Raw genomic sequence first — 72,089 nt, forward strand, 5'->3', positions numbered from 1 at the left:
TATCACTTAATATATTATTTATTTTTGTGTTGTTATTAGTCTTCATACTACAGATAGTTTTTGCAACACGTTTACAGTGTTAGAGCATTCTGAGTTTGTATAATTACTCTTACCAGTTTTAAACCTTCCTATGTTTTCTTATTTATTAACATCTCTTTCTTTCAGTTTGAATATCTTGCTATAGCATTTCTTGTAGAATAGGTCTGGTGGAGATATATCCTCTCAATTTTTCTTTGTTTGGGAATGTTTTCATTCCTTCTTCATTTCTAAAGGATAACTTTGCTGGGCACAGTATTCTCAGTTGACCCATTTTTTTTCCCTTCAGTACTGTGAAAATCTCATGCTGCTCTTTCCTGGCCTGTAAGGTTTCTGCTGAGAAGTCTGCTGTCAGGCGAACTGAGACACCCCTATGTGATCTGTTTTTCTTGTTCCATTGAGAACTTTTTTCAGAGCTTGATTATCAGATGTTGTTTTGGTTAGCTTTTTCTACGGCTGCCAACGAAAGACCTTATAAGAACAATTAAGAGAGGAAAGGTTTATTTGGGGGCTCACAGTTTGAATGTCTCAGCTCGTAGATGGCCCACTCCATTCCTCAGGGCCTGAGATGAGGCAGAACAACATGGCAGAAGTGTATGGCAGAGGAAAGCTGCTGTGAACGTGGCACCAAGAAGCAGAAAGAGCTCTGCTCAACAAGGACAAAATGTAAACCCCACAATCATGCACCCAGTAACCCACCTCCTCCAGCCACACCCTACTTGCCTACATTTTCCATTCAGCTAATCCCTATCAAGGCATTAATTCACTGATTGGGTTAAGGCTCACATAACCCAATCACTTCACCTCTAAACCTTCTTGTCTTTCACATGAGTTTTTGAGGGATACCTCACATCTAAACCATAGCAGATGTCTTGGGTAGAATTGATTGAGTTAATTTTACTAGTGACCTTTGACTTTCCTATAACTGGATATTTGCATTTTTATCATTATATGTTATTATATTATTAATAATATATAAAAATGTGATCTTTTTCTCCTGCTTTATCATTCTCAAGTCCTTGAACCTCAATAACTGAAATATTTGCTCTTATAATACTATCCCAAATTTCCTATAATCTGTATTTCTCTATTTGCTTTTTAATCCAATTGTGTATTTTCAAAAAACCTGACTTTAAGTTCACTAACACTTTCTTCTGTTTGATCTATCCTGCCATTGATGCCATCTATAGCATTTTTAATTTCACTAAGTTTTTAGCTCAACAATTATTTTGATTATTGTTTCCATGTTTCTTTGTATTTTCTTCCAGCTCATTGCTTCCTTTGAAGAGCTGTTTTAAATTATCTGAGAGTTCTCCCAGACTGATTACTGCCAGATCATCAGTTTCTGGCACCTTATTTTAAGTATAGTAGGTGAGGTCATGGTTTCCTGAAGCCTTTTTTTTTGTTGTTCTCAATGCTTGTTGGCATATGACATCATCTGGCCATTAAAGTCCTCCTAAATCTGGTTTTGTCTGTGACTTTTTTTTGGTCAGGAATTCTAAGTAGGTTGCTTATTTTCCCTGAACCTATTATACTACTAAATGGTACCCAGGTCCACACTTGTCAGGAGTCTGCTGTGTTATCATCCTTTCAGTGCTAGAGGAAAATTTAAATCCAGATTTGCCCCAAATATACTGTAGGTATGTTCAGAAAGAAACAAAAGGGTACCTAAAAAGAACAGTCTGTCCATACAAGCATTTCTCTAGAGCCAGGGTATTCTTGACGACTTTTCCACAGTTACTGGCCTATTGTTATACACTTTCTGATTCCAGGCACATTTACTGAAGATGAACCACCCAAGTCCCCTAGGTCACAGCTGTGGCCACCAAAGCCACCGAACTACGTTGCACCCTACGCCTCCAGCCCACCAAGACCAGTATAGCAGTGGGTTAGGACCAAGGCCCATACAGCTACGGGCTACCTGCTGTTGAGGTAGACTGTAACCATCCACAGGTAATGCTAGCTGGAATGGAAGTTCCATAGACTAGAGTCACATGTCTTCCCAAGTATGATAACTGTTCCAAGGACTCCATCCACATGCAGGCCTTGGAGATGGGGGTCATTAGGATCTACCCAATATTAGGTTTAGCATTAAACCTAATATTGTTCTAGCATTAAGTTCCAAGGGAAAATCTTATGCTTGATATCCTGTCCCACTTATAAATGGGATCTTGTACTGTGCTAAGTCACCCAGGTTAGGGTAGTATTGGTGAAGGCAGTCCCTTGGCCACCTAGGTGGATGCTTAACTGCATTATTCCCAACTTTCATAGCCAGAAGAACGTACACAGTCTTATGGTTACCTTGAGATCTATTTTATAGCTAGCAGTGATACAGCTCAAAACATGAGTCTAACCCACTGAGATGCAGGTCTCTGTTTAACGTCAGTGCAGTTCTACAGCCCTGTCTGTATGCACTGGTCTGGTTATAGTTGTGCTATGTAAGGTTTGGGGCTGAGTGCCAAAGGTAGTTCCTTGATGACCCACTATCAATTATCTGGATCAGACCTAAGTCTATAGCCACAGGGAGCTGCAGAAGTTTGGGAGGAAGTCAGGTATATCCCAGGCCAACTCCAAGGCTGGTACTGATATGGCCAAAACGTAAGTCTGTACCACTAGTACACAGGTCTCCACCTGATGCCAGAGCTCATCTAGAGGTCTGTGAGCCCTGCCTTACAATTGGGGCCTTCAGTTTCTTCTGGACACTTGGTCTCATTGCAGTGGACCTGGTGCTGGGCTCTGAAAAAAATCCTTGTGTTAGCTTTCATACTCTGCTCTCCACTCTGCCACCCAAGGTTGGAGGAGGGGTAGCAAAGGCAGTGACCACAGAGTTCCAGTGACTCAATCTGCAGGTTTTGGTCAGGTGGTAAGGGGGGGTTTTGCTCAGCACTGGGTTTCACCAAGGTAGGTCTTATCTAAGGCCTTAATTCTCTTTCCTTTCCCCAAGTAGGTGGCATATCTCTTTGTGCTGGGTTCCTTGGAGTTGAGGGAGGGTTGATACAGGAAATTCTTTCCTTCTTGTCTTCTTAAATGTGTCTTTTTGTTTTATTGTACTAAAAGTGGGTACTATGGTCTCTTGTCTGATTTCTTTAACTCTTGCGAAGCAATTTCAGTGAGTGATAACTGTTCAACTTAATGTGTTTGTGGGGAAAGATCAACAGATGATCCTACTAAGGTACCATCTTGTTCTACTTCTTCAAATAAAAGTTTTTTTTTTTTCATGTGCCTTTATTGACAGACACTAGTAGCTTAAATGAGCTTACCAATTAGTGAACTACAATGTATGAGAATTAGTAACTCCAGTGAATAGAGGGCATGAAAAAATGAAGTTGATGAGTTATCCTTTTTTGTTAAAATCTTTGAACCAAGTGTTCCAGTTCTCTCTCCCTTTTCTGTCAAGAAGGGGCAATTCAGATAGGGTTGCTCAAAGTGCCCAAGAAACACTAATGACCGATGAGTGATTCTAGCCTTTCCTTAGTACCGTCTTCCTTACCCAGCCCTAAGACTTTCAAACCTTCATATTGGAATGAGGAAATTCTTCACTCAAGGATCAGGTACGTTTCTAATGTATATAGTGTGGGCAGAAAAAGTTCCCAGCTTTATCTACCTCTGAGAGAAGGGAAACAGCTCACCAGCTGTATCTTATGACTGGATCCTTTCTCTGTTTCCTCCTCTAATTCCTTCCGATCCCTTTTTGTGTTCTACAGTCTAGTATCTCACTTCCTATCCTCTTGAAACTCCAAATTTCCCCATCAAAATATGGTTCCAACCCTTCAGATTCTTTTGATGTACTATAAACTTTAGTGCCACACATTAGAGCTAGAAGTGAACAGAACATACTCAAAGGTTTTTGATGAATGCTTGAATTTCCATTCATTTCCCCACCATTAACTGTTGTATTTGATTTTCTTTCTATTTGTTTGAGAATTGGCTGTTCTTTTGTAGACAATAGCACTATTTCCAGTTTATTCTGATACCTAGAAAAGAAATATTAAGTGTTTGCAATGTGTTTATGAACTCTAAGAAGCTATAGTGCATAACATTTGTTTTATTTTTTTAATTTTTTGGTTGCTGGTATAGCTGGACAGGATGGCTTTATTTTATTTATTTTTATATGGTGCTCAGGATGGAATCCAGCTCCTCACACAGGCAAGGACTCTGCCACTGAGCTACAGTCCCAGCCCTACCATTTGTTTTCAATGAGCTTATAAGTTAATGGAAGAGATGTCAATTAAATAACAGTGCAAAACTGGAGTTCAAGAAGTATCATGAGGAAATATTAATTGTCCAATTAGTGGCACAAAAATAATCAAAATGGGTTCAAAGGAAGACTGCGAAAGCTGTCAGTGAAGCCTAAAGAAGAAAGGATTTCACTTGGGACATAAAAGATGAATATGATTTAGAAAAATATTTCTACCATAAATGAAGGACTAGTCAGGTCACAACCTAAGTCAAAGTTTTGAGCAAAGTTAATGAGCATACTTATTCAGGTAACAGTGAGCACCCTTGGAGAAGAGGATCTGAATGTGCAGAACAGTAGCATTGCCATAGTTCTCTCTATCGCAAGAAACAGACTATGCACAAAACAGAAGGGACACTCATGAATTCTCAAAAACCTCAGCAGTGGAAGCTTCAAACATCAATAGGACTAGAGGCTCATATTATTTCTGGGTTCTCTATCGTCTCCATCTCTCTGCTTTGTTCTGTGGTCTGACTTCAATTTGCAAATTGGCTGCTTTCACATGATTGAGAAAATGGCTAATGAAATTGCCACATTCATATTCTTGGAATATGAATGGGAAAAAAAGAACCGCTTTCTCACAGCACCTGAATATCAATTCGGGGAAGAATGACTGGCTTAGTATATAGGTCGCATGCCCTAAATAGACCACTGTATCTGGAGGAATAAGATTATCATGATTGCCTCAGCTTTCATCATGTGCCCAGAACCTGTGACATGTGTTGGGAAGAGGCACACAAACACTGGAGAAGGGCATTTCCCAAAGTGACAAAGATGCTAACCATGCCAGAAAATGACAGAATCCACTAGAACAATAGATGTCAACCTTTATCCTGGACTTCTCAGAGCAACGCATTTGAGATGTACACTTTATCTCTACCATATCCTATCTATGAACTATGAATCTCAATTCTAATATGACAATTTCTTGGATGATGTCTAAAATGTGTAAAATTTGTCCATGTATGAGTTCCGAGGAGGTAAGTGCATTGCGTCTCCTCTCACTAGAGCATCAAATCACAATGATAAAGAAAGAAGGTGATTTAGTCAGACCATGGGGTGTATCAATATATACATAAAGAAATTGAATTTTACTCTGTTTACATTTGATATTGGCACTGTCACTTAGACATCATTCTGGAAACTGGTGTTTACTTTTTAAAATATCCTGTATTTGTTTTTAAATATCTATTGCAAAACATGAACATTCCCTCCTAACCTAAGGCTAGAATATCCAAATAATCTGAGCCTCTCTCTCCTCCCTCATTCCAAACTCTCATATCCCTGACATTTTAACTATATTTACCTATGATCTAAAACAGTTTGGGAAGTGTCAAAATCTGGGTTATTTTATTCCTCAGACTATCACCAGTTTGCATTCTCTTGTGTGAGTAAACATAGCCACCTAAAATCACTGAGCAGTACTGGAGCATTTGACTAATCCTGTAAGATATGTAAGATATACTGACAGGGACGATCATAGGAAGTGCTAATAAAGAGTTATTCAAATCAAGATGTTAGGACAGCAAGCCAACATGGCTGAATAGAAATGCCCTACATGTGAGTCTGCCACAGAAAATAATCTGGGTAACGAAGGAAAAACTATATTTGAATGAGGGTGATTGAAGGAAAACTTCTGAAATTACAGGGAGAGAAAGGAACCCTAAACAGGGTCAGTTGAAAAGTCAACCTAGAGAAGAGAACAAAGCAATATGCAACTTCAACCCCATTGCTCTGGCTTGTAGGAAAAACCCACACTGCTGGGTAAAGATCAACAGGAAAGTGCCAGCAACCCTGACCATAGAAGTTCATAGACGACCCTCAATGCAGGGAAATCCCATGCCTCTTAGAAGCTTTGTTGTAGTTGTTGTTTTATGCGGTGCTCAGGATTGAGCCCAGTGTCTCATGCATGCTAGGCACGTGTTCTACCACTGAGCTACAACCCCGGCCACTCCTTACAAGCTTTATGCCCAGTTTGGGAAGGTAGCTGATCTAAAAGTGACTATCCTAACCGAAAGAAGGAAACTACTTTGGGCCTCTCTCAACCCTCGAACTCAAGCTACTACAATACCAATAGTAGAATTGACTTAGGTACTGACAGCCAACCCCTCTGACCTCATCAACTTCTTGCAGCTTTAGGACTAATGACTGTTATAGCCGCAAGCCTGAGTCCCACCTACACTGGCCTCAGTGGAATTAGGGAAGTTCTCCTCTATAGTCCATAACCTTGGGGCTGTAGCTACGGCTGCAAAGTCCTGGCTTCACGGGGACCTATCTGTTGCGCGCTAGGAAAGCTCCCAGCTAAGTTCTGCAGCTCTGGAATGTGATCTCAACCCTGGCATGTGTTCACCTGTGGGAAATAGGGAAGGTCGCCTTCCCAGCCCACAGCCTTGGGTCTGAAGCTGTGGGCACCAAAAGCCTCAGCATCACCCAGGGTATTCCCTGTATTCCCTGAGGTCTAAGGGAAAGGCTTATCCATGTCCTGTAGCTCCAGGACTGTGGATACCAATGCCACATGCATCGTCGTGTGACCTAGGGATATTCCCTACCATGTCCTGCAGTTCTAGAAACTATAGCTACTGAAACCACAAGCCCCAGCACCACCAATGATCAATCTGTGGGACTTAGGGAAGGTATCCCCCACACCCAAGGAGTATAAATATCAGTGCCACAAAGCTGAAATTTATCTGTATGTGTCTCCCAAAGGTCTCTTTCACAGCTGACACTTTGAACCACAGCCACTGGTGCCACAATTCCTGGTACCACATGCACTTGTCACCTGAGAGCAGAAGAAAGCATCATCTGGGTCCCAATCTATAAGAAAGCACAACAGCACTACAAGCACCAGGACTAACAGAAATCTTTCCATGAGATCTAGTGAAGGCTCTCTCTGTATTCTGAGAACTTTGGTCCATGGTGACCAGAGCCGCAGACCCTAGCATCACCTGTCTTATCCTGTGGGATTTGGAGAAGGCCAGATCCTATCCTGTGGCTCTAGAACTATGGCTGACAGTGCCACAGGCCCAGTATCTCCTGTGTTCTTCCTGGGAGTCCTTAGGAAGGTCTTTGCATCTGTGGCTCTGGAACTGTGCTGCTGGAGTCGCACTCTTGGAACGGATCTCTGCACAGCCTGAAGAACTGAAACTGGCAGCTGCTGTCACAGACCCAGTGCCATCAGGCTGGACTCTGTGGATCCTGAAGATACACATCTTTGGAAGCCTGGGTCCACTGCAAATTAGCACAACTACCTTCCTGAACAGCTGCAGTCCAATACTCAGATCAAACACTGCTGACATCAATTGACAACAAACAAATTTACACAGACACTAAGCTTTGAGCGCTCCTATAACTCAAAGCATGTATAGAACAGACATTCCATATCCCATCTAAACAAAAAGCATTTTCCTACAAGAGCTACATCACAAAATTGAAAGAGACAAATGTTACAATAGATTTACAGACATTAGCATAAGGACACAAGAAAAATGAAAAAGGATATGACATCTCCAAAGGAGAATAATTGCCCAGAAACAGATTCTAATTTGAAGGATATCTGAAATGCTTGGAAAAGAATTTTAAATGATGCATCTCAGGGGACTGGGACTGTACCTCAGTGGCAGAGCACTCGCCTAGCACATGTGAGGCACTGGGTTTGATCCTCAGCACCCCCGTAAAATATATAAAAGCATTCTGTCCATCTACAACTGCAAAATTTTTTTTAAATGGTGCTTCTCAAGAAAAACAGCAAAATGCAAATACTAAAAAATGAAAAATTTACCAAGATGATATAAATCATAAAAAAGAACCAATCATCCAGGCGTGGTAGGACATACCTGTAATCCCAGTGGCTCTGGAGGCTGAGGCAGGAGGAGCACAAGTTCAAAGCCAGCCTCAGCAGAAGTGAGGTGCTAGGTGAACTAGAGGGAGGCTGCGTTCCTTGTTGCTCCATAACGCCGGTTTCAAGCAGAGGATATCTGTTTCTTGGTGAGGCAGTTTTTGCTGCTTATAGATCCCCTGCTGTTTACCCCATTTGTCTGCTGTGATCACCTGCAGTCTGCCAGCATATCGACGCCTTTTTTGAGTGCAGATTGCTCACTGTCAGGCACCTATCATCCACCATTTGCCTGCCTCTTGCCTGTCCATCGCCTGCCTTACACCTATCCATCACCCAACGCACGAGTTTCACCTCCCGATCCGACAACAGTTAGCAAACTGATCACCGACCGCCAGTGGAGCACCAGCTGCCTGCTGTTGCCTGGAAGTTCACTGTTACAGTACCTGCAGGTTTGATGACACATGACTGCCACCATTTCGAGACAACAGCCAGGCCCCGTAGGACCCCTGGACAGACTGACTGAGCCCTGTCTCCAGGATCCCTCAGCCCCACCGATCACTCCCTGCCTCTGGGGCCCTCACATCAACTGACTGCTCCCTGCTGCCAGGACCCCCAGACCAACTGACTGCACCCTATCACCAGGACCCCAGATCAACTGCACCTGGCCTCCAGGATCCTGCAACCACACCAAACACACCTGAACTCCAGGACCCGTGCCTGACCAACCGCACCCCACCTCCAGGACCTCCAGCTGACTATGTCCACACTCTGAGGTGCAGCTCCCCATTTGCCAACACATTTTGAAGCCAGAGTGGCCATCTTGGATAATCCTGGAAGCCATAGCTCCGATCTATACGTGGGGCAAATCCTGTCCTGAAACGCCTGCTAGAGACTGGAAGCTCAATGTCGGGTACCTCTTATGCATGAGGCTACTGAACACTGGGAGGTTTCATTACTATATGACTGCTATACTGTAGATTTTCTTTTTTCTCCTTATTGAAAAATTTTAAGTTTTTATGTCTTTACTTTTCTTGCTCTCTTTTCCTTTTGTTTACCTGTTCCCACAGAGTCTCTTTCTCCCTTTTTGCATGCTAACATCCAATTTCTTTTGATTACACTCTCACCCTTTCTATTATCTAGAACTTCTGTATATTCTTTTCTTATCTCATTACCAGCCACATTCTACATCCCTCTGCATCCTCTTTGTCCTCCATTAGAAACTGCAGACCTTATTGCAAATCTGTTTGTTCTACTGAAGATAATATTTGAACTCATTCTATTTATTATGACAATTTTGTTATTGTCCTCATAGGGGCTATTTGGTCTAGGATTGCATAGTGTCTAATTTGGGCACTGCTAATATTGATATCCCCTTAAAGAAAAGGTTTTGGAAACGTATAGGGCCACAAAAAGCCTATAGGGGGAAATCTGCAATACCCCAGATCTGCACTGCTAGAGGGGAAGATACATGAACAACATGAAAAAAAAAGGGAAGAAATGATCCAAACAAATCTAGATTCTATATTAATAGAATCCAATGAAAATATGGTAGAAGAAATGTCAGAATTATACATGATTAAGATGATTCATGAAGCAAAGAATGAGATAAGAGAGCAAATGCAGGCAATGAATGATAATACCAATGAGCTGACAGAGCAACTGCAGGAAGCAAAAGATCATTTCAACAAAGAGATAGAGATTCTCAAAAAATAAATAAATAAATAAATAAATAAACCAAATGGAAATCCTTGAAATGAAGGAAACAATAAACCAAATAAAAAACTCAATGGAAAGCATCACCAAAAGACTAGACCACTTGGAAGGCAGAACCTCAGATAATGAAGACAAAATATTTAATCTTGAAAATAAAGTTGCCCAAACAGAGAAGATGGTAAGAAATCATGAACAGAATCTCCAAGAACTATGGGACATCATGAAAAGACCAAATTTAAGAATTATTGGGATTGAGGAAGGCAGAGATACAAACCAAAGGAATGAACAACCTATTCAATGAAATAATATCAGAAAATTTCCCAAACCTGAAGAACAAAGTGGAAAATCAAATACAAGAGGCTTACAGAACACCAAATGCACAAAATCACAACAGATCCACACCAAGGCACATTATAATGAAAATGCCTAACATTCAAAATGAAGATAGGATTTTGAAGGCCACGAGAGAAAAGCATCAGTTTACATATGGGGGGAGACCAATACGGATAGCAGCCAACTTCTCAACCCAGACTCTAAAAGCAAGAAAGACCTGGAACTAAGTATTTCAAGCTCTGAAAGAACATGGTTGCCAACCAAGAATCCTATACCCAGCAAAACTAACCTTCAGATTTGAAGATGAAATAAAATCCTTCATGATAAACAAAAGTTAAAAGAATTTACAAATAGCCTGTGCTACAGAATGTTCTCAACAAAAGTGAGGTGCTAAGCAACTTTGTGAGACCCTATCTCTAAATAAAAATACAAAATAGGGCTGGGGATGTGGCTTAGTGATTGAGTGCCCCTAAGTTAAGGGTACTGGGGACAGTACCCTCCAAAAAAAAAAAATTAAAAAACATAGAGCTAAAAACAATCAATAAAATAATGCAGTAGAGAGCTTCCATAATAGAATGAATAGAAGAAAGAATTTCTCAACTTGAGGACATTTTTTTTAAATTAACCTACTCAGGAAAAAAATATATAACATTTTAAAACAATGGAAAAATCCCAGGAGACTTATGGGACAAATAAATGCCTTCTAGAAAGTGAAAAAGGATAAATTATGAAATAAGAGTCAAAAGGATTCCAAATCAAAGAGAAACAAACATACAGATATAAGAATTAAAGGAATCCCAACTGGATCAAATCAAAATAGGCCTTCATCAAGGTATATTATATAGTCTGACTATAAACATAGACTGACTGAGTGGATTTAAAAAAAAAAAAAAAAAACAAGATCCAACTAAATGCTGCCTATAAGAAACTCATTTCACTGGTAAAGACACACAAAGTCTTAAAGTAAAAGATTCGTAAAAGATATATGATGCAAATGGAATCCAAAAGCAAACAGGAGCAACTATATGCACATCAGATCAAACAGGCTTTAAATCAAAAACTGTAAAAAGACAAAAGATTATTATATTGACAAAAGGCACAATTCAGCAAGAAGACATACGTGAAATATATAATCACCTACCATCAGACAATCAAAATATATAAAGTAAACATTATCAGAGCAAGAGGAACAAATAGTCTCTGACAAAATGATAGCTGGGTACTTTAGCACCTCACTTTCCACAAAAGGCAACTTGTACAGAAACAAAATTCAACAAAGATCCAAATTAGATGAAAGATACTATATAGCAATAGAACTAACAGACATTTACCGAACACCAATAAGAGCAATGGAATATGTATTCTTTTTTTTTTTATATATTGTAAACAAATGGGATACATGTTGTTTCTCTGTTTGTACATGGCATAAAGGCATACCATTTGTGTAATCATAAATTTACATAGGGTAATGTTGTTTGATACATTCTGTTATTTTTTCCCTTCCCCCCACCCATCCCACCTCTCTTTTCCCTCTATACAGTCCTTCTTTCCTCCATTCTTGCACCACTCCCTAACCCTAACTCTAACCCTAACACTAACCCCTCCCACCCACCAATATGTGTCATCATCCACTTATTAGCGATATCATTCGTCCTTTGGTTCTTTGAGATTGGCTTATCTCACTTAGCATGATATTCTCCAATTTCATCCATTTGCCTGCAAATGCCATAATTTTATCATTCTTCATGGTGGAGTAATATTCCATTGTACATATATGCCAGAGTGTCTTTATCCATTCATCAATTGAAGGACATCTAGGCTGGTTCCACAATTTGGCTATTGTGAATTGAGCAGCTATGAACATTGATGTGGCTGTATCTCTGTAGTATGCTGATTCTAAGACCTTTGGGTATAGGCTAAGGAGTGGGATAGCTGGGTCAAAGTTCCAAGTTTTCTAAGGAATCTCCACACTGCTTTCCAGAGTGGCTGCACTAACTTGCAACCCCACCAGCAATGTATGAGTGTACCTTTCTCCCCACATCCTCGCCAACACCTCTTGTTGCTTGTGTTCTGATAATCACCATTCTAATTGGGGTGAGATGGAATCTTAGGGTTGTTTTGATTTGCATTTCTCTTATTACTACAGATGTTGAACATTTTTCAATATGTTTGTTGATTGCTTGTAGATCTTCTTCTGTGAAGTGTCTATTCATTTCCTTAGCCCATTTGTCGATTGGAATATTTGCACTCATGGTGTAGAGTTTTTTGAGTTCTTTATAGATTCTGGAGATTAGTGCTCTATCTGAAGTATGATTGGCAAAGATTTTCTCCCACTCTATAGGCTCTTTCTTCGCATTGCCAATAGTTTCCTTTGCTGAGAGAAAGCTTTTTAGTTTGAATCTATCCCAGTTATTGATTCTTGCTTTTATTTCTTGTGCTATGGGAGTCCTGTTGAGGAAGTCTGATCCTAAGCCGACATGTTGAAGATCTGGACCTACTTTTTCTTCTATAAGATTCAAGGTCTCTGGTCTGATTCTGAGGTCCTTGATCCATTTTGAGTTTAGTTTCATGCATGGTGAGAGATATAGGTTTAGTTTCATTCTGTTGCATATGGATATCCAATTTTCCCAGCACCATTTATTGAAGAGGCTATCTTATCTCCATTGCATATTTTTAGCACCTTTGTCTAGTAGGAGAAAATTGTATTTATTTGGGTTTGTGTCCATGTCCTCATTTCTGTACCATTCATCTACCTGTCTATTTGGTACCAATACCATGCCGTTTTTGTTACTATTGCTTTGTAGTAGAGTTCAAGATCTGGTATTGCAATTCCCACTGCTTCACTCTTTCTGCTAAGGATTGCTTTAACTATTCGGGGTTGCTTATTCTTCCAGATGAATTTCATGATTGCTTGCTCTATTTCTGTAAGGTAGGTCATTGGGATTTTAATTGGAATTGCATTGAATCTGTATAGCACTTTAGGTAGTATGGCTATTTTGACAATATTAATTCTGCCTATCCAAGAACATGGGAGATCTTTCCATCTTCTAAGGTTTTCTTTAATTTCTTTCTTTAGTGTTCTGTAGTTCTCATTGTAGAGGTCTTTTACCTCTTTTGTGAGATTGATTCCCAAGGATTTTAATTTTTTTGAGGCTATTGTGAATGGGGTAGTTTTCCTAACTTCTCTTTCTGAAGATTCATCACTTATGTATAAAAATACGTTGGACTTATGAGCATTGATCTTGTAACCTGCTACTTTATTGAATTCACTTATGAGTTCTAAAAGTTTTCTGGTGGAATTTCCTGGTTCCTCTAAGTATATAATCATGTCATCAGAAAATAGGGATAGTTTGAGTTCATCTTTTCCTATTCGTATCCCTTTAATTTCTTTGGTCTGTCTAATTGCTCTGGCTAGAGTTTCAAGGACGATATTGAATAGAAGTGGTGAAAGAGGGTATCCCTGTCTTGTTCCAGTTTATAGGGGGAATGCTTTCAGTTTTTCACCATTGAGAATGATATTGGCCATGGGCTTAGTGTAAATGGCCTTCACAATGTTAAGGAATGATCCCACTACCCCAATTTTTTCTAGTGTTTTGAGCATGAAGGGATGCTGTATTTTATCAAATGCTTTTTCTGCATCTATTGAAATAATCATGTGATTCTTGACTTAAGTCTATTGATATGGTGAATTACATTTATTGATTTCCGGATGTTGAACCAACCTTGCATCCCTGGGATGAAACCCACTTGATCATGGTGCACTATCTTTTTAATATGTTTTTGTATGCGATTTGCTAAAATTTTATTGAGAATTTTTGTGTCGATGTTCATTAAGGATACTGGTCTAAAATTTTCTTTTCTCAATGTTTCTCTGTCTTGTTTAGGTATCAAGGTGATATTGGCTTCATAGAATGAGTTTGGGAGGGTTCCCTCCTCTTCTATTTTATGGAATATTTTGAGAAGTAATGGAATGAGCTCTTCCTTAAAGATTTTGTAGAACTCGGCTGAGAACCCATCAGGTCCCGGACTTTTCTTTGTTGGTAGGCTTTTGATGACTTCTTCTATTTCATTACTTGAAATTGGTCTATTTAAATTGTGTATGTCCTCCTCATTCAGTTTAGGCAATTCATATGTCTCTAGAAACCTGTTGATGTCTTCGAAATTTTCTATTTTGTTGGAGTATAGATTTTCAAAATAGCTTCTAATTATGTTTTGTATTTCAATCATGTCTGCTGTGATATTTCCTTGTGCATTCCGAATTTTAGTGATTTGGGTTTTCTCTCATCTTCTCTTTGTTAGTGTGACTAAAGGTTTATCAATTTTGTTTATTTTTTCGAAGAACCAACTATTTATTTTATCAATTTTTTGTATTGTTTCTTTTGTTTCAATTTCATTAATTTCAGCTCTGAGTTTAACTATTTCCTGTCTTCTACTACTTTTGGTGCTGCTCTGTTCTTCTTTTTCTAGGGCTTTGAGCTGTAGTGTTAGATCATTTATTTGTTGAGTTTTACTTCTTTTATTACATGCACTCCATGAAATAAATTTTCCTCTAAGTACTGATTTCATAGTGTCCCAGAGATTTTGATATGATGTTTCTTTGTTCTCATTTACCGCTAAGAATTTTTTAACTTCCTTCCTAATATCTTCTGTTATTCATTCATCATATAATAGCATATTGTTTAATCTCCAGGTGTTGGTGTAGTTTGTTTTTTACTCTTTCATTTATTTCTAACTTCTATCCATTATGATCTGATAGAATACAAAGTAGTATCTCTATCTTCTTGTATTTGCTAACATTAGTTTTGTGGCATAATATATGGTCTATTTTAGAGAAGGATCCATGTGCTGCTGAGAAGAAAGTGTATTCGCTCTTGGTTGGATGGTATACTCTATCAATGTCTGTTAAGTCTAAATTATTGATTGTGTTATTGAGATCTATGGTTTCTTTGTTCACCTTTTGTTTGGAAGATCTGTCCAGTGGTGAGAGAGGTGTGTTAAAATCACCTAGTATTATTGTGTTATGGTCTATTTGGTTTCTGAAATTGAGAAGGATTTGTTTGACATACATGGATGAGCCACTGTTTGGGGCATAGATGTTTATGATTGCTATATCTTGCTGATTTATGCTTCCCTTAAGCAGTATGAAATGTCCTTCTTTATTCCTTCTGTCTAACTTTGGCCTGAAGTCCACATTATCTGAAATGAGGATGGATACCCCAGCTTTTTTCTGAGTCCATGTGCATGGTATGTTTTTCCCCATCCTTTCACCTTTAGTCTATGGGTATCTCTTTCTATGAGATGAGTCTCTTGCAGGCAGCATACTGTTGGATTTTTCTTTTTAATCCTATCTGCCAGTCTATGTCTTGTGATTGATGAATTCAGGACATTAACATTCAGGGTTATTAGTGAGATATTAATTGTATTCCCGGTCATTTGGTTCATTTTTAAATTTTATTTATTTATTTATTTATTTATTTATTTATTTATTTGACATGACTTGGTTCCTCCTTTATTTGACAATTCCTTTAGGATAATTCCTCCCTTTGCTGATTTGCTTCCTTGTTTTTCATCTCTTCCTCATGGAATATTTTGCTGAGAATGTTCTGTAATGCTGGCTTCCTTTTTGTAAATTCTTTTAGCTTTTGTTTATCATGGAAGGATTTTATTTCATCGTCAAATTTGACGGTAAGTTTTGCTGGGTATAAGATTCTTGGTTGGCATCCATTTTCTTTCAGGGCTTGAAAAATGTTGCTCCAGGCCCTTCTAGCTTTTAGGGTCTGGATTGAAAAATCTGCTGATATCCGTAATGGTTTCCCCCTGAATGGAATTTGGTTCTTTTCTCTCACAGACTTTAAAATTCTGTCTTTATTTTGTATGTTAGGCATTTTCATTATATTGTGCCTTGGTGTGGGTCTGTTATAATTTTGTGTATTTGGAGTCCTATAAGCCTCTTGAACTTGATTTTCCATTTCATTCTTCAGATTTGGGAAATTTTCTGATATTATTTCATTGAATAGATTGCTCATTCCTTTGGTTTGTTTCTCTAGGCCTTCCTCTATCCCAATAATTCTTAAATTTGGCCTTTTCATGATATCCCATAGTTCTTGTAGATTCTCTTCATGATTTCTTACCATCTTCTCTGTTTGTTCAACTTTGTTTTCAAGGTTAAATATTTTGTCTTCAATGTCTGAGGTTCTGTCATCCAGGTGTTCTATCCTACTGGATATGCTTTCTATGGAGTTCTTAATTTGGTTTATTGTTTCCTTCATGTCAAGGATTTCTGTTTGGTTTTTTTTCACTATCTCTAACTCTTTATTGAAATGATCTTTTGCTTCCTGTATTTGCTCTTTTAACTGTCGATTGGTGCGATCATTCAATGCCTGCATTTGCTCTTTCATCTCATCGTTTACTTCTCTGATCATTTTAATTATGTACAATCTGAACTCCTTTTCTGTCATTTCTTCTGCCATGGTGTGATTGGGTTTTATTGATGTAACATCTAGATTTGTTTGCAGCATTTTCTTTCCTTGTTTTCTCATATTGTTCAGGTATCAGTAGACTGCTGAGATATTGCAGATTTCCTTTATTGACTTAAAATGTCCCTGAAGATTTCTATATATATCCCCTCTTAGCCTTCAGTAGGCTGAAGTCTTGGAGGAAGTTGATAATGCGGTGCTCCACAAGGAATCTGCCTCTCTAGAAGTGGTGGCCTTCAGGTGGGGTATATTCTCTGCTAGTGGGCAGAGGTGTCTCCACTTGTTGACCAATGGTCATCCAAAGGGGAACTAGGCTGCGGGCTGAGGCAAGGCCTGTTTGGGCCTGTGTCTCTGGTTTTACCGTCCTTGTGGGGAAACCTCACCTGGCAGGGAAGACTCACCCGGTGGGGAGGTCTCGCTGGTCAGTTCCCTCCTAGAGGTTCCCCTCAATTTACAGCTACCGCCTGGGCTGGGCTGCCTTCCTCTGCAACGTTCCCAGGGGCCCGGACCTACCTCCTGGGCCTGAGAGCCTTACCCTTCGCAGAGTAGTCTCCTTAGGCTACCTCTCCTCAGAGAATCTGCCTGCAGTCCTGGAACCTTTGCTCTGCCCCTAAGCGTGTCTCTGTGTGGCTCTTCCACCAAGAAGCCTCCTAGGTCCTGGGACCCTGCTCTGCACCTAATCGCGTGGCTATGCGGCCCCTCCTCTGAGCAACCAGCTGGAGCCCCGTACAATTGCTCCGAGTCCCAGCGACCCGCGGCACACCTCTTTTCGGGACAGCCGCCCGGTGTTATGGTGCGGTCATTAGGAGTCCAAGCTACTCACTTCTTGCCTCCTCCTCCCGCCAACCGCCCATAGCCCTGGGCAGTCACTCTGAGTCCAAGTGATCCACCACGCTCCTCCTCCTCCTCCTCCTCCAGGCAGACCCCAGTGTTCAGGAGTGGTCGCTCTGAGTCCAAACAGCTCTCCGCACAGCTCCTCCTCTGGGCAGTCACCTGGAGCCCCAGTGGTTGCTCCGAGTCTAAGTGCTGTGCTGAGCGGCCTCCTCTACGATGCTCCCAGTTGTCCGAGTTCACTGCTCCAGCAGGGGGAGGGGTGTCTCCCCGGGCAGCTCTACTTCACAAAGTTCCCTGTGTTCCGGGACTACCGCCCCATCCGGGACACCTCCCCAATGAGAGAGACTCACCCGGCGGCTTTGAGTTGGTCCCAAGTCTCTCAGTATCTCCTCTTTTGAATCCTGAGTCCTGGAGCAACATGAAATGCAGCCACCCTCTAGTCCGCCATCTTGAAACCCCCAGAATATGTATTCTTAACAGCACATGGAACACTCTTCAGGATAGACCAGATATTTAGCACCAAATCAAGACCCAATAGATTTTTAAAACTTAAAATTATATCAAGGACCTACTCAGACCAAAGTGGAATACAACTACAAATCAAGAACAAAAAGAATGGAAAGAATAGAAATAAATAGAAATAGAAAAATATGTTCCCAAATGATGAATGAGCAATTGAAGAAATTAAAAGGGAAATAAAAAAATTCTAGAAACAAATGAAAACACAACATATCAAAATCTGTGCAATAGAGCAAAAGCGGCTCTGAGGGGGAAGTTTATAACAATAAACACATATATTAAAAATTAAATGTCAAACAACCTAAAAATGTACCTTAACAACTTAGGAAAGAATAAACCAAACCCAAAATTAGAAAAATAAAGATCAGAGCATAAATAAATAAAATTGCAACAAAAACACAAGCAATCAATGAAACAAGAGTTACTATTTTGAAAGAATAAATAATTTACAAACCTTTAGCTATACCAACCAAGATAAAAAGCTAGAGGACCCAGATTTAAATAATTAGGGATGAAAAATAAGGCTTGTGAGTCCACAAAGGATCATGAATAAAGGGTATAAACAATTATATGTTAAAAAACTGGAAACCCTAAAAGAAATGGATAAATTTCTGAACACATACAACCTACTGAAATTAAATCAAGAAACAGAAAATCTAAAGAGTCAATAATAAGAACATTTAAGTAGTAATTAAAAATTTCCCACCTAACTAAACGTTCAGTACCTGCTGAGTTTATTCTAAACTCTACAGTTATGGTTTAGGTATGAGGTGTCCTCCAAACTCTCTTACGTGATCAATACAAGAACATTCAGAGGTGAAATGATTGGATTATGAGAGCCGTAACCTAGTTATCAGTGTTAATCCACTGATAGAGATGAACTTGGTGGTAACTCTAGGCAGGTAGGGTGTGGCTGAGGAAGTAGGTGTTATGGTTTTGATATCAGGTGTCCCCCAAAAGCTCATGCAAGAAAGTTCAGAGGTGAAATGGTTATGAGAGCCTTAACCTAATCAGTGCTTTAATCCCCTAATAGGGATTAACTGGATGGTGACTATAGGCAGATAGGATGTGACTGGAGGTGGTAGTTTCCTGGGGCATGACTTTTGGGTATATATTTCGTCCTTGTTGAGCTGAATGCTTTCTTGCTCTCTAGCGCTCTCTCTCTCCCTCTCTCTCTCTCTCTCTCTCTCTTTCGCTCTCTCCCTCTCTCTCTCTCGCTCTCTCACTCTCTCTCACTCTCATCCTCCACTTCCTGACGCCACATTCCCAGTTGCTTTCTTCTACCAAACTCTTCTGCCATGATATTCTGCCTCTTCTCCCACCCAATGTAACAGAGTCAACCATCTATGGACTGAGAACTCTGAAACTATGAGCCCCCAAATAAACTTTTCCTCCTTTTAATTATTCTTGTCAGATCTTTTGGTCACAACAGTGAAAAAGCTGACTAAAACATCTACAGATCATTTAAAAAATACCTCATCCCATTTTTTCTTAAATTATGCCCCCCCAGAAAAATTAAATAGAAGGGACATTACCAAACTTTTCACAAGACCAGCATTCCCATGATACCTAAACCAAATAATGATACAATGACATCAAGAAAGCATAGACACATATCCCTATTGAATATGGATGCAGAAATTCTCAATAAAACACTAACAAACAGAATTAAACAGCACATTAAAAAGATCAGACACCATGATAAAGTGGGATCATTTTAATTGTAGAGAGCTTTCACTTCTGTTTTAGTCGGCTTTTTGCCTGCTGTGACTGAATGACCTGACCAGCACAACTGTAGAGGGGAAAAGTTTATTTGGGGGCTCATGGTATCTGAAGTCTTAGTCCATAGAAGGCTGGATCCATTCTTCAAGGCTTGAGGGGAGGCTGAACATCATGGCAAAAATGTGTGGCAGAGGGAAAGAGCTCACATCATCAGGAAGACCACACTTACCAGATACAAATATGTAACCAAAACCACACCCAATTCCCACCTCCTCCAGCTACACCCTACCACTTTAATTAATCCCATCAAAGATCAATTCACTGATTGGGTTAAGACTCTTACAACCCAATCATTCTCCTTTGAACCTTTCTGCATTGTCTCACAGGTGAGCTTTTGGGGGACACCTCACATCCAAACCATAACAACTTCCATGGATAAGTTTATTCCTAAATATATTTTGTAGTTATTGTAAATGGGATTTTAAATTTATTTTTCAGCAATTTCATTATTTGTGTATAAAATGTCCTGCAATACCCCAAAGTTGTAGGGATGCTTCAACATACAACACATCAACAGAATGAAGGACAAAAATCATGTGATCATTTCAATAGATGCAGAAAAAGAATTGGATAAGATCAACATCCATTCGTGATAAATTCCTAGCATCTCTCAAAATACTAAACACTAATGTAAAAAATCCCATAGCCAACAGAATCCGAAACAGGGAAAAGCAGAAAGCCTTTCCTTTGCAACCTAGAACAAGGCAAGGGTTCCATTTTCAACCACTCTTACTTAATACAGCACTGGATGTCTGAGCAAGAAAAGTTAGGCAAAGTATAAAGAGTATCCAATTTGGGAAGGAAGGAGTCAAATTATTCATGTTTGAAGATGACATGATTTTGCCCTTGGAAAAATCTAATAATCCATCAAACACCTGTTAGAACTTATAATTCAGTGATACAAAATCAGCATGCACAAGCAAAACTTTTTATACACCAATAATGAACTTGCTGAAAAAGAAATTTTAAAAATCCCATTTACAATAGCTACAAAAATATATTTAGGAATAAACTTATCCATGGAAGTAAAAGAATCTCTACAATTAAAATTATAAAACATTGATGAAGTTGTAGAGGTTACAAAAAATATAAAGATATTCTGTGGTTCGTGGATCAGAAGAATTAGTATTGTTTAAAAGGCCACAGGACAGGTCACCCAAAGTAATCTACAGATTTAATACAATTGCAATCAAAATGCCAATGACTTTTTTCACAAAAATAGGTATACAAGCCAAAAATTCATATGGAACCACAAAAGACCCAGAACAGCCAAAGTGATGCTGAAGACAAATATATAAGTATATATACATAAATATATGTATACACGTGCATTATATATGTATAATACATGTGTACTCACACATGCAGAGGAGATATCACAATACCTGACTTCAAAATATACGACAAATCTATGGTACTGGCATGAAAACAAACACAGAGGCCAATGAAATAGAATAGATTCCAGTAATTCATCCATGTTCACATAGCCAACAGGTTTTTGAAAAAGGCAACAAGAACATAATGTGGAGAAAAGACAATCTCTTTTGATAAATGGATATATACATGCAGAAGAATGGAATTAGATCCCTTACCTCTCCCTAAACACAAAAATAACCCAAAATGAATTAAAGACCTGAGAGTATATAATTACTACTGAAAACATAGAAAATATTGTAAGACATTGGTGTAGGCAATGATATCCTAGATAGGACCCTAAAGCATAAGCAAAAAAAAAGTGAAAATAGGCAAATGGGATTACATCAAAGAAACTTCTGCACAGTAAAGGAAAGAATCAACAGAAGTAAGAGAGCACCTACAGAATGGGGAGAAAACTATTTCAAACTACTCATCTGACAACAGATCGAGATCCACAATATTTAAGGAACTTGAAAAGTGAACACCAAAAAATAAGTCCAATTTAAAAGTGGGCTAAAGCCGGTCATGGTGGTACATGCCTGTAATTCCAGCACCTCCAGAGGCTGAGGCAGGAGGATTGAGAGTTCAAAGTCAGCCTCAACAAAAAAGCGAGGTGCTAAGCAACTCAGTGAGATCTTGTCTCTAAATTAAAAAATACAAAAAAAAAGGGCTGGGGGTGTGGCTAAATGGTTGAGTGTCCCTGAGTTCAATCCCCAGTACCAAAAAAAATTTTTTAAAAATTAAAAAATAAAAAAGTGGGCTAAAGAATTCAACAGGCACTTCTCAAAAGACATACAAAATGACCATGACGAATGCTCAATCTCACTGATCAAAAAATGCAAATCAAAACCACAATGAGAGACCATCTCACCTTTGTTGGAATAAGAAACACTGTCAAGGATGCAGAGAAAGGGAAAATCTTATATGCTGACAGTGGGAATGTAAATTAGTATAGCCATTATGGGAAACATCATGGAATTTCTCAAACTGGTTACAGAACTACCATATCATCTAGCAATTCTACTACTGGGCATGTATCTACAGAGACGAAATTCTACCAAAAAGATAACTCGCACCCCCAGGTTTATTGCAGCACTATTCACAGAAGTTAAAATAGGGCAGAGGAGATTGGAAAGAAAGAAGGGGGGACAGGAAGAGGAAAGGCAGTAGAATGAATCTGGCATAACTTTCTTCTGTACATATAATGAATACACCACAGTGAATCTCACATCATGCACATCCATAGAACTGGGATTCTAATTAGCATAAGACATATTTCATGCTATATAATTTTATCAAAATGGATTCCCACTGTCATGTATACTAAAAAGATTATTTTAAAAAAAATGAAATATGGAATCACCTAGATGCCCCTCAATGGATGAATGGGTAAATATATGTGCAGAATGGAATATTATTCAGCCATAAATAAAGGTGAAATCCTTTCAGTTGTAGCAGCACAGATGGAACTGGAGTTCATTGTGTTAAGTGAAATAAGCCAGACACATAAAAGACAAATACCACATGTTCTCACTCATTTGCAAGAACTAAGAAGTTAATCTTTGTAGAAGATTGGAATAGAATAGTGGTCATAGAGATTGGAAAGAGGAGAAAGGGAGTATGAAAATAAATTCAACAAGGGTCACCAAAACATTAGAGGAATTACTTCTGGTTATTCTTTAATACAGTAAGGGTAGCTCTTGGTTAAAAAAAATTCTATGATGTATTTCAAAATGTCTAGAAGAGGTCCAACACATAAAATGATTAATGTTTGAAAGATATGGAAATGTATATTATCTTGATTTGATTTTACATTCTACATATGTATTTGGGGGGGGGGGCATGCCAGGGATTGAACTCAGGGGCACTCAACCCTGAGCTACATCCCCAGCCTATTTTGTATTTAGAGACAGGGTCTCACTGAGTTGCTTAGCACCTTGCTTTTGCTGAAGCTGGCTTTGAACTTGGGATCCTCCTGCCTCAGCTCCCAAGCCATTGGGAATCACAGGCATGCATAAGTATTGACCTGCCATGATATATCCCAAAAATTATATCTCAACAAAATATCAAAGTAAATCTGATAAATAATTATGAAAAGCAATACATACAGCAAGTTCAATGCACTGATGGACATAAATATATTTGTTTGCACAAGTAGGATACATAACAATACATCAATAATTTCATAAATAGAGCTGAAAATCTACTACAACTTGGTAGTCATTGTGCCTACCTGCATGCAGAGAATTTGCTTTGCTCATTGAAAAAAAAAATCAATTAATTCTATATTTGTGAGTAAGCATGTCTTTTAAGACTTTATTTCTTTCTCAAATGCTTGCACTATCTACTTAAAAAGATTCTAGGGCTGGGTTTGTGGCTCAGTGGTAGAGCACTTGCCTAGCATGTGTGAGGCACCGGGTTCAATTCTCAGCACCACGTATAAATCAATCAATCAATAAAATAAAGGTCTATCAACAATTATAAAAAAATTTAAAAAACAAAGATTCTAGGAGGTTTACTTAGGGTCAGGGTCACCTTAAAAAGATAAGGCAGGACTAGTCAGAAAGCAAATTGATGCAATGGAAAGCACAATGTGGACCAAGGTTCCACACAACTCACCAAAACCCCTGGATCACTGAGATCATCTGAAGGGCAAACCAAACGTTGCTGTTCAGAAAGATGGACCCAAAGTGTTTGTAAAGTTAACCCAGTGAACGAAACAAAGTTGCTAATTACTCTTACTAAACACTAGAATAGCTATGATTATTTTAGCTTTTGTTATAACCAAATATGCTTGTTTGTCCTTATGAAATAAACTTCTCTCCACTGTCAGACTAATTGGATTGACGTGAGAAAAGAGTGAAGTGAATATTCTAAAGCATGCATTTTTGTCTGGTTTGCGTTGTTCCTTTATTTCTCTGTCACTGTTCTTCTACGTTCTATTTCTTTTGAAGTATAGTGCATACAAAATTAAAATGCATACTTTGAAAAAGTCCTCAGGAGTGAATGAAAAAGTTAAAGTCTCCCACCCAATCCATAAAGTCCAATCCCTTTCCTTGGGGAAAAATAACTTTTACCTAATTCTGCTTTAAGGTCTTCAGGTGAGTAGCAGCACAATTCTAAATGACAAGATTAGGCCACGTCTTGGGAAAATGTCCATATATTGATGACTACATTTTTAACTCACCATGACCTCCTGCTGAACTCTGGTCCTTTGAAGCCCAGACCAGTTTCTATGTTTAATTGCATTGCAAACTTAACACCTTTAAAATGCAATTCTAGATACTACACCAGTCCCTGTCCCAAACTTAGTCCACCACAAGTCTTTCCAATTTTTTTTTTCCTCTTTAGTACTAGGGATTTGACCCAGGGGCACTTAAACACTGAGCTGCAACCCAGTCCTTTTATTATTATTATTATTATTTGAGATTGCTGAGGGCCTCGCGAATTTGCTGAGGCTGGCTTTGAACTTGCAATCTTTCTGTCTTCACCTCCTGATGCACTGGGATTACAGGCATGTTCCACCATGCCCAGTTAAGACTTTCCAACTTCTGTTAATGGTACCATGATCCACCTAGGTATGCAAATCAAAAACCTAAGAGTCATCCCCGATTCTTCCTTTTCTTTCTCACCAATCAGTCAGCAAGTCACAGAAATGTCCTCTGACCAAAATCTAAAATCTGCCCCCTTGCACCTTCTCTGGGTCACTTAATGCAAGCTACCATCGTTCCTATGGAACACTCAGGACAGGGATTACCGGGTCTCCTTGCTTCAACCTTGCCCCATTGCAATCCATTTTCCACATAGCAGCCAGCCACATAAATCTTTAAAATATTTGGTCATATTCTATTAATTTTCTGTTTAAAATTCTTCTATACTTTGGAGATGAGTGCTCTGTCTGAAGTGTTGTGGAAAAGATTCTCTCCCACTCTGTAGGCTCTCTTTTCCACATTATTGGTTGTTTCCTTTTCTGAGAAAAAGCTTTTTAGTTTGAGTCCATCCCATTTATTGATTCTTACTTTTATTTCTTGCTCTATGGGCGTCTTGTTAAGGAGTCTAGTCCTATGCCAAAGTGATAGAGATTCAGAGCCAGCTTTTTCTTCTGTTTGGTCAAGAGTCTCAGGTCTAATTCGTAGATCCTTGATCCATTTTGAGTTGAGTTTTCCACAGTGTGAGAGATAGGGGTTTAATTTTCATTTTACTGCATTGGATTTCCAGTTTTGCCAGCACCATTTGTTGAAGAAGCTATCTTTTCTCCATTGTAAGTTTTTAGCACCTTTGTCTAGTATGAGATAACTGTATTTATGTGCGTTTGTCTCTGTGCCTTGTAATCTGTACCATTGGTCTACCTGTCTATTTGGTGCCAATACCATGCCGTTTTTTGTTACTATGCTCTATAATAGAGTTTAAGGTCTGGTATGTGAACCTCCCTGCATCACTCTGTTTGCCCCAGGATTGCTTTGGTTATTCTGGAGTCTTTTGTTCTTCCAGATGAATTTCATGATTGCTTTCTCTATTTCTGTGAGAAATGTCATTAGGATTTTAATTGGAATTGTATTAAAACTGTATAGCACTTTGAAAGTATGGCCATTTGATAATAATTATTCTGCCTATCCAAGAACATGGGAGTCTTTCCATCTTCTAAGGTCTTCTTCAATTTCTTTCTTTAATGTTCTGTAGTTTTCATTGTAGAGATCTTCACCTCTTTGGTTTAGATTGATTTCCAAGTTTTTTTTTTTTTTTTTTTTTTTTTTTTTTTGAGGCTATTGTGAACAGAGTTGTTTTCCTCAATTCCCATTTAGATGTTTCATTGCTTATGAATTAAAATGCTGTAGATTTATGTGTGTTGTTTTATATCCTGCTATTTTGCTGAATTCATTTATTAGGTCTAGAAGTTTTCTGGTGGAATTATTTGGATCCTCTAAATATAGAATCATGTCATCAGCAAATAGTGACAGCTTGAGTTCTTCTTTTCCTATTCATATCCCTTTAATTTCTTGGTCTGTCTAATTGCTCTGGCTAGTATTTCAAGGATGATGTTGAATAGAAGTGGTGAAAGAGGGCATCCCTGTCTCGTTCCAGTTTTTAAAGGAAATGCTTTCAGTTTTTCTCCATTAAGAATGATGTTGGCCCTGGAATTAGCATAAATAGCCTTTACAATGTTGAGGTATGTTCCTACTATACCTATTTTTTCTAATGTTTTGAGCATAAAGCAGTGTTGTATTTAGTCAGATGCTATCTCTGCATCTCTTGAATAATCACATGATTTCCAACCTTAAGTCTATTGACGTGATGAATTACATTTATTGATTTTCAGATATTGAACCAAACTTGCATTCTGGAGATGAACCCACTTGAACTTGGTGCACTATCTTCTAATTGTTTTTGTATGTGATTTGCTAGAATTTTGCTAAGGATTTTTGTATCTATATTCATGAGAGATATCAGTCTAAAATTTATTTCCTTGATGTGACCTTATCTGGTTTTGGTATCAGAGTGATACTAGTTTCATAGAATGAGTTTGGAAGTGTTTCCTCCTTTTTTATTTCCTGGAATACTTTGAGGAGTAATGGAAGGAGTTCTTCTTTGAAGGTCTTGTAGAACTCGACTGGCGAATCTATCTGGTCCTAGGCTTTTCTTGGTTGGTAGGCTATTGATGGCTTCTTCTATTTCATTACTTGAAATTGATCTGTTTTAAATTGCACATGTCCTTCTGGTTCAGTTTGGGAGGATTGTATGTTTCTAGAAATGTGTCAATATCTTTGATATTTTCTATTTTGTTGGAGTATAGATTTTCAAAGTAGCTTCTCATTATGTTATGTATTTCAGTGGTGTCTGTCATGATATTTTCCTTTATCATCATGAATTTTAGTTATTTGAGTTTTCTTTTCTCCTTCTCTTTGTTAGTGTGGCTAAGGGTTTATTTTATTTACTTTTTCAAAGAATCAACTTTTTGTTTTGGTCAATTTTTTGAATTGTTTCTTTTGCTCCAATTTCTTGATTCAGCTCTGATTTTAATTATTTCCTGTCTTTTCCCAGAACAACTTTTGCTGTTATTCTGTTCTTCTTTTTCTAGGGCTTTGAGCTGTAATGTTAGGTCATTTAGTTGTTGACTTTTCATTCTTTCCTGGAATGTGCTCCATGCAATGAATTTTCCTCTTAGTACCCGCTTTCATAGTGTCCAGAGATTTTGATATGTTGTATCATCATTCTCATTGACCTCTAAGAACTTTTTAATCTCCTCCCTGATGTTTTTTGTTATCCATGCTTCATTCAATAGCATATTATTTAGTCTCCAGTTGTTGGTGGTAATTTCTGTTTTTTATTTTGTCATTATTTCTAATTTCATTCCTTATGATCTGATAGAACACAAGGTAGTATCTCTATTTTTTTGCATTACTAAGGGCTGCTTTGTGGCATAACATATGATCTATTTTTGAGAAGGATCCATGTACTGCTGAGAAAAAAGTGTATTTGCTCATTGATGGATGAGCGAATTCTACATTCTATATATGTGTCTATTAAGTCTAAGTTATTGATTGTGTATTGAATTATGGTGATTTCATTGTTTAGTTTTTGTTTGGAAGATCTATCCAGGTGGTGACAGCAGTGTGTTAAAGTCACCCAGAAGTCACCCAGAATTATCCTGTGTGGTCTATTTGATTCTGGAATTGAGAAGGATTTGTGTGATGTACATGGATGCACCATTGTTTGGAGCATAAATAATTTATGATTTTTATGTCTTCCTGATTTATGGTTCCCTTAAGCAGTATGAAATGTCCTTCTTTATCCCTTCTGACTAACTTTGCTTAAAGTCCATTTTATCTAATATAAGGATGGAAACCCCCACTTTTTTACTGAGTCCCTGTGCTGGTAGGTTTTTTTCCCGTCCTTTCACCTTTAGTCTGTGGATATCATTTTCTATGAATGATTCTCTTGAGGGCAGCATATTGTTGGGTCTTTCTTTTTAATCCATCTGCCAGTCTATGTCTTTTGATGAATGGAGTTTAGGTGAATAACATTCAGGGTTATTAATGAGATATGGATTGTTTGTATGCCCAGTCATTTGGGGCTTATTTTTGGTGTTTTACTTGACCTTGGTTTCTCCTTTGATTGGTTTTTCCTTAAGTAGTTCCTCCCTTTGTTGACCTACATTGGTTGTTTTTCATTTCTCCTCGTGGAATATTTTGCTGAGATGTTCTGTAGCTCAGGCTTTCTATTTGTAAATCCTTTAAACTTTTGTTTATCATGGAAGGATTTTATTTCATCTTCAAATCTGAAGGTTAGTTTCACTGGGTATAGGATTCTTGGTTGGCAACCATGTTCTTTCAGAGCTTGGAAATATGTTGTTCCAGGCCCTTCTAGCTTTTAGAGTTTGGGTTGAGAAGCGGCTGCTATCCATAATGGGTTTCTCCCTATATGTAATCTTGATGTTTTTCTCTCACAGCCTTCAAAATCCTCTTTATTTTGTATGTCCGGCATTTCATTACTAATGTGACTTAGTGTGGATCTGTTGTAATTTGTGCATTTGGTGTCCTGGTAGCCTCTTGAATTTAATTTTTCCACATCATTCTTCAGGTTTGGGAAATTTTCTGAGATTATTTCATTAATAGGTTTGTCATTCCTTTTGTTGTATCTCTTTGTCTCCTCAACTCCGATAATTCTTAAATTTGGTCTTTTCATGGCACCATAGCTCTGGAGGTTTTGTTCATGATTTCTTACCATCTTCTCAGTTTGTTCACTTTTATTTTCAAGATTAAATATTTTTGTCTTCATTGTCTGAGGTTTTGTCTTCCAATTGATCTAGTCGTTGGTTGATTGATTCCATTGAGTTTTTTATTTGGTTTATTGTTTCCTTCTTTTTTTTTTTTTTAGAATTCTCTGTCTCTCCTTTGTTGAATTGATCTTTGCTTCCTGCAGTTGCTCTTTCAACTGCTTTAGGAGGGATCATTTATCCGTTTCATATGCTTCTTATCCTTTGCTTCAGGAATCATTTTAATTATGTATATTCTGAACTCCTTTCTGACATTTCTCTACCATGCTGGTCACCGATTCTATTAAACATAGAATCTAGGGGTTTGTTTGGAACATTTTCTTCCCTTGTTTTTTCATGTTGTTCATGTATCTTTCCCACTAGTAGTGCAGATCTGGGGTATTGCAGTTTCTTCCCTATAGGCTTATAGTGACCCTATTAGTTTCCAAAACCTCTTATTAAGGGGGAGATCAATAGTAGCAGTGCCCAGTACAGAAAATATGCAGCCCTAAACCATATAGCCTTATGAAGATGTTAACAATATTGTCACATAAACAGAGAGGATGAGTTCAATTATTATCTACAGTATAACAAAGTAGATTTGTTATAAGGTCTGCAGTTTCTAATGGAGGACAAAGAGGATGGGGAGGGGTGTAGGATGTACTGTTAATGGGATAAGAAAAGAGTGTATAGACATTCTAGATTGTAGAAAGAGTAAAAGTGTAATCAAAAGAAGTTGGTTGTTAGCATGAGAAAAGTAAGAAAGAGACTCAAGGAACAGGTAAACAAAAGGAAATAGAGCAAGAAAGTAAAGAAATAAAAACTTAAAATTTTCAAAAAGGAGAAAAAAAATCTACACTATAACAGTCATATAGTATTCAAAACCTCCCAGTCTTCAGTAGCCTGATGCATGAGAGATACCTTACAATGAGCTTCCAGGTCCCCAACAGGCATCTCAGAATGGGAATTGCCCCACCTAAAGATGGGAACATTGTAAGGCTGATTCATTCTGCCACAGTCTTGGGCCATGATTTATTCCTTACATGGAGCCCTGAGGAATGGAGCCAGCAGTCACTGCACTTAGACCTCTTAAAATTTCCCTCTTTGACTCATTAACTGGCACCTATCATCTGCCCTTTGCCTGTTTGCCTGCCCCATTGCCTATCTTTCACCTACTCATCACCCACCACTGAGGTTCACCTGCTGATCATCCACCTGTAGTTCCCAGACCTATCAAGACTGCCAGTGGGATCAGCAGCTGCCTGCTGTTGCCTGGAAAGTCCACTGTCACAGTACCCACAGGTTTGGGTTACACTTGACTGCCAGCATTTTGAGACAACAACCAGGACCTGCAAGACCCCTGTACTGGACTGATGGAGCCCCATCTCCAGGACCCCTCAGCCTGACTGACATGCCCCACTGCCAGGGACCCCTGCCCTGACCAACCACACCCCACCTCTAGGACCCCCGGCTGAACCATGCCCACACCCCAAGTTGTAGCTCCCCATTGCCAACACATTGAATGCCACTGCAGCCATCTTGGATTATCCTGGAAGCAGAAGCTCCCAATTGTCTCCATTATTTTTAATAAATAAATGCTTCCCAAAAATATATAAATATAAAAAACTATGTAGAATATATGAAAAATGTACGGTTTTTTTTTTTTTTTTGTTTGTTGTTTGTTTGTTTTGTTTTGTTTTTTTTTTTCAGTGCTGGGGATCAAACCCAGGGCCTTGTGCTTGCAAGGCAAGCACTCTACCGACTGAGCTATCTCCCCAGCCCGTATGTACTCTTTATAGGGTTTTGATTGTTTAATTAAAAAGTGATTACATTATGTATGTTGTTCTTCAGTTTTTTCCTCACACTATTAGGGATATTTACCTATTAGGTAATTAGCATTCTATGTATGTTTGAAACATTTTAATACTACTGAAAGATCTGAGATTATTTCTACATCAGGTGCTGTAACAGTAAAATGAACAGTGTGTTTTACTTATAAAGGCCATGAGGACATGTTTCTGTACAATAAATTTCTAGTCAAAAGATACATGCATAATAAATGTTCAAAGATACAGTAAAAACTCTGTGATTAAACTTCTAGATTAGTACTGCCCAAATAAACAATTTTAAATTTTCTATTATTCACTTAAAGTTTAAAAAAAAAAAAAAACATTAGGTAAGGAAAAGGGGTAGGGAAGGAGAAGAAAAAGAGGAGGAGCAGAGGGATTAAAAATTCAGTTCCTTTAGTTATGCTATCCTTACCAAGATCTCAATAGCCATATAAGAACAGAGAGGATAGTAAGGAGGGAGAATGTGATTCAAGTATAATATATGCATTTATGGAAATGTCAGTGAAATCCATTATTTGTGTTAAAAAATACCATATAGGGACTGGGGTTGTAGCTCAGTGATAGAGTGCTTGCTTGCCTAGCATGTGTGAGGCACTGGGTTCAATTCTGGGTACCACATATGAATAAATAATAAAAGTCCATCAACAACTAAAAAACGTTTTAATTAAAAAATAATACTTTTTTAAAGTAGCATACAGTTTTTTAATTTATATTAAATAGTGCTTAGTATTTAAGTAATAAAAAGTCACTGAAGTATATACTTTAAATTGGTGAATTTTATGGTACATGAAATATCTCAATAAAGCTATTATTTTTTAAAAGTTACAGGTAAATCAATTTTAAGCATATATTTTAACCTATTATGTCCAAAATATTTCAGCTTATAATCAATATAAAATTATTAAACAGATATTTTGCTTTACTCTTATACCAAGAATAAATATATCAACATCAAAATCAATATGTATTTTATACTTACAGCATACTTTATTTGAGATGAAAATTATGGTTGGAAATACTAGATCTATATTTCATTTTAATTTAAATTGCAGGTGAAAAAGTAGATTTGCACAGTTAAGTTGCCCCAGATATACTTAGTTTTTTAAGCTTGACTTTAAATTAATGGAAAGTAAATTAGAAATTCATTTCCTCAGGTGTGCTAACCTTCAGGGTTTCCACAGCCAGGTGTGGGTAGTGGCTGTGGTATGGACAGTGTAGGTATGACTTAACCAAACACTTCCACTCCTTCTTCTCGTCACCTTGATGGAAAAGCCACAGAGCGTTTGTAGCTAAGAGGCCGCGGCCCTTTGGCAGCCCTGCTCCCGCTAGTTGAGTGTCACATTTACAAAGGTGAACTTGTACTTATTATGAAATGTGTTTCCAACACTTTGTTTTCATCACTGCATGAACTAAATGACCGACCATCACAACTCAGAGGAGGAAGAGTTTATTTGAGGGCTCACGGTTTCAGAGGTCTTAGTCCATAGAAGGCCAGCTGCATTCCTCAGGGTTGAGGTGAGGCTGAACATCAGGGTGGAAGAGTGTGGCAGAGGGAAGCAGCTCACATTGTGATCAGAAAGCTGAGAGAGACCTCCCACTCCCCAGATAAAAAATATATACTCAAAGCCACACCCCAATTTCCACCTCCTCCAGTCACACCCTACCACTTCAGTTACCACTCAGTTTCATCCTATTAGGGGATTAAATCACTGAAGGGGTTAGGACTCTTACAACCCACATCAGTGTTCATAGCAGCTCAATTCACAATAGCTAGATTGTAGAACCAACCAAGATGCCCTTCAATTGATGAATGGATAAAGAAATTGTGGGTACGTATACACAATGGAATACTACTCAGTCATAAAGAATAAAATTATGGCATTTGCTGGTAGTGGATGAAGTTGGAAAATATCATGCTAAGTGAAATAGGCCAAGCCCAAAAAACCAAAGGCTGAATGTTTTCTCTGATAAGTGGATGACGATATACAATATAATGAGAGGATTGGCGGCAGGAGGTGGAGAGAAGAATGAAGGAACTTTGGATGGTGTAGAGGAAAATGGGGCAGGAGGGGGGTGGGCAAAGGAAAGATGATAGAATTGAAACAGACAGTATTACCCTATGTATATGTATGACTACATGAATTATTTGAATCTACATTTGGTTACAACCATAGAAATGAAAGTTGTACCCCATTCGTGACAATGAAATCAAAATGCAGTCTGTAAAAATAAAAATAATTTTTTTGATAAAAAAAAAAAGACTCTTACAACCCAATCATTTCTCCTCTGAACCTTTTTGCATTGTCTCACATGTAAGTTTGGGGGGGACACCTCATATCTAAATGATAGCACTGCAATTGTAAAATTCAACCAGTTTTACTAAATCTTGATGAAAGATAAGTGTGAAAACAAAGACTTATCTTCAGTTACATTCAATCCCTTGGAAAAATCAAGATGAGTCACACACATACACAAAACATAGGGGTGGACAAAGGGACTGTAAATGTTTGGGGAAACATGGTAAAAACTTAAGAATTTGTATTTTTGCTTGGTAACTTTGTTTAAATTTTTATTAAGCTTTAGAAAAACAAACTTGAAATAATAAGCAACGTTTCAGGTGTCCACATAATCATACAATTTTCTTTCTTTTAACTGTTTACCTAGTTAATCACTTCAGGAGTTTTTCTAATATTTTACTTTTATTTCTTCATGTTATTCTCTTAATGTACTGCTGACATGACTTTGCTAATTCTTTTTAGTATTTTACCCTTGTTTGTGATCTTATTTTTCTGTGCTATCCATGCCTAATTTGGGCATCAGGATTATGCGAGGCTTTGAAACATTTTAGCATTCTCATTATTATTCACTGCTAATCTGAAACATTTGCTTTGATTGTTCAAGTTAGGATTTAGGGAGAAAAATACAATTTTGTGTATATATGAGATATTATATATATATATATACACACACACTAGTTTATTTATATATATTATATATAAATGTATACAATTTGTTAATTTTTAAAATCACATTCTTCATTCTTTTTTTTTATTCATTTAATAAATCATTTCAGACGTCAGTACCTTGGGTTCTCCCACTAGAGTTCTGGTTATAAGAGTTCTGGTTATGACAGTTTGTCCTCCATCCTCAGGTTTTAAATCTTGGGGAATTCTATCATCCTTCAATATTAGATATTGATTTTTTTCCATGAAGCAATTTTTGGGGCTAAATCTCTATTTGATAATAGACTCATGGCTTTTGTTAAAACATGCAAAATAAATATTTTTCACTCTTTTTTTTTTTTTCTTTTTCTTTTTTGGTGTTGCTAAGAATCTAACCAGGACCCCCAAGAATGCTAGGCTAGGCAAGTGTTCTACTGCTGGGTACATTAATAGTTTCTTACCATTTTTTTTTCTTCTTGTATTTGTTTGAGATATCTCTTTAAATATCTTTATAGAAACATTTTTGTTGTTTTTTACATATGATAATCCATGTTTCTAAATGAGAATTCAACCTATTTATATGTAATAAAGTTACTAATATACTTGAATATTCCTGTCACATTCCTTTATAAAAAGTTTAATATGACTTTTTCCTTTTTAAATTCCCTCCCTTCTGTTGATTGATTGGACTTTGTTTTCTTTTTTTAATTCCCCTGTGATTTTAACTAATCTAGTTATTTTCAGTCAAGTTCTGTTGAAGTTTAAATATAGATTTTCTTTAACTTTATAGAAAACAAAAAGGATCTTCATTTTTTCCTTTGCTTCTTCTACACCTTGATTCCTCTTCCACGACCATTTCCCATGACTGAATGAAACAATTTAAAGTTGTAGTACCAGATTGTTATTGAATTCTCTATACATTATACTATTTTTTAGTAATCCTTCATTTTTATTTTTTTTATAGTTTGTGTTCTTTTTTATTTTTTTAATTTATTTTTATTGTAAACAAATGGGATACAGTTGTTTCAGTTTGTACATGGAGTAACAGCATACCATTTGCATATTCATATATTTACATAGAGTAATGATGTTTTGATTCATTCCATTATTTTTTCCTTTCCCCCACCCCTCCCACCTCTCTTTTCCCTCTATAAAGTCCTCCTTCCTCCATTTCTTGTCCCCCTACCAACCCCCATTAAGTGTCATCATCCACTTATCTGTGAGATCATTCCTCTTTTGGATTTTTGAGATTGGCTTAACTCACTTAACATGATATTCTCCAATTTCATCCATTTGCCTGCAAATGCCATAATTTTATTATTCTTTATAGCTGAGTAATATTCCATTGTATATATATACCATGGTTTCTTTATCCATTCATCAATTGAAGGGCATCTAGGTTGGCTCCATAGTCTGGCTATTGTGAATTGAGCAGCTACGAACATTGATGTGGCTGTATCTCTGTAGTGTGCTCATTTTAAGTCCTTTGGGTATAGGCTGAGGAGTGGGATAGCTGGGTCAAATGGTAGGTCCATTCCAAGTTTTCTAAGGAATCTCCACACTGCTTTCCACAGTGGCTGCATTAATTTCCAGTCCCACCAGCTATGTATGAGTGTACCTATTTCCCCACATCCTCGCCAACACCTATTGTTGCTTGTATTCTTGATAATTGCCATTCTAATTGGGGTGAGATGGAATCTTAGTGTAGTTTTGATTTGCATTTCTCTTATTACTAAAGATGTTGAACATTTTTTTCATATATCTGTTGATTGCTTGTACATCTTCTTCTGTGAAGTGTCTGTTCATTTCTTTAGCCCATTTGTTGATTGGGTTATTTGTATTCTTGGTGTAGAGTTTTTTGAGTTCTTTACAGATTCTGGAAATTAGTGCTCTATCTGAAGTATGAGTGGCAAAGATTTTCTCCCACTCTGTAGGCTTTCTCTTCGCATTGCTGAAAGTTTCCTTTGCTGAGAGAAAGCTATTTCGTTTGAATCTATCCCAGTTATTGATTCTTGCTTTTATTTCTTGTGCTATGGGAGTCCTGTTAAGGATGTCTGATCCTAAGCCAACAAGGTGAAGATTTGGACCTACTATTTCTTCTATAAGATTCAGGGTCTCTGGTCTGATTTCAAGGTACTTGATACATTGTGAGTTGAGAGATAGGTGTTTAGTTTCATTCTCTTGCATATGGATTTCCAGTTTTCCCAGCACCATTTGCTGAAGAGGCTATCTTTTCTTCATTGCATATTTTTGGCACCTTTGTCTAGTATTAGAAAATTGTATTTATTTGGGTTTGTGTCCGTGTCCTCTATTCTGTACCATTGATCTACCTGTCTATTTTGGTGCCAATACCATGCTGTTTTTGTTACTATTGCTTTGTAGTATAGTTGAAGTTCTGGTATTGCGATACCCCCTGTTTCATTCTTCCTGCTAAGGATTGCTTTAGCTATTCTGGGTTTCTTATTCTTCCAGATGAATTTCATGATTGCTTGCTCTATTTCTGTGAGGTACGTCATTGGGATTTTAATTGGAATTGCATTGAATCTGTATAGCACTTTTGGTAGTATGGCCATTTTGACAATATTAATTCTTCCTATCCAAGAACATGGGAGATCTTTCCATCTTCTAAGGTCTTCCTTAATTTCTTTCTTCAGTGTTTTGTAGTTTTCATTGTAGAGATCTTTTACCTCTTTGGTTAGACCGATACCCAAGTATTTTATTTTTCTTGAGGCTATTGCAAATGGAGTTGTTTTCCCCATTTCCCTTTCAGCTGTTTCATCGCTTGCGTATAAGAATGCTGTAGATTTATGCGTGTTGATTTTATAGCCTGCTATTTTGCTGAATTCATTGATGAGGTCTAGAAGTTTTCTTGAGGAGGTTTTTGGATCCTCTAAATATAGAATCATGTCATCTGCAAATAGTGACAGCTTAAGTTCCTCTTTTCCTATTCTTATCCCTTTAATCTCTTTAGTCTGCCTAATTGCTCTGGCTAGAGTTTCGAGGACAATGTTGAATAGAAGTGGTGAAAGAGGACATCCCTGTCTTGTTCCCGTTTTTAAAGGGAATGGTTTCAGTTTTTCTCCATTAAGAATGATGTTGGCCATGGCCTTAGCATAAATAGCCTTTACAATGTTCAGGTATGTTCCTACTATCCCTATTTTTTCTAGTGTTTTGAGCATGAAGGGGTGTTGTATATTGTCAAATGCTTTTTCTGCGTCAATTGAAATAACCATATGATTCTTATCCTTAAGTCTATTGATATGATGGATTACGTTTATTGATTTACGAATGTTGAACCATCCTTGCATTCCAGGAATGAACCCCACTTGATCGTGGTGCACAATTTTCTTAATATGTTTTTGGATACGGTTTGCCAATATTTTGTTAAGGATCTTTGCATCTATATTCATCAAGGATATTGGTCTAAAATTTTCTTTCCTTGATGTGTCTTTTCCTGGTTTGGGTATGAGGGTGATATTAGCTTCATAGAATGAGTTCGATAGGGTACCCTCCTTTTCTATTTCCTGAATACGTTGAGAAGTATTGGAATGAGTTCTTCTTTGAAGGTCTTGTAGAACTCAGCTGAGAATCCGTCTGGTCCTGGGCTTTTTCTTGGATGGTAGATTTTTAATGGCTTCTTCTATTCATTGCTTGATATTGATCTGTTTAAATCATGTATGTCCTCCTGGTTCAGTTTGGGGAGGAGCATATGTCTCTAGAAATTTGTCAATGTCTTCAGTACTTTCTATTTTGTTGGAATACAGATTTTCAAAGTAGCTTCTCATTATGTTCTGTATCTCAGTGGTGTCTGTTGTGATGTTTCCTTTTGCATCATGTATTTTAGTAATTTGAGTTTCTCTCTCCTCTTTGTTAGTGTGGCTAAGGGTTTATCTATTTTGTTTACTTTCTGAAAGAACCAACATTTTGTTATGTCAATTTTTTGAATAGTTTCTTTTGTTTCAATTTCATTGATTTCAGCTCTGATTTTAATTATTCCTGTCTTTCCAGAACAACTTTGGTGTTGTTCTGTTCTTCTTTTCTAGGGCTTTGAGCTGTAATGTTAGGTCATTTAATTGTTGACTTTTGCTTTTTTCTGGAATGCATTCCATGCAATGAATTTTCCTCTTAGTACTGCTTTCATATTGTCCCAGAGAATTTGATATGTTGTATCATCATTCTCATTGATCTCTAAGAATTTTTTAATCTCCTCTCTGATGTTTTTTTGTTATCCATGTTTCATTCAATAGCATATTATTTAGTCTCCAAGTGTTGGAGTAATTTCCTTTTTTACTTTGTCATTGATTTCTACTCTCAGTCCATTATGATCTGATAGAACACAAGGCAGTATCTCTATTTTCTTTTTTGCATTTCCTAAGGGCTGCTTTGTGGCATAACATATGGTCTATTTTCAAGAAGATTCCATGTTGCTGCTGACAAGAAAGTGTATCTGCTGGTTGATGGATGGAATATTCTATATATGTCTATTAAGTCTAGGTTATTGATCGTGTTTTTGAGTTCTATGGTTTCTTTGATTGGATTTTGTTTGGAAGGTCTATCTAGTGGTGACAGCGGTGTGTTAAAGTCACCCAGAATTAATGTGTTGTGGTCTATGTGATTCTTGAAATTGAGAAGGATTTGTTTGATGTTCAGGGGATGCACCTTTGTTTGGGGCATAAATATTTACTATCGTTGTGTCTTCCTGATTTATGGTTCCCTTAAGCAGTATGAAATGTCCTCCTTTATTCCTTCTGACTAACTTTGGCTTGAAGTCCACTTTATCTGATATAAGGATGGCAATCCCCCGCTTTTTACTGAGTCCATGTGTGTGGTAGGTTTTTTCCATCCTTTCACCTTTAGTCTCTGGATGTCTTTTTCTATGAGATGAGTCTCTTGCAGGCAGCATATTGTTGGGTCTTTCTTTTTAATCCATTCTGCCAGTCTATGTGTTTTGATTGATGAGTTTAGGCCATTAATGTTCAGGGTTATTATTGAGAAATGATTTGTATTCCCAGTCATTTGGCTTATTTTTGGTTTTTAAGTTGGCTTGGTTTCTCCTTTGAGTGTTTTTTCTCTAAGGAAGTTTCTCCCTTTGCTGACCTCCTGTGTTGTTTTTCATTTCTTCCTCATGGAATATTTTGTTGAGAACATTCTGTAGTGCAGGCTTTCTATTTGTAAATTCTTTTAACTTTTGTTTATCATGGAAGGATTTTATTTCATCTTCAAATCTGAAGGTTAGTTTTGCTGGGTATAGGATTCTTGGTTGGCAACCATGTTCTTTTAGAGCTTGAAATATGTTGGTCCAGGCCCTTCTAGGTTTTAGAGTCTGCGTTGAGAAGTCTGATGCTATCCGTATTGGTCTCCCTCTATATGTAATCTGATGGTTTTCTCTCATGGCCTTCAAAATCCTATCTTTATTTGAATGTTAGGCATTTTCATTATAATATGCCTTGGTGTGGATCTGTTGTGATTCTGTGCATTTGGTGTTCTGTAAGCCTCTTGTATTTGATTTTACATTTCATTCATCAGGTTTGGGAAATTTCTGATATTATTCCATTGAATAGGTTGTTTATTCCTTTGATTTGTATCTCTGTGCCTTCCTGAATCCCAATAATTCTTAAATTTGGTCTTTTCATGATGTCCCATAGTTCTTGGAGATTCTGTTCATGATTTCTTACCATCTTCTGTGTTTGGGTGACTTTATTTTCGAGATTAAATATTTTGTCTTCATTGTCTGAGGTTCTGTCTTTCAAGTGGTCTAGTCTGTTGGTGATGCTTTCCATCAAGTTTTTTATTTGGTTTATTGTCTCCTTCATTCAAGGATTTCCGTTTTTCTTTTCTTTTCTTTCTTTTTTTTTTTTTTTTTTTTGAGAATCTCTATCTCTTTGTTGAAATGATCTTTTGCTTCCTGCAGGTGCTCTTTCAGCTTATTGGTATCATCATTCATTGCCTGCATTTGCTCTCTTGTCTCATCCTTTGCTTCGCGAATCATCTTAATCATGTATAATCTGAAGTCCTTTTCTCACATTTCTTCTAACATACTGTCATTGGATTCTGTTACTATAGAATCTAGATTTGTGTGGATCATTTTCTTCCCTTTTTTTTTTCATGTTGTTCATGTATCTTCCCCTCTAGCAGTGCAGATCTTGGGTATTGCAGATTTCCCCCTATAGGCGTATAGTGGCCCTATAGGTTTCCAAAACCCTTTCATTAAGTGGATATCAATATTAGCAGTGCCCAAATCAGACACTATGCAATCCTAGACAAAATAGCCCCTATGGGGACAATAACAAAATTGTCATAATAAACAAAATGTGTTCAAATGTTATCTTCAGTAAAACAAACAGGTTTACAACAATGTCTGCAATTTCTAATGGAGGACAAAGAGCATGCAGAGGGATGAAGAATATGGCTGTTAATGGGATAATAAAAGAATATACAGAAGTTCTAGAAAATAGAAAGGGTGAGAGTGTAATCAAAAGAAATCGGATGTTAGCATGTAAATAAGGGAGAAAGCAACTCTGAGGGAACAGGTAAACAGAAGGAAAAGAAAGCAAGAAAAGTAAAGAAATAAAAACTTAAATATTTTTTTAAAAAGGAGAAAAAAGAAAATCTACTGTATAACAGTCATATACTAATGAAACCTCCCAGTGTTCAGTAGCCTGATGTATGAGAGGTACCGGACAATGAGCTTCAAGCCTCCAGCAGGCATCTCAGGATGGGATTTGCCCCACCCAAAGATCGGAGCTATGGCTTCCAGGATTATCCAAGATGGCTGCTCTGGCTTCCAAATGTGTTGGCAAATGGGGAGCTGCAGCTCAGGAGTGGACGTGGTCAGCTGGAGGTCCTGGAGACAGGATGCAGTTGGTCCGGCAGTGGTCCTGGAGGTCGGGTGTGTTTGGTGTGGTTGTGGGATCCAGGAGGCCAGTTGCAATCAGTCGGTCTGGGTTCCCGATGATAGGGCACAGTCAGTTGGTCTAGGGGTCCTGGCAGCAGGAAGCAGTCAGTTGATGTGAGGGCCCCAGAGGCAGGGAGTGATCGGTTGGGCTGAGGGATCCTGGAGACAGGACTCAGTCAGTCCGGCCAGGGGTCCTACAGGCCTGGCTGTTGTCTCAAAATGGCGGCAGCCACGTGTCATCAGACCTGCAGGTACTGTAACAGTGAACTTCCAGCCGACAGCAGGCAGCTGGTTCTCCACTGGCGGTCTGCAGTCAGTCTGCTGGCAGCTGTCGGACAATCGGCGGTGAACCTCGAGTGTTGGGTGATGGATAGGGGTAAGGCAGGCGATGGATAGGCGAGAGGCAGGCAAATGGCTGATGATAGACGCCTGACCGTGAGCAATCTGCTCTCACAAAAGGCGTCGATATGCTGGAAGATTGCAGGTGATCACAGCAGACAAATCGGGTGAAGAGCAGGGGATCAATAAAGAGCAAAAACTGCCTCACCAAGAAATAAATATCCTCTGCTTGAATCCCACGTTGCGGAGTGACAAGGAACGCAGCCTCCCTCTAGACCGCCATCTTGGATCCTCCCCTTCATTTTTAATTGCACCAAAGTTTACAAACATTATCAATAATTATTTAGTCTGAATTATCAGTTTTATCATTCTTTGTTTGCCACTCATATTTTGTTTTGTTTTTGTTTTTGTTTAGGAAGAGTATATCCTTAAGAAATTTTTTCAAAAAGGATGATTAATTTTCCAATTTTTCCATATTGGAACTGGGCCTCATTTTGCCATGTATTTTAGTTCTTGCTAATTACTTTTGCCTGGAATTTTAAGGACATTTCTCCACTGTTTTCCAGAATTCTACATTTTATCAAGGAAGTCTGATGTCCCTCTAATACTCTTGCTTTTTTGATTACCTTTTTTTTTTTCCTTTCTTTCTTACAGCTTTAGGAATTTCTCTTTCCCACTGAGATTCAAAATGAATTGGTATGGGGTTAGGACCCAAGTGTTACTACTTCTTAGCAAGCTTTCCTTGGAGACACAATTGTTTATCCAGGATAAGTTTAAAGAATTGTTCTTGGAATTCTTCCCTGGAGATAAATGCCATAGCCAGATGCTCTAATTAGAGACAGATGAGCGTAAGTGTGTAAGCCTTCTGGACAATCCTTGATGTTTTCAACCTCCTACCCTCAGCCTGCTTCTTTGCCTTCCAGTGTCCCTTGATCCTGAGCTAGGGTCATCCATCTCTGGGGCTTCATTAGATTTTCTCTCAACTTCTGTGGTGTTCTTTTACAGCATCTTTTTTTTTTTTTTTTTATCCTTGCTGGTTTCCTTTTATCCCGATCCATGTATCATTCTCTGATAGAAAATGTATCACAAGTCTCATTTTTTATTTCTAATACTTTTAGGAAAGTGTTTGCTTGTCATTTCAAAAGAACTTGGAGATAAATGCTCAGTTAGCAGTCTTAAAAGATACAGAACAGAGGGTCTCCTCCTCTAGCACAAGGCTGCCTTACATTTCTGATTTCTTAGCATTCATACATGAATTTGGTCTTAAACAATTGAGATGCCCAACACTATTCTCTTTCCACATGCACCTTCTCAATCAGCTGGGTCTTTGAGCAAGTTTGGCTCTCAGAGTGGGGTTCCTCTCCAATACCTGACCTGACGTTAATACTTAATATGAATGGGTATATTTTCTTCTCTCCTTTGTGTCTACCTGAGTTGATATCCAGTCGCCATTTATAGACTTAATATTTCGATCCAAGCATACTTTTAATGTTTATCTACTAAGGACTCACTCAGCACATACCTGCTGCTCCCTTTTAACTTTCTTGATTTCCTTTTGTACCATTACTCTGAGGACAAGTCTCAGTCTGTTTCTAATATAAACACTAAGGTATCACTATATCCAAACATTTTATCGTTCAGTTCAAACAGAAGTTCATGAGCTCAGACTCTTCATTCTCCCACTCCAGAAGCACGTTATTCTCATGTTTCATGGCATACTTTCTTTTCCTAACTATATCAGAATCAAAATCCCTCTGACTTCCCCTGCCCAAGCAGAAAGACAAGGGCTGCATCTTCCTCCTAGCCTCGCTGTGGTAGAACTGATAGTGGGAAGTGTTATCCTAGCCCATTCATGCTTCCATCAAAGATTCTGATTGAAATTGAACTTGAATTTAGACATACACAGTTGTATCTCATAAATTGGGAACATTACCAGCCTAAAGGCACAGGTTGATCTGAGTACAGGGAAGAAGGCAAAGGCTCCTCCATTACAGAATCACAGTCTGCATGTGCTGGGGGCAACTCTTCTCTGAATTAACTTCTAGGTAGGATGTAATGTTGTCTAGAGGAAAGGCAGTAAAAAAGGGTCAGTTGGAAGCCACACACACACAAATAATTTCAGCAATTATTTGTAACTTAAGTCAATAAAACACCTTTCAGGCAGGAGTATTATTGCTGAATTCGTGCCTTTGTTTGGAATTACTCTTCATGGTTAAGGTAAGACCTCCTTTTATTCCTGTTTCTAAACTCCCTTTGATAATCCCTCCCCTCATTGCCTGTACTTGAAACAGATCACACCTACTGACCCCCCCTGGATGTGCCACTGGGGAAAACTGAGTCTTTTGATATGTTCAAGAGTGTCTCAGTGCTTTGTATATATCAGAGGCGGATGTTCTCCTAACTTACTATAAAAAATACTGAGGAAAAGTTAGATTTTGTGAGGTAATTAGAAGAAAACAAAGCCAGATCCATCAAATTCCATAACCCTTTCTGATGGACCCCAAATAGCACATAGGGAGGCAAGATCCATGATGTCCTGAATTCCATGTTTCCGGTGTGAAAAACAGGCTTGAGTGAGCTGACACCTAAGTGCCTTCTGAAGCAGAAATGGATCCTTCTATCGGGTGCGCCCTCTAGGCTAGGCATTGAGCTAGGCATTTTACATGTGCCACTTGTTAACAACAACGACCATGAGGAGTGAACCAGGTGAGCAGGTTAAATAACATGCTGAAGGAACTCTAGAGTTGGCAATGGATCTGGATTTTCAACTCAGGCCTGACTCATGAGGACACACTCTTAACCTTCCATGCTGTAAAGTGGGCATTTTGTTATAGATATATGTGAATGTGCAGAGTGAAAAATAAGTTTTGAAAAAACATTCTGTTTTATAAAATTATATTCTTGTTGGGGGCTGTGCCATGTTGACCACGCCAGGGCGGCGCCTGATCATATTGGCAGCGAGGAGGTTAATTGACATAAGCACACTCAGGTGATTTATTGTCCACGCACACAATGTATGCACATGTGTTCTCGAGCACTCCTAATTGCCTGCTCGGAGCCTCTCACCTAATCTTTGCGTAAGAGGCATGGCCCTACTCTCCGCCTCCTGGAGGTGATATAAGCGCAGGTGGAGCGAGACAGTGGGACACACGCGCGGCAGCAGCTAGAGAGAAGAAAACATGCAGAAGCAGCTAGACACACAGCAGCCATTAGCAGAAAAACTAGCAGAAAGAAACAGCGAGTAGGGGCAGCGGCGCAAGGCAGATCGCAGAGCGGAGAACTGAGACGCATCACTAAACCACCTTAGGTAGACGTACCCTTAGTTCACAGGATGCAGGACGCACCAGTAAGAAGCAGTAGACTTTAAGTAAGGCATAGCAAGTCTCTCTTCCTCTAAGCTCTAAGCAAAGCCTGTCCTGCTCTCAAAGTCTCTCTTAAGCAAAGTCTCTCTCTCTCCTCTCAAAGCAAGTAAACCTCATTTCCTCTATCCTCTATGGACAAGCAAGAAAGCAGTGCACTAAAGAGAAAGATAGAAGTAGCTCAGTTTCCAGTCCACCACCCATAAGACCCATGCAAGTTGTTGGTGCAAGCGGTGACAAATATCCACATATTTTGTACCACTAAGAGCCAGCAACATATTCTGATTTCACATGCATTTGTTTTTATAGGATAAATTACTAAAAAAAAAAGTTTCTTAACTGTTAACATAACTGAACATCCACACATAAGTGGAACAACCACGTAGTAGTGTCAAAAGCTGGCAGAAGGAGGTAAATTTAATTTTTTAGTTTTCTAAAAAAAAAAGAAGAAGAAGTTAAAAGTTTTAGACCTGAACATGAAGTGAGGGGACAAGCAAGGAAGGAGTAACATGGGAAAAATCCTCATTATATTACTCAGGATAGACACCATACCTGCCTTAGCCAATCAAGTCAAGTCTCCTAAAGATATTGTCAGTCTTGACATTTTTGTCTTTCTTGTCATTTCACGTGATCATCCTCTCATGGTCAGGCTTCAGCAGCAAAAAGTTAGCTACAAACTGAAGCATGCAATCTTTCTAGGAAAGCTTAGAGACTCAGTTTCTTGCCTTCTCTTTGCAGCTGAGTGGGAAGCCATTAACTCCATGAACTCACGGAGAATTTTCTTGCTGATGCACAGCATTGGCCAGAAGAACAGTGTCATGGCCACACTTCACCTATTCCAGGTTTTGCTGGGGGACAGCTGTGTTTGCTCCCAACTGAACACAAGCTCATAAAATCTATTTCTGTCCAACGGCACTTGAGCATCTGCAGCTCATTGAGAATTTGGATTAGATTGAACAGACAGAGTTGAAGATAGGAAGAGATGAATGCAGAGATCATTATAAAGGAAAAATTGAGAGCATTTGGTGACTGAAGAACAAGTAGTCAAAGCAGCATCCAGGAATTTTAACCTGAGTGCTTGGGAATAAATACAGCTTGAAAGAAATATAAGCCAACAAGATAACTGAGGACAAATACCTTAAACAGACAAGGACACCTTCAGGTAAATGTGAAAAGAAATATGTTCAACTTTGTCAAATTAAGGGTTAAAGTGGCTTCATGCTCTTAAATAATCAGATGGAATGACTCCCCTGAGGGCCTTCTTCCCTCGTAGTCTTGAATAACATGATAAACAACTCAGTCCCCCACTGTGATTCCAGGTACTTACGAAGAAAAAGTGGGAAAATTAGTCACTTCCCCACAGAGTTTCACTTTTTTCCTCTCATACAGGACGTGACTAAGTGCTGCTCTGTAACAAGAACCATTTTCTTTTTTTCACATGTGTGAATCTGCTTGGTTTTCTGAGGCAGCAGCTATTATCACAATAATTTTTCTCATAAAGAAACTGAGACTCAGACCCAGGAGTCGCATCTGGACCCAGAGAGCCTGTCCTTATCCCTTGCACATGTTGCACTGCCTTCATGGCTACACTGGGACCTGGTAGTACTGTGAACCAGCAACCCAGCACCCAACAGAACCCTTCTTCCCTGCTGGAAGTTTGGTGGTATTCTAAGGTTTCCCCGATCCCCAGCTCAGCTTTATAGAAGCCCAACATGGTGCTGGTTTGCTGTCAGAAGTTCAATATTGTCTGTTCTTTTATTACCACCAAAATCTTAGGGTCCTGGAGCCTACTAGAGTTCCAGTTCACTGAGATCCATGCTTAATATAAGATTTCACTTTCTCCTCTCATTGGCACAGTGCATGTTTCTCAGTTACAGTTGTCTCTACATCAGGCCTGGGCATTCAATGTCACAGCTTTTCAGTAACATAGATCTTTCGGGACATGCCCATGCATGTGCACACGCACGCACACACACACACACTCAGCCATTTTTCTCAAGGGATCTCAGAGCCAGGGTTTCCATCTCTTTCCCAAGATAATCTTGGCCCTTATTTTATGCCTACTCTACTTGTTTTAAGCAAACCAATACGAATTTCCCTGATGACCCTTGTGTATACTGACAATTGCTCTTATTGGAGCCCATCAGATATTGCAATAAAAACTCAAGGATAAAGCAATCTAGTGTTTCCATATCTTTTTTCCCAAAGCCTACTTGATATCCATACAAATTTGTTTACTTTCCTGACCTTCCCTTCAACATATTTTGAACTTATTAATGAATTTAGGGGGATACTTATTTCCAGAATGAAGTGTCTAATTGCTTCATATCCACATGAGTGAAAGAAACCCAGAAGTTTTCCCAAAACAAAGAATGTCCACCCATAGATAACAAAGCCATTGGCAAACTTGCATAAAAATTTATCTAATTAGCAAGTAATTCTCTAAATTTTCCCTTTCTACACACACCCTACATAGGAACGGTACTACAGAGATGAGATTATTAAGAAATCCCATCTTAATATTTTTCTTATAATGAACATTGGCTACTACCATCTAATAGTTCAATAAATTTCTAAAAATAGGTACATATATGATCCAGGCACACGTGCCAAATGGTGGGAGTATGAAGATGTCCATGAGGCAACATTTCGTCACATCTGTTAGGAAGGCTATTGTAAAAGAGGGAGGGTGAGGAAGAGAGAAAATTTGGCCAGGATGTAGAAAAGTTAGGAGGCTTTTTCACTGTTGGTACGAATACACATGGTGCAGCCACTACAGAAGACAGAACGGTGGTTCCTCCAAAAATTAAAGACAGAATTACCATATGATCCAACGATTCCTCTTCTGAATATACACCCAAAAGGACTGAAGGAAGGGACTCTGAGATTTGTAAACCCACGTTCGTAGTGGCACTGATCACAATAACTATAGGTGGAAGCAATCTTACCAATGGGTGAACAAATAAGCAAAATGTGGTGTATTCCCATAATGGAATATTATCCACCCTCTAAAAGCAAGGAATCTTGAGACCATGATGCTAAATAAAATAAGCCAGGCACAAAAGGACAACTTTTGTGTGATTCCACTTATCTGAGGTACCTAAAATAGTCAAGTTTATAGAGATATAAAGTAGCATGGTATTTACCAGAAGCTGGGAGGAGGGGGAATAGGGAGCCTTTATTTAACATGTATGGAGTTTCATTTTGAAAAGATGAAAAAGTTCTAGAAAGGGATAGTGCTGATGGTACACAACAACATAACTACACTATGGATGAAATGGTCAATTTTATTTTACTACAATTGAAGATACGATGATGTATTTATTTATTTTAATGCTCATAACAGTTTAATTTGTAATAATTATAAACTGGAAACCATCCAAATGTCCAAAAACAGTGTAACGGATTTAAAAATTTTTGTGCATTTATATAATGGAATACAAATAAGCAATGAGAATGTGTGAGCCTCTATCATCAGCAAATACATGCATAAATCTCACAAGCATGATTTAAAGCAAGGGAGGCAACATAAAGCAACTCATACATCACATTAAAATAAAGCTCAAAATTTAGGAAAAATGATTTGTGACAATACTAAATAGGTTTGAGGAGAAGGAAATCATTACTTTAAGGGCTCATGAAGGATTTTATGAGGTTACCAGCAATGTTCTCTCTCTCCTTTTTTTTTTTAATAAAGGATTTCATAAGAGATCCAAGATGGCGGACTACAGGGTGACTGCATCTCCCGTCGCCCCAGAACTCAGGATTCAAGAAGGGGAGGTAGTAAGAGACTCAGACCAACATAGAGCCCCAGGGTGAGTCTCTCCCACCAGGTGAAGCTCGGCCCGGGTGGCGGGCCCAGACAGGGGGCAGCTTCTCAGAGCAGGGCAGGGCAGCAAGAGTCTTCCCCAAGCAGCCCTGTTCCCTCTGACAGCAGGCACATCCACAACCAACTTCTAGGAGCAGGCCTGCCCAGTGAGAACTTTTCCCCACAGAGCCAACCCCAAGCCCCAGACCCAGCGGTGGGCCCCCGGCCTGTAGGGGGCTTCTCAGACCAGGGCAGGGCAGCAAGAGGCTTTCCCAGGCAGCCTGACTCCCTCTGGCAACAGGCGGGGTCCACAGCCAGCTTCTTGGAGCAGTCCTGCCCAGTGAGAGCTTTTCCACACAGAGCTAACCCCAAGCCCTGAACCCAGCGGCGGGACCCGGGCCACAGGCGACTTCTAGGACCAGGGCAGGGCAGCAAGAGACTTCCCCAAGCAGCCCAGCTCCCTTCGGCGGCAGGCACATCCACAACCAACTTCTAGGAGCAGGCCTGCCCAGTGGGAGCTTTTCCTCACAGAGCCAACCACAAGCCCCAGACCCAGCGGCGGGCCCTGGCCCACAGGTGGCTTCTGGGACCAAGGCAGGACAGGGAGAGGCTTTCCCTGAGCAGCCTGGATCCCTCAGGTGGAGGCAGGCCCTGCGATAGCAAGTTCTAGGAGCAGGACCGCCCAGTGAGAGGATTTCCACGCATAACCAGCCCCCAGCCCTGGACCCAGTAGCGGGCTAGGGGCAGCTTTCTTCGGAAGCACTGCATTATGAAGTTCCTCCAAGACTTCAGGATACTGAAGGCTGGGAGGAGATATACTGGAAATCTACAGGGACACTATAAGCCAATAGAGGAAATCTGCAATATCTCAGAGTCCCGCTGACATCTGACCAATATGTGAAAACAAGGGAAGAAAATATCCCAAACAAACTTAGATGCTATATCAATAAAACCCAATGACAGCACAGCAGAAGAAATGTCAGAAAGGGAGTTCAGAATGTACATAATTAAAATTATCAAGGAAGCAAACGAGGAGATGAAAGAGCAAATGCAGGCATTGAAGAAAGATGAAAGAGCAAATTCAGGCATTAAATAATTGCACCAATCAGCAGTTAAAAGACCAAATACAGGAAGCAATAGATCATTTCAATAAAGAGTTAGAGATACTGAAAAAAAAAAAAAAAAAACAGAAATCCTTGAAATGAAGTAAACAATAAACCAAGGTAAAAACTCCATAGAAAGCATAAACAATAGAATACAAACACACGGAAGACAGAACCTCAGACATTGAAGAAAAAATATTGAATCTTGAAAACAAAATTGACCAAACAGAGAAGATGGTAAGAAATCATGAACAGAATCTACAAAAATTATGGGATATCATGAAAGGCCAAATATAAGAATTATTAGGATTGAGGAAGGCTTAGAGAAACAAACCAAAGGAATGAACAATTTATTCAATGAAATAATATCAGAAAATTTCCCAAATCTGAAGAATGAAATGGAAAATCAAGTACAAGACACTTATAGGACTCCAAATATATAAAATTACAACAGACCCAAACAAGGCACATTATAATGAAAATACCTAACTTATGAAATAAAGACAGAATTTTAAAGTCTGCAAAAGAAAAGATTCAAATTACATTCAGGGGGAAACCAATACGAATATCAGCAGATTTTTCAATCCAGACCCTAAAAGCTATAAGGGCCTGGAACATCATTTACCAAGCCCTGAAAGAAAACGGATGCCAACCAAGAATCTTATACCCAGCAAAACTTACTTTCAGATTTGACGATGAAATAAAATCCTTCCATGATAAACAAAAGCTAAAAGAATCTACAGAAAGAAAACCAGCATTACAGAACATTCTCAGCAAAATATTCCATGAGGAAGAGATGAAAAACAGCGATGCAAATCAGCAAGAGGAGGAACTAGCCTAAAGGAATAGCCAAATAAAGGAGAAACCAAATCATGTCAAAAAACAAAAATGAGTCAAATGACTGGGAATACAAACCATATCACAATAATAACCCTGAATGTTAATGCCTGAACTCATCAATCAAAAGACATAGACTGTCAGATGGATTAAAAAGAAAAATCCAACAATAAGCTGCCTGCAAGAGACTCATCTCATAGAAAGAGATACCCACAGACTAAAGGTGAAAGGCTGGGAAAAAAAACATAACATGAACACGGACACAGTAAAAAAGCTGGAGTATCCATCCTCATTTCAGATAATGTGGACATCAAGCCAAAGTTAGTCAGAAGGGATAAAGAAAGACATTACATACTGCTTAAGGGAAGCATAAATCAGCAAGACATAACAATCGTAAATATCTGTGCCCCGAACATTGGCTCATCCATGTACGTCAAACAAATCCTTCTCAATTCCAGAAATCAAATAGACCACAACACAATAATACTAGGCGATTTTCACACACCTCTCTCACCACTGGATAGATCGTCCAAACAAAAATTGAATAAAGAAACCATAGCGGGCTGGGGAGATAGCTCAGTTGGTAAAGTGCTTTCCTTGCAAGCGCAAGGTCCTGAGTTCGATCCTCAGTACCGAAAAAAAAAAAAAAAAAAAAAAAAAAAAGAAACCATAGATCTCAATAACACAATCAATAATTTAGACTTAACACACATATATAGAATGTACCATCCAACAAAAACCGAATACACTTTCTTCTCAGCAGCACATGGATCCTTCTCTAAAACAGACCATATTTTATGCCACAAAGCTACTGTTAGCAAATACAAGAAGATAGAGATACTACCTTGTACTCTATCAGATCATAATGGATTGAAATTAGAAATAAATGACAGAATAAAAATCAGAAACTTCTCCAATACCTGGAGGTTAAATAATATGCTATTATATGATGAATGGAAAACAGAAGACATCAGGAGGGAAATAAAAAAAATTCTTAGAAGTAAACGAGAACAAAGACACATCGTATCAAAATCTCTGGGACACTGTGAAAGCAGTACTTAGAGAAAGATTTATTTCATGGAGCGCATTCAACAAAAGAAGTAGAAATCAACAAATAAATAACTTAACACTACAGCTCAAAGCCCTAGAAAAAGAAGAGCAGACCAACACCAAAAGTAGTAGAAGACAGGAAATAGTTAAAATCAGAGCCGAAATCAACAATATTAAAGTGAAAGAAATAGTCGAAAAAATTAACAAAATAAAGAATTGGTTCTTTGAAAAAATAAACAAAATTGATAAACCCTTAGCCACACTAACAAAGACAAGAAGAGAGAAAACTCAAATTACTAAAATTTGGAATGAACAAGGAAATATCACAACAGACACAAGTGAAATACAAAACATAATTAGAAGCTATTTTGAAAATCTATACTCCAACAAAACAGAAAACCTTGAAGACATCAACAAGTTTCTAGAGACATATGAATTACCTAAACTGAACCAGAAGGACACACAACTTAAATAAATTAATTTCAAGCAAGGAACAGAAGAGGTCATCAAAAGCCTACCAACAAAGAAAAGTCCAGGACCAGATGGGTTCTCAGCCGAGTTCTACAAAACCTCATTCCAATACTCCTCAAAGTATTCCATGAAATAGAAGAGGAGGGAACCCTCCCAAACTCATTCTATGAAGCCAATATCACCCTCATACCTAAACCAGACAGAGACACATCGAGGAAAAAAAAATTCAGACCAATATCCTTAATGAACATCAACACAAAAATTCTCAACAAAATTTTAGCAAATCACATACAAAAACATATTAAAAAGATAGTGCACCATGATCAAGTGGGTTTCATCCCAGTAATGCAGGTTGGTTCAACATCCGGAAATCAATAAATGTCATTCACCATATCAACAGACTTAAAGTCAAGAATCACATGATTATTTCAATAGATGCAGAAAAAGCATTTGATAAAATACAGCACCCCTAGAAAAAATAGGGATAGTGGGAACATTCCTTAACATTGTAAAGGCTATCTATGCTAAGCCCATGGCTAATATCATTCTAAATGGTGAAAAACTGAAAGCATTCCCCCTTAAAAACTGGAACAAGGCAGGGATGCCCTCTTTCACCACTTCTATTCAACATTGTCCTTGAGACTCTAGCCAGAGCAATTAGACAGACCAAAGAAATTAAAGGGATACGAATTGGAAAAGAAGAACTCAAACTATCGCTATTTGCTGATGACATGATTATTTATTTAGAGGAACCTGGAAATTCCACCAGAAAACTCTTAGAACTCATAAGTGAATTCAGTAAAGTAGCAGGTTACAAGATCAATGCTCATAAATCCAATACATTTTTATACATAAGTGATGAATCTTCAGAAAGAGAAGTTAGGAAAACTACCCCATTCACAATAGCCTCGAAAAAAATAAAATACATGGGAATCAGTCTCACAAAAGAGATAAAAGACCTCTACAATGAGAACTACAGAACACTAAAGAAAGAAATTAAAGAAAACCTTAGAAGATGGAAAGATCTCCCATGTTCTTGGATAGGAAGAATTAATATTGTCAAAATAGCCATACTACCAAAAGTACTATACAGATTCAATGCAATTCCAATTAAAATCCCAATGATGTACTTTACAGACATAGAGCAAGCAATTATGAAATTCATCAGGAAGAATAAGAATCCCAAAATAGCTAAAGCAATCCTTAGCAGGAAGAGTGAAGCAGGGGGTATCACAATACCAGATCTTCAACTCTACTGCAAAGCAATAGTAACAAAACGGCATGGTATTGGTACCAAAATAGACAGGTAGATCAATGGTACAGAATAGAGGACATGGACACAAACCCCAAATAAATACAATTTTCTCATACTAGACAAAGGTGCCAAAAATATGCAATGGAGAAAAGATAGCCTCTTCAACAAATAGTGCTGGAAAAACTGGAAAACCATATGCAACAGAATGAAATTAAATCTCTATCTCTCACCCTGCACAAAACTCAACTCAAAATGGATCAAGAACCTTGGAATCAGACCAGAGATCCTGCAGATTATAGAAGAAAAGTAGGTCCACATCTTCAACATGTCAACTTAGGATCAGACTTCCTTAACAGGACTCCCATAGCACAAGAAATTAAACAAGAATCAACAACTGGGATAGATTCAAACTAAAAAGCTTTCTCTCAGCAAAGGAAACTTTCAGTAATGTGGAGAGCCTACAGAGTGGGAGAAAATCTTTGCCCCTCATACTTCAGATAGAGCACTAATCTCCAGAATATATAAAGAACTCAAAAACTCTACACCAAGAATACAAATAATCCAATCAACAAATGGGCTAAGGAAATGAACAGACACTTCACAGAAGAAGATGTACAAGCAATCAACAGATATATGAAAAAATGTTCAACATCTCTAGTAATAAGAGAATTGCAAATCAAAACTACCCTAAGATTTCATCTCACCCCAATTAGAATGGCGATTATCAAGAACACAAGCAACAATAGGTGTTGGCGAGGATGTGGGGAAAAAGGTGCACTCATACATTGCTGTGAGGTTGCAAATTAGTGCAGCCACTCTGGAAAGCAGTGTGGAGGATCCTCAGAAGGCTTGGAATGGAACCACCATTTGACCCAGCTATCCCACTCCTTGGCCTATACCCAAAGGACTTAAAATCAGCATACTACAGAGATAGAGCCACATCAATGTTCATAGCTGCTCAAGTCACAATAGCCAGATTGTGGAACCTACCTGGATGTCCTTCAATTGATGAATGGATAAAGAATCTGTGGTATATATATTCAATGGAATATTAGTCAGTCATGAAGAATGATAAAATTATGGCATTTGCAGGAAAATGGATGAAATTGGAGAATATCATGCTAAGATAATTAAACCAATCTCCAAAAACCAAAAGGACGAATGATTTCGCTGATAAGTGGATGATGACACCTAATGTGGGGTGGGGGATTAGTGTTAGTGTTAGGGTTAGGGTTAGGGTTCGGGTTAGGGAGTGTGGCAGGAATGGAGGAAGGAAGAACTGCATAGAGGGAAAAGAGGGGTGGGAGGGGTGGGGGGAAGGGAAAAAATAATAATGAATCAAACGACATTACCCTATGTAAATTTATGATTACACAAATGGTATGCCTTGACTCCATGTACAAACAGAGAAACAACATGTATCCCATTTGTTTACAATAAAAAATAATAAAAAAAATTTAAAAAAATAAAGGATTTCATGGAGTATGGGAGAGATCTGTGAAGAAGCAGTCACCTGGTGGTCTGATGAGTGTGAGACAGACGTGGGCAGCTCTGCTGCTACACTCTGCGTTCACACAGCGCAGGTGCTCAACACTTGGTAGTCACCAGTAGTCCTTCATTTACAGCCATAAAACAAATAGGGTGTTACCATCGTGAAATGTTAATCACTCAGCTCCACCAGAGGAATTGAAAATGTTTAACCCAAGATACAACAATTCTAACACACGGGGTCCATTTCCAAAACTAGGTTAAGACGATGGAGCGGATGGAAAGAAAGGAAATGACGTGGGCACAAAGGTCAAAGTCCAGACACTGAACGCTTAGCGTGACTTTGGGGTATACGGTGTGTCACAGGAGGTAGAAAGAGCAGCAGGAAGCAGTCAGTGGCAGGCTGGGGTGTCAGGGCTTAGACATCTTGGTCTCCCGTTCCTGCGAGCTACATGACCCCTTCCCTGAAGCACTGCCTCGGTTGCCCTTCTTGTTGAGACAGCAGGTCATTCACTGTGAGTCCAGCAGCACTGATGCCTGTATGCTTCCAAAATTTGCTTAGTCCCCACCCTCCCCACCCTATCTAGAATAATTCTTCTTTCAGTATCCTAAGGACTCTCGCATATTCCTAGAAGAGAGAAAGGGGAGAGCTCTGGGCAACTGATGGTGATGTAAGAAGGAAAGAAGGCCCCTGCCTGGCTAGGACGTGATAGGTGGAACCAGATCAAGCTCTCTCATTTTTCTGGGAGCCTGTTGGAATGGAGATCAACCTCATTCTATAGACAATATAGCATAATTAGAAATATAAAGTACTAAATATCCAAGTACTATTCCTGAAAAATTCCAACAGAAATTCTGTCAATTCTATAGCCAAATAGCATAATTAGAAATATAAAGTGCTAAAAACTAAATATCCAAGTACTATTCCTGAAAAATTCCAACAGAAATTCTGTGTGTGTGTGTGTGTGTGTGTGTGTGTGTGTGTGTGTGTATTTTAATATGTAACATGAATTTTTCTGCCATACTGGTGCAGAGGCCAAGCTAATCTTCCCTATATTGCTCCAGTTTTAGTATATGCTGTTGAAGTGGGCAATTTTAACTGAATATATAATCCTAATGATAATGAAATCCATATCAGGGTTCTTCTGGACAGTGGGACTAAAAGAAACTCCAACCCACACCTATGCAACATGACTAGGACGATACATGATTCTTATAAGAATTTTAGACACATCTCTTGACACCATGCACAAAGTGACAGGGTAGAGAGAAATAGGAATCACAGTAGGAACCACGCAAGATTTGAAAACAACCAGGACAACTACTGAGACCCGGGGGTCTGGAAAGTGATCTAGTCTGACCACAATGTATATCAAAACAAATCCTTGAAACATTTTCAACCAGTCTGCCCAAATTTCTTCTTAGTGGCTCTGGTCACAGATTTGCCTTTTCTGGAATCCAAAAGGAAAACAAAAGAACATCAGGCTAGTATAGTAACCTGCTAAAGATCCGAACTAGGGTAAGAGTCCAGCAGTCTTAATAGGCCTGTGTCAGTACATTGCTCTTCATGAAAAGAAGTCAGCCTCATGTTAGATAATGGAACTCTCCCGACCTATTGACTATGTTGCATCATTAGCTGAAATTATCTGTGAGCCAATATGTGAGCAATTTCTCATTATTCACACATTAGAGTCCAGCATCTTGGGATTCCAAATCCCTTAGCAATAATTTAACAGTAAGACCACAATGTCTCATTGTTTTCTAGTGAGCGTCATCTTCATGTGATTCTCTCCAAGTCCATTATGCATTCTTTTCTGTTCCTTCTGGCTATTCTTTCCCTTCTCAATAGTGACTCCAAATTATTAATTTTCTTGTGGTACCAAATGCAGACAGATGACTAAAAAGGGGCCAGTTTTTAGTGTGAATCTTGTTTCATATTTGAATATTAACCAGAGAGCAACCCTAATGCCATCCAATTCTAGAAATGTGTTAGGTTAGTATTGTGTATGTTGATTTGATGAAACCAGTGGAATGGTCTTACTGTTTAAGTGCAAAGAGATACAACATTATGTAGTTTTTACAAAATCAATTAAGTGTATTATATAAAAATCTATTTATGCCTAATGAGGTGGACTACCTAAGAATCAAATATTCAGGAACTCTACATGAAAACAAATTTTTCATTAAAACTTTTGTATTGCCCATTTATGAAAGTTAAAGCGAATGATTGGGCACTAAATTTAGTAGTGTTTGCAATAGAAAAGTTTTCTCTTTCAGGAATAAATTTATCCATGGATTATAATTGCTATTGAATATTACATCTGAGGAACAAAATATGGATTTCTGCCCCTAAGTAGTTTTCAGATTTACACTCTTGGAAGGTGGATAATTTATATTTAATTTTAGTACAAATCAGTTGTAGTTCCTTACAGCTCACAAGAAGGCTAGAATCTAAAGTTAATTTTTAAGTAGTTTAAACAAAAAGTGTGATGAAAATGTATTTTGAAAATCTCTTAAGCCATTTATAGAATGCAATATATATAGCTTCATAGAATTTTTAAGTGTGTAATGTATATATTATTCCATACATGAAATAAAATATGCAAAATGCCCAACAGAATGAATCAAACATTACCCTATGTAAATTTATGATTACACAAATGGTATGCCTTGACTCCATGTACAAACAGAGAAACAACATGTATCCCATTTGTTTACAATAAAAAAATAGAGATTAAAAATTAAAAAATATAAAAAATTTCTATAAAAATGCACTAGAAAACTGTTGCTAAACTATATCCATTGTTATTTATATAAATCAAATCATGAAACACTTCTCAAGGAATTTGGTGTCATGAAATAGGTATGGACTATAAGGATTCAGAGAAGGAAAAGGGCTGACTTCTCTTTTCTGATTAACATTTTCCTGGTAGAACAACCATTTGCTTTTAACCCATTTTGTTCCATTACTCCAGATGTGGAACAACTTTTAAAACTTTTGTATTGAGCAACAGATAAACTACTTTTGGCAACTTTCAAAATAATATTTTAATGTTATGGTCATAGAATTAAAAACTTGGGACTTCGCTAAAATGCAAATGTATTATGGTATACTGAAGAAACAGAACCAATAGAACAGAAAGAGAAAAAGATTCTTTAATGAATTGACTCATGTGATTTTATATGCTGGCAAGTCCAAAATCTGTGCATACACCACAATTATGGAGACCCACAGAGGAGAAGCAGATTGAGTTTGAAGGCAATCTGCTAGAAGAATCCCCCCTTGGGGCAAATCAACTAACTGGATGAATCTTGCCAAAATTATGGAGGGATAATCTGCTTCACTCAAAGTCTACTGATTTAAACGTTATTCTCATTTTTAAAATACCTTCACAAAAACATCTAGAATAATGTTTAACCAAATACTTGGGTATCATGGCCTCCACAAGTTCACACATAAAATTGATCATCTCACTCAATTATAATTGAGTAATAAATCTCCAAATAAGATCACATTCTGAAGTAGCAAGGTTATAATTTCAACATAGAATGGAGGTATAATTCAACCTATAATAAGCATCATATCAAAAAAATCAGCATCAACCATGGGAGTGTGAGCAAAACTCCATCTTGCAAATGTTGTCTCTTAAATCTTTGATCAATTTACCACAAAGACTTACCAAAGCCTGACTTTGTGTATCTTCAGCAGAACCAGTGCAAATGAGAATCAAATGAATTTATCTGAGAATTATGGTTTGCCTGAAACTTCTCCTTTGCTACCAAATTTGTCAGCATTACCTCCTATAAACAACTGTCAAACAATGGGAATTTCGCTCCTCCTTTATTACTTCTCAATTTCCCTCAAACTTTACATTTACATTTCACTTGGTAAGTACTAGATCACACAAAAAATTAACTGTTTTTATCGTAATTTAAATTTTTAAAAATTTTTTATTGTAATTTTTGCTTGTACTTCTATAAGAAATTTATTTGTTGTATGCTATTTGCTATTCCATATTGTAAAGGTGTTTGAATGATGTTACATATATTATTTTATATAATGTAACTATTTTATGTTACACCAATATAGTTCTATGTTTACAACATAGGCACTTTATTATAACAACATCTAAAAAATGGATTGGGGGTTCTTGACATGATATAAAGCATTATTTTTCTTTTTCCTTTAAAATAATGGAAAATAAATTCCTGGTTAGTATCCCATGCAGAGTTTCTGACTTTTAGAGATTGTTTACTAACATTAGGAGACCAGATTTCAGAGTGGTAAGATGATAGAAAGTTAACAATTGAACTGTGATTTCATGAAATTTGCTTCATAAAAAAGGAAGGGATGTTCTTCAAGCTAAGAAAAAAGACATGGAGGTGTATAAATACAAAAGTTCCAAACATTTGGGCACACTAGTTACACAATGGTTTTGATTAGGAGACAAGGTACAGAGCAGAGCTTCATCTGGAGAGTTAGTTCAGAGAGGGTCTTCGGTCCCAAGTTAAAGAGGTGAGAATTTACTAATAAGCAACAGAGGTATCAGTGATATTATGATGGATAGGAAATTCAGAAAGCTTTCTTGGGTGGTACAAAAGGAAGGCTAAAACTAGATGCAAAGTGACAAAAATGAATTAAAGACAAGATTAAAATCTTCAGGTGCCCTCTATTGGTGATTAAGGGGTGATGCAGCTCATATGGAATAGTTCTGCACAGCTAGAATAAACAGGAAGGAAATTCTCCTTCTCAGAATGAAACAGTGCCAAAAATAAAGTCACACAGAGTTCCCCAATAGTCAACAACATTATCCTCCGGAAAGCAATCAATATGCAATAAAAATTCAGATAGAGAGCTGAGAATGAAAAAATTTATATTCTCCAGTGATTAGAGAATAATCTGGAATTTGTGGAGAAAACAAAAATATAAATCTTTAAGCACCTTTAAAAATCTGCAAATGGTTTGGAAATGTGCTTATAGACTTTCATTCCAGTTTGTTTTCAAGATAAGTTAGAAATTATGTGCGAGAATGTAGTTCAAAATATCTCCTAAGAGGTGTTCACCTAGAATCATCAGAAAGTACATTTATGAGGCAAAACTTATGACCTGAATTCAGAACAAGAGAGAATAAGGTAAGACCATTCCAATTCCTTGAAAGGAGCTTTAATGTAATGTCCCATCAGGGGACTGGTCCTCCAGCATCCCCCCGGCTTGCTCTATCTTCTGTCCTCTTTGCCTTCCTCCTCATTGAGATTTAAGCCCTTTCTCTAGAAAGAAATGAGAAGAGAGAGTGACTGAAAGTCTGGAGGACAAGAGGCAGAAAAGAAGATTTCATTCTCCAACTCTGCATTACATTTTCAATTGTTTTTGGCAATTTGCTAGTGAGTTTTGAAAATAAGCAGCTATCTGCAAACTTAGATAAATCAATTAATATTTGTTTCCACATTTCTAAGATGTGTTAAGATTAAGAGGATGGCAAACATGCTCTATAAGATCCTTTCCAACTGTAAATACAAAAGTATCACTTATAATTGAAGAACTCAGTTGTCTCTACTCCACCACCTCCCATTGTACAGAAGAGGAATTCGAGGCCCAGATATTTTCCATGCTTTCCCTAAGTAGAAGAAACTGAACTGGAATCAAGATGTACGACTACTATGGCTTTTCTACTCTGTTCTTAGTCCTTTTTACTTAAAGTAGAAAAGCCAGTCTATATTCCAGAGAGATGCAAGCTTTAAATATATACAAGTGACCAATTTACTAAACCAAATTAATTTTTTAGTCCTAATGCTATTTAAGTGCATGTGTCTGTAGATATAGATATCTATATGTATGTATATATACATATATCCCTAAATTCCTGTATATACATGTTTTTTGATGTGCTGTATATTCAAGAAAAAAATATTTTGTTGTGCAATTAAGTATTAGTCATTATTTTAGGATTTTAGTTCTCTTAAACAGACTTGGAATTTTCTTCTTGAACATCCTACCCTTATATTTCTACTATATTCACCTTCCTGGAATTATCCATTTGATCTCCCACATGTTATTTTGTTTCTTCCATTTAAAATCAGCAATTTTACTAGTGGTATAGTAAAATTTGCCAAAGATATTAAAATGCAATTCTTAAACAGCAGGCATGACTGCTTCCAAATCTGTGTGTTCTATGTGGTCTGGGTCAGGTCTGTTTGGGACGCTATAGAAAAGAATTGAGTGATAAAACAACTTGGTTAAACCATTTCACAAACAGGTTTTTATAGATATATAAGAAGCCAGATTATAAGCACCATGGGGAAAAGTCAGATAGATGACACAATATTCAGTGATTGTTTGGGCCAAACCAGCATTCAGTTCCTTTTCTGAAAATGGTACCACATTGCCATCTGAAGAACTCTTCCCTCTTTCCCTCATCATCCATGTAGCTTCAAAGCCCCATCACAAGCCCATGTGGCAGACCTGACCAATGTCAGCCCCACATCCTTCACACCACAGAGGGTGGTCCAGATTGGGCACGTGACCCAAGACGAAGTGCTGAACCTCCATCCCTGTCTCGATTCTGCAATTTATCTAATTATATTATGCTTTAAGTTTTGTTGCTTTATTTTCTTTTCTGAAAAGACTATATTACTTATCTGATCTACCTTATTCAATTGTTCATATGAAATGAGTTGACGCACAATGTTTGAAAATGTTTTATTAAGTCAGAGGGTCTTGTTTTTTGAGAGACAGTGGGAAGGGAGAGAATGGGAATTCATTAATATGAACCTGTAATTGCACTGCAAGTGTAAAAAATGCTCAGCTCAATTTCTTTAGTAAGTATGACTGGCAGTCTTTCCTTCATAAAAAAAAAAAAAAAGCCACAGAACTGAAATTTAATCATATGTCATTCTGTTCATCCATTTAAAGCATGCAATTCAGTGGTTTCTATTATATTCACATAGTTGCACAATGATTACCACAAGAACAATTTCATACCACAGGAGGAAATCCCACATGGAGGCAGAATGACATATTTCAAACCAAGGATTCAATCTCCATTTAAACTGCCTGAGACCAGAAGTGTTTCATATTTCAGCATTTCTGAAGATTATGAACAATTTGCCTAGACTTTAGGCCATTCATAGATCATGAAAAAATATGATAAATCTGTTTCTACAGAAGCTTATGCAACACCTCATATCTATAGTTTGTGTCATATTTTTAAATATGTATTCATATGTTTGAATACATTTGCTATTATCAATGCAGTGCTGTGCTATAATCAGAACATACTATCCATATATTATAAAGCAATAAAATTAAAACATAAAAATATTAAATACCATTAATTTGTTGGAAGGAACCTAAAATGCAGATCTCCTATGAATCCTTTGTTATCTTTATTGCACAATGTTTTATAGATTGCAGATAAGTCACTTATATACATCTCTAAAGTAGGGTGGTTTCAAAAATTCTTCCATGGCTCAAAAAGAGTCAAAATTCAATATGTTATCTAAATACTTATGTTATTTTTTTTCTATTATTATTAGTCATCAAAAGGTCACTATAAAAATGAAAAACTTTTTAAATCTTTTTCCATTTACTAAGTGTCATTTTTTTAAAAGCCTAGTGTTTGTGAAATTATGATTGTTACCATGGTGATGATTGTAGTATCAAACTATTCATAATTCTTTCCTAAGTGAACCAAACAGAATGAAATTAGATAAACACTGAGTTTATTTCATTTAAAACAACTCATACTTAACAATGATATGAAAAATATATGCAAAAATTGAACTCAACATTTATTGAATACCCACTATATGCCAGGCCTTGTACCAGTTTAGTAGTTGAACAGTTTGCTCTTTCAATTAAGGTTATAATTGAATTTGCCCCTACCTTCTTGTGATTTTTAAGCTAAAACACTAAAAATATAGGATATAATGCTTCCCCTGATAATAGGCCAAGAAAGAAAAGCTGCTTGCTTTGATTAACAAAGAAATAGAAAAATAATTTGAAATTATGAAATAAAAAGTACTAGTAAGAGTTTGGAAAGAACTAGTTCTTCTACAGAGCACTATGCCATATGTACAAGAGACTTTTAAAGACATCAACTGTTTTGACCTAAGGATTTCATTTTTAAGAACTTAGCATCATGAAATAATCACTGACATTCATAAAGTGATAACAAAAGGATGTTCAATTAAATATAATTTATAATAACAAAAGTTGGGAAGAACCAGGAGACCAAAAAAAAAAAAATGACCAGTTAAGATGGTTATAATAAGAGTGTCATCAGCAAGATGGAAGAAACAGGAGATCTCCAGCTCACAGTCCCACACCCAAGCAATGATCTAACAGCCATTCACAGCAAAAAAAATGCCTTTGTGGGGGCTTTGGGATTCAGTACATTTTAAAACTCTGGTGAAATTTAAGATCTAGGAGAGCCACTTTGAGAATTCAGATCTGCAGACTTGGTGTCAGGCTTATCAAACTTGATCCCAGCTATAGACTGAAAGGATTCCAATATGGCTACAGCTTTAGCTCTAATCTCCTTGACTACAGTAATATACCCAGCCATGTCTACCAAAAGAGGAGACATGCCTACCTGTGCCTCTAGCAACACTAACCTCATGCCTATTTATGAATGGATTCCAAAGCACATCTGTAACTCTGTTCCACTCCTGCTCTACCATGCTCCAGGAATGCTAGCCCAGGAATTCAGCAATACCCACTGTGCCTCTAGTAGAATGCCCACCAACCTTACACCCAGATATGGACTCTGAAGCATCCCTGTGACTTACTTCCAACCCTGTTTTACTGTGGTCCAAGGGAAGTTTCACCTGCTCAGGGAACCAGTGGAAGATACACCCAACCAAGTCCAAGTGGTTGACCTTGTCTCAGTAGCAGATTCTGCAAAGCAGTCCTGTGACCAGCTCTAGCTCCACTTTTCCACAGGCAGTCCTCCCCACCGAGGGACCCAGCAGGCAATATGCCTATCTGTGCCCCCATAACAGGCCTGCCACCCCCAACCTGATTAGTCCTTGAAGCAGCCCTGTGACATGGCCTCACTCTAATGCAGTCCCAAGGAAGTTCTTCCCACCCCAGAATCTTCCCAGGGACCCACATTGCTTAGGGACTTGACAGGATCCGCACCTGCAGTCCCCTGTTAACAGGCCCACTGTCTGCAGACTCAACTGCAGACCCAGAAGCAGATCTATCACATGGCCCTACCCTTGCTTGACTGGGATTGATGAGGCAGCAGTCCAGGGACCTGGAAAGAGAAGAACATAACCAGCCAAAACCATTTTTTTAAGACAGAGGTGTTTTTTCCCTCGGATATATAGACCTCAATACAAGGCTACAAAGGAACGACAAAAAAAATCAGAAAACAGTAGCAAAAGCCTTACCTTTAAATGTGAATGTATAAAATTTTCCAATCAAAAGAAATAGAGTATCTGAATTAGTTCTTTAAAAAAAAAACAATAATATACTGCTTATGAGAGACTGATTTTAGCTTTAAGGACACATAGGCTGAATGTGAAGGGATGGGGAAAGATAGTCCATGCAAATGATAACTGGAAGAAACCAGTTTGATATTCTCATATCATACAAAACATAGTCAAAATCTACACAAGAGACAAAGAAGGTCATTTTATGATAAAAGGGCTAATTCAGTAAGAAGACATAATTATAAATATGTATTCACCATCAAACGACCTAAATATATAAAGAGAGCATTAACAGAACTGGAGAGAAACATTTAGTCATTCCCCCCCTCCTTACCCACTGAGTATATGTTCCAAAATCACTGACAGATGCCTGAAATCAAAAACATATCAAGTTCTATAACTATTAAACCTTTTCCATATTAACTAAGCACTTATCACACATTATGGTCATAAACTCTACCCTTTGAATATAATAAAATTAACATGAATTTCTTTTTCCTTCTTCACAATTTCATAAATATAAGATTTATTCTTACCATAGACCTTGGCAATGCCAGCGTATACTTTTTAATTGAACTGAGAACTTTCATCTTTTCATTTAAAGGAAGTCACTTTACTGCTTCTCTTTGGTTTATCCAAATGGCCAACAACACTAGCCTTGTACTTTGGTGTCATTGTTAAGTAAAACAAGGACTATTTGACCATTAGCACTGCGGTAGCACAACCACTGATTTTATTATCAAGTCAGTTACTAAGTGACTAATGAGTAGTTAGTGGACACACCACCAGACAAAGAGATGATCCATGCTCCAGGGAGGATGGGCAAGATAGTTCCTGATTTAATTGTGCTACTCAGAATGGTGTGCCACTTAAAACTTATGGAATGTTTATTTCTGGCATTTTTTCATTTAATATTTTTCAACTAGAGTTGACCGCAGGTAACTGAAACTGTAGAACACAAACCACAGATAGGGAAGCTTGCAGGAAACTGCAATGCCCCATTTTCTATGAAGGATAAATGATTCAGAAAAAGTAAATCAACAGGAAACAGTGGCACCGATTAGTACTATACCAGAACAAAATGGATCTAACATCCATAGACAGATGTTTCCACTGAACAGGAAAAGAATACACACTCTTCTCAAGAGCACACGAAACATTAACAGGATAGATTACATGTTAGGTCACAAAGGAAATTGACAAATTCAAGAAAATAAAAATCATTCGATTATCTTTGTGACCTCAATGGCATAAAACTACAAATCAATAATAATAACAAAACAGGAAAATTCATAAATACATGGCACTCTTGGTCAACTGTTAAATCAAAGATGAAATCAGAATGGAATTTTTAAAATTAATCAAGAAAACCAACAAAAATAAAACATACCCAACTTATGGTATGCAGCAAAAAACAGCTAGGAAGAAAGTTTTAAACAATAAATGCCTACATTAAAACAGAATAAAAATACAAAATAAGCAACCTAATTTTATACCTCAAGGAACTAGATCAAGAACAACCTTAGCCCAATGTTAGCAGAAGGAAGAATAAGATTAGAACAGAAATAAAGAATAGGAAAATCAACAAAAATAAGGGTCAGTTTTTGATGAAACAAACCAAATGGACAACCCCTTTAGTTAGGCTAGGACAAAAAAGAGAGAGGACTCAAATAAGATCAGAAATGAAAGAATAAACATCGTAATGCATGCCTCAGAAATAAAGAAGATCATAAAGACCTGTCATGAACAACTCTACATAAATATACTGGATAATGTAGAATAAAGGAATAAACTCCTAAAAGCTCACAACCCACCAAAATTGAATTGAGAATAAAATAGAAATATTAAACAGGGACTGTGGATTTAACTCAATGGTAGAACATGTGCCTAATATTTCCAAGGTCCTGGGATGGAATGTTGAGAGGCAGAAGAGAGAGGTGGTGGTGGCGGGGGGATGAGGGGAGAGAGAGAAATACAAGTAGCAAATAGGGATACTGAATCAGTAAACATAGACTTCCCAGTAAAGGAAGTACCATCATAATATGGTTTTTTGGGTGTATCCTACCAAACATTCAAAGAAGTAATGCAAATCTTCTAAAACCCTTTAAAAAAAATAAGAGGGAATGCTAATAAACCTATTTTATTAGGCTAGTATCACCCTGGATACCAAAGTAGAAAGATTCCAGATTAAAAGAAAACTACAGGCCCAAATCCCTATTGAATGTAGACGACAAAATATTCCCAAAAATGCTAGCAAAACAATGTTCAATAGCATACACACACACACACACACACAAGATCATACTCTGACCAACAGGAATTTATTTCTGAGATGTAAGGATGTTTCAACACTCATAAATCAATTGTATTCCTACACTCCAATGATGAACCTGCTGAAAAAGAAATTGGGAAAATTATCCCATTACGATAAGCTAAAAAAATAAAATACTTGGGAATCAGTCCAACAAAGGAGTGCAGGACCTCTACAATGGAAACTGTAGAACACTAAATAAAGAAATTAAAGAAGAGCTCAGAAGATGAAAAGACCTCCCATGTTCTTTAACATTTATTAATAATTAATGTTGTCAAAATGGCCATACTACCAAAAGAAGCACTATACAGTTTCTATACATTTCCCGTAAAAATTTCAATCACGTTCTACATGGAAATAGCAAAGGTGGTCATGAAATTCGTTTGGAAAAACAAGAAACCAAGAATAGCCAAAGTGATCCTGAGATAGAAAAAGCAAAACAGGAAGCACCACCAGACCTTAAATTACAGAGCTAGAGTAACGAAGACAGCATGAGACTGGCACCAAAACAGGCATGAAGGCCAATGGAAGAGAAAACACAGAGATAAACCCACATCAACACAGTTACCTCACACTAGACAAAGGTGCCAAAAGCACACGTTGGAGAAAAGATAGCCTTTTTACCCAATTGTGCTGGGAAAACTAGAAATCTGTATGTAGTAGAATGAAAATTAATCCCTACCTCTTACGCTGCACAAAATTCAAAGTGGATCAGAGACCTAAGATTTAGACCAAAAACCATGTACCCGCTAGCAGAAAATGTAGCCCAACACTCTAACATGTCAGCTCAGGAACTGACTTCCTTAACAAGATTCCTAAAGCACAAGAAGTAAAATTAAAAAATCAATAATTGGTATATCAAATTAAGAAGCTTCTTCACAGCAAAGGAAACAATCAAGAATGTGAAGACAGAGCCAACAGAATGGGGGAAAATCTTTGCCAACTGCTCCTCAGATAGGACATTATTATCCAGGAAAAATAAAGAACTCAAAAACTTTAACAAGCAACCCAATAAATAAATGGACAAAGGACAGTTCTCAAAGGAAGAACTACAAATGGTCAATATGAAAAGATGTTCAACATCTATAGCAATTAGAGAAATGCAAATTAAAACTACATTGAGATTTCATCTCACTCCAGTCAGAGTAGCAATTATCAAGAATACAAGTAGCAATAAATGTTGAAGAGGATGTGGGGGAAAGGGTGGCACTGCAAATTGGTACAATCACTCTAGAAAGCAGTATGGAGATTCCACAAAAAATAGAAATGAAACCAGCATTTGATTCCACTATCCCACTCTTTGGCATATATCCAAAAGATTTAAAATCAGCATACTACAGTGCTGCAACCACATAAACATCTATATTAACATAACTCATAATAGTCAAGCTATGGAACCAACCTAGGAACTCTTCAACAGATTAGTGGATAAAGAAAATATATATACGCGATGGAGTATTACTCAGCCATAAAGAAGAAAAATTTTATGACATTTGCTAGTAAATGGATGAATCTGGGGACTATCATGCTAAGTGAAAGAAGTCAGTCCCCAAAGTCAAAGGAAGAATGTTGTCTTGAATATGCAAAAACTAATCCAAAATAAAGAGGGGGATAAAAAGTAATAAAAGAAAGTTCAGTGGAGTAGACAAAGGAAAATAAAGGGAGGAAGGATGTTATAGGGAAAGACAGAAATTAATCTGACCTAACATTTCTATGTACATACATGAATAAACCACAGTGAATCTCAACATCTCACACATCCACAGACACTAATTTTTTAAAAAATCTATAAGTAAATATAAGAAATATCAGTAGGGTAGAAGGAAGAGAACGGGGTGGGAGAGAAGTAGTGGAAGGGAATGCACTGGGGACTGAATCAGAACAAATTATATTCCATGCTTTTATAATTATATCAAAAGGAATTCTATTCATTTTGTATAAATAAAAAGAACCAACTTCATAAAACCGTGGTTCAACACATACAATTCAGTCAATTTGTTACAACTTGTTAATAAAATATAAGATTATCTCAATAGAGGATGAAAAATTGTTTGACATGTGACGGGTTGACATATTTGACTCCATGGGAATGTTATAGACCGAGCTATATTGGCAATGACTAAACAGACTCCATTTTACCCTGAGACTCCATGTTATGTAGGAAATATTTCTCCCGTGGGAACACCCGCCTCTGTATCCATCAACAGTTGCTCAGCGTAGCATGTTTGGCAACACAAAATGGCAATTCTGGTGTAGTGAAAAATTGTTCTCTTTTTGATTCCTATTTCCCTAAACAATGTACCTTGTCAACAGTGATTGTCCAGATGTTAGTAACCATTCTTTAATTTGTACCTAAGCAAGGTCATTTTGATCCACTTCCCCCTTCTGCCAATGATTTTAGATCTCATGATGTTAGTTTGTAATTTTAAATCATAGCAACAGACACTTATGACTGATGTACTGACTTATGGTATAAAAAACCCCTACAACTCTATGGTCAGGGTTGTCCTCCCAATAGCCATTTCTAGGGCATTATGTGAAACAGTCAGCCAGCTGGCTAGTAAAGACTCTCAAATTTGGACTTCTCAGTGGTGATTGATCTGTTCTTAAGTTGTGCCCTACAACAGACAATTTTCATTGTCCATTAATGGTTACAGCTCTTAATGAAATAGGTATAGAAAAAACTCACTTCAACATAATAAAGGACAAATATGAAAGCCCACAAGTAACATCAAAATCAACTGGGAACACCTGAAGCATTCTAAGACCCGATACAAGTTAAGGATGTCTTACAACTTCTTTTTTTTTTTTTTTTTTTTTGTGAGAACATAGTTTATTATAGGAACAATTTGGTTTATAACTCATGCATTATAGCATTTAAAGTGTGATAAAGGAATACATAGATCGTTAAAGACATCAACTGTGAAATTTAATCAAGTTTAGTGAACATCAAAACTTGTTTTTGGACTGGGGTTGTATGTAGCTCAGTGGTAGAGCACTTGCCTAACATGTGTGAGGCATTGAGTTCCATCCTCAGCACCACATAAAAAGTTGTAGTTGTTCATCTACAACTAAAAAAGTATTTAAATAAAAACTTATTTGGGGGGCCATACATAAATGTTATGATTCCACAATTAAGGGCAGTAGCATTCCTCATCTACAGTTCAGGCCTGTTGAAAAAATCATGTTATGGTTTGCATATAAGTGCCCCAGTAAAACTCCTATTAATGAAGTAACAGTCAGAAGTGAAATTATTAGATTATGAGCTCTGTAACCTAATTGGTCCATCCTCATTCCAATGGACTGACTGAGTGGTAACTGTAGGTAGGTGGTGTGTGGCTGGAGGAGGTGGATCACTGGGGGTATGCCCTTGAAGGGTTGTTCTTCCTGCTGCCTCTTCACGTACTCTGCTTCATGACTCTGCCATGAGCTAACCAGGTCAGGTCCTTCCTCCTGATGTGCTGCCTCACCTTGGGCCCAGAGCAAAGGAGTTGGCCATCTATGTGCTGAGACCTCTGAAACCATGAGTCCCAAATAGACTTTTCCTCCTCTAAGTTGTTCTTATTGGTTATTTTGGTCACAGTGACACAGACTAACTAAAACAGAAATTGCTATGAGAAACAGGCATTTTCATGACTAATTTGACCATGTGGTTTAGAAGCCTTTGGAGCTGGTCTGCAGGAAAAATTTTGAAAAGTTTAGAGATGCAAGCTGGAAAAGTTCTAGAATCTTATAAGTGGAGTTTAATGAGCCATTCTGGTGGGAGTTCAGTAGATCAAAATGGTGATGATAGAAATGCCAGCTGTGCTCATGAGGTTTCAGAGGGGAATAAAGTCTCTATGGGAACTGGACTAGAGACCACATGTATTATATTCTGGCTAAGAACTTGTCACATGCCCTGAGTCTTCTGGTGAAGCTGAATTTAAAAGTGAGGGACTAATTAGTCAGCTGTGGTGTTGCATGCCTATAATCCTAGTGACTTGGGAGGCTGAGGCAGAAGGACTGCAAGTTCAAGGCCAGCCTCAGCAATTTAGCAAGGCCCTAAGCAACATATGAGATCCTGTCTCAAAATAAAATAATAAAAGGGACCAAAGCTCAGTGGTAAATCACCCCTGGATTAAATTCTCTGTACCCCTTTGTCCCCCCAAAATAAAGTTTTTAAAAAAGTGATGAACTAATTAATCTGATGGAGGAAATTTCAGGGTTGCATAGCTAGTTTGACCAAAAAGTCCATGTAAAGCTGGGGAAAAGGAAATTGTGCTTGTTGAAGAGATTAATAGCACATAAAGAGAAGCTAAGTACTTTGCACAGATACAGTAGAAAAGATATCTCAAGGGCATCTCAGGACTTTGCAAGAACGTACCTAATACAGACTCCAAAATATAAAAGGGAAAAAATCTTTTGAAGAGAGATCATGGGGGCACCCAGCTTGCACAGGGAGACTAGAAAGTTGCTTCACCATGTTTGGTTGTGAACACACTTGGAGGCCACTACATCTGTGACCCCATGTGGCTCAGCTACTGTGTGAGCTAGTAGCAGACCATGGCATCATTCACATGGTGCTGAATGCAGGTTGCTGAAGTTAAGAGGTCATGGAGGCTTCAGCTGAGATTTCAAAGGAAGGGCTGAGAGCCAAGGCAAAGTGTACCAGCACTGAAGTCCATGTGGGCTGTCTTTGAAAGGACAATGTAAAAAGTTTACAGGTGAAGCCAAAGCTGAAATTGGGACCCTAGGAATTAATAGACACCAATAATATGGACTATCTGGCTGAAGAGATACATAGGCAAAAAAGAGTCCATTTGAATTACAACCAGTAAGGCCAAAGGGGTGGGGCTGCTCAGACCCGTTGGGGAACAACATTTCAAAGCCATTTGGCCCAGATGTTGTATGCACAGTTACAGGCAGAATTAAAAGATCTGTTTGCCCAGTTGCATTTCAGCCTTGCTTAAGCCCCATTCCTTCTTCTATGGCCAAATTCCTCCCTTGTAGAATGGGAATGTGCCACTATATTGGATATATGTAACTTGTTTTTTTATTTTTATAGGAGTTTACATTCAAGAGTTTGCCTTGAGTCTCAGAAGAGACTTTAGACTTGGATTTTGGACAATGCTGAAACTGTTAAGACTATAGGACTCTTGGATATGGGCTAAATGCATTTTTTTTTCTTTTTTTTATTGTAAACAAATGGGATACATGGTGTTTCCCTGTTTGTACATGGAGTCAAGGCATACCATTTGTGTAATCATAAATTTACATAGGGTAATGTTGTTTGATTCATTATTTTTTCCCTTCCCCCCCACACCTCCCACCCCTCTTTTCCATCTATACAGTCCTTCCTTCCTCCATTCTTACCATGCTCCTTAACCCTAACCCTAACCTTAATGCTAACCCCTCCAACCCCCCATTATATGTCCTCATCCGCTTATCAGCGAGATCATTCGTCCTTTAGTTTTTTGAGATTGGCTTATCTCAGCATGATATTCTCCAATTTCATCCATTTGCCTGCAAATGCCATAATTTTATCATTCTTTATGGCTGAGTAATATTCCATTGTACATATATGCCACAGTTTCTTTATCCATTCATAAATTGAAGGACATCTAGGTTGGTTCCATAATCTGGCTATTGTGAATTGAGCAGCTATGAACATTGATGTGGCTGTATCTCTGTAGTATGCTGATTTTAAGTCCTTTGGGTATAGGCCAAGGAGTGGGATAGCTGGGTCAAATGGTGGTTCCATTCCAAGCTTTCTGAGGAATCTCCATACTGCTTTCCAGAGTGGCTGCACTAATTTGCAACCCCACCAACAATGTATGAGTGTACCTTTTTCCCCACATCCTCGCCAACACCTATTGTTGCTTGTGTTCTTGATAATCACCATTCTAATTGGGGTGAGATGGAATCTTAGGGTAGTTTTGATTTGCAATTCTCTTATTACTAGAGATGTTGAAAATTTTTTCATATGTTTGTTGATTGCTTGTAGATCTTCTTCTGTGAAGTGTCTATTCATTT

Source organism: Sciurus vulgaris (genome assembly GCF_902686455.1).
Source record: "Sciurus vulgaris genome assembly, chromosome: 6".
Classification (NCBI taxonomy): Eukaryota; Metazoa; Chordata; class Mammalia; order Rodentia; family Sciuridae; genus Sciurus; species Sciurus vulgaris.